The following is a 71,826-nucleotide window of genomic DNA, read 5'->3' on the forward strand; positions in this document are numbered from 1 at the left end:
AAGCAAGTGTCCCTCGGAAATCCCAAGCTTTGAGAAGCCTTAGTAGGCGATGTGCCGGCTGTTGGGCGTCATCCTTCAAGTCTTTGGGGACAAGTTGACTGCTCAGGTCCCGGAGAGCTAAGATTCCTCTCAGGGGAGTCTGCAGGTGGGTGAGGGGCTGAAGCAGGACCCCCGGGGTCCCAGTTATTTGCGGGGGGCAGCTTCCTCCATCCCTCCGTCCACCCCTGCCCAACTCACTTGTAAGGGGTCGGTTGTGAGTCCAGAACTCAGCTCCCACACCAGCCAGATTTTGTCACTCCCGGGTGGGAACCGGAAAAGGCATCAAGGCCCCATGCTACCGTCACTGCGCATGCGCCCAGTGGCAAGTTTCCCAATGTGCCTTTAAGCCTAACTTGCCATCGGATGATCCATACGGATGAGAGCCCATAAGAACATAGTGAAGGTAAGAACACTTTTAATAGGGGTTCACATCTTAGGCTTTGTGAGAATATTCATACTGATTAGAAACCAGGTAAATGTGTTTACTGTGACAAAGCCTTTAGAAAATGAATTTGTTCTAGAAAGAGTCCTCACCAGTGTCATGAGTGCACAAAACCTATTCTCATGGCTCACCTCACACCAGTAATCAGGGAGCCTGCCCTGGACAGAACATTACAAATGTACTGAATTTTGCAAAGCTTCTATTTAGGTTGCGCCTTATACTCAGGATTTACTAAATACTTCATTCTTTAAAATGCAATGAATATGTCAAAATTTAGATCCTTGGCCACTTGTCCTACGTATCAGATTTTTGTTTGGTTGGTTGTTTTTTGTCTTTTTAGGGCCGCACCCACAGCATATGGAAGTTCCCAGGCTAGGGGTTGTATCGGAGATATAGGTGCCAGTCTATGCCACAGCCAGGTGGAATCCACGCTGAGCCTGCGACCTACACCACAGCTCATGTCAATGCCAGATCCTTAACCCACTGAGCAAGGCCTGGCATTGAAGCTGCATCCTCATGTATACTAGTCAGATACGTTTCCCCGAGCTACGATGGGAACTCTGGTATCAGAATATTTATCCTGGAGAGAAACCACACAAATGTAAAATGTACATTTAAAGTGTGTCATTAGTCTCCTAACTAATGAAATTTAATCAAATTTGTCATAACCCTGGATGCATTATGTTCCTTCTGCCAACACAGTGTTACTCCATCTAGGTACCTTATGACAGAAAGAATCTCTAAGTTTCTTTCCAATATGAAATCAAGCAACATATAATTTGTAGTTTATATACTTATAATTTGTGCTTGAGTTATTGTCTCCGCACTGTGTTCTGGAATCTTCAGATGCTATAATAAAAATAGCATAACAGTGCATTTCAGACTCTGAATTCCATGAGTGTACGAAAATTGAACCGAGTAAATTTAAAAATCAAATTGGCTTCATGAATCAGGCAGCATCCTAGCTGGTTGATTGGGTAGTTTGATTTTTTTTGATATTGAGCTGTATAAGCTGTTGCATATTTTGGAAATTAATCCATTGTTGGTGGGATCGTTCACCAATATTTTCTCCCATTCCATAGGTTATTTCTTAACTTTGCTCATGGTTTGATTTCCTTTGCTTTGCAAAACGTTTTAAGTTTCATTAGGTCCCCATGGGTTTAGTTTTGCTTTTGTTTACATTACTCTAAGAGCCAGATCCAAAAATTATTGATGCAATTTATGTGAATGTGCTCTGCCTGTTTTCCTCTAGGAGTTTTATTTTTAGGCTTTCAGTCCATTTCGAGGGGTTTTTTCCCCCCTGTCTGTGGTGTTAGAGAATGTTCTCTCTCTCTTTTTTTTGGGAGGGGTTGCCCCACTGTAAGTGGAAGTTTCTGGGCCAGGAATCAAACTGTGCCACAACAGTGACATGAGCCACTAGTGACAACACTAGATCTGTAACCTGCTGTGTCACAGGAAAACTAAGTACGTTCTAATTTCATGCATTTACATGTACCTGTCCAGTTATCCCAGCACCACTTTCTGAAGATACTTTCTTTTTTTCTTTTGTCTCCTTTTTTTTTTTTTTTTTTTTTTTTTTTGTTGTTGTTGTTGCTATTTCTTGGGCCGCTCCCGCGGCATATGGAGGTTCCCAGGCTAGGGGTTGAATCGGAGCTGTAGCCACCGGCCTACGCCAGAGCCACAGCAACGCGGGATCCGAGCCCCGTTTGCAACCTACACCACAGCTCACGGCAACGCCGGATCGTTAACCCACTGAGCAAGGGCAGGGACCGAACCCGCAACCTCATGGCTCCTGGTCGGATTCGTTAACCACTGCGCCACGACGGGAACTCTAGAGGCAACATCTTGTTTCCTACTTAACTGCATCACACAGCCCGAAGCTTTTACCTTAAAACCTTTACAGACTGTGGTCAAGGGCAAGCACCTGTCCCTCCCTGCTCAGGCTCCTCCCTCCGCGGGGGCTCAGGGCGCAAACCTGGGTTCCCTCCTCGCCCCGCCCCTCGCCGGGGTCTCTCCGCCCCGCCGCGACCTCGGGAACCGTAGTGTCCGTGCTTCGAAGACGAGCTGAAGTCCTGCTGCAGAGCGTGAGTGTCTTTCTAGCGGCCGTCTGTGCTGCTCGGTACCCTAATCCGCCCCGCCTGCCCGTGCTCGGGATGCAGGAGGTTCTTAGGGACTTAAAATCCCAGCACCCACCTCCTCCAGGAGTAAATCCAGACGGCTCCGTTATAGGTCTTGTATCTTTTCCTTTTAAATTTTCCGGAGGCTGTTCCCCGCCCTTGGCTTTCTGCCTTCGTAGACACCACCTTGCATGTCGTTTTCCTTTATAAAACCCCTTGATGGACCCCCCCCCCTTGTAAAGCGCTCTTCCCCAGGAGGACCCGCGCCCCCACCTGCATCCCCCGCCCCCTCCTGCATCCCCCGCCCCTGGACGCAGCGCCGGCCGCCCGGCTCCCGGAGAGGCCGCGTCCTCGCCCTGGTCCTGGGATTCAGGAGCCCGCCCTCTCCGGAGACACCCTCCCTGCAGCCCCTCTGTCCTCGCGGCTCCTCCGGCCGGTCCTTCTGCCCCGCAGGCCTCCCGTGCGCTTTCAGCCCTTCCCCGCACCCCGCGGAGGGGGAGGTGACCTTGTCCAGCCTTGGGACCCCCCGATCTTAATCTGTCTGAAATGCCACCCCGCTCAAAATAGTCGCTTCTCGTAGGCAGGCATTTGATTCAGTGGCCATCCCTGTAAATACTTGGGCGCGGAGGTATCTGGTGAAGCAAAGAGCGACACAGAGTGAAAGAAAAACTCAGAAGGAGAAAAGGATGAGGAATCAGGAGAAACAGAGACGGAGAGACTGAGAGAAACGTAGAAAACTGTGGAGAAAAGAATGAGGTAGAACCTGTGAGAACACAGAGCATGGCTGAGGGGCTTGCAAAGAGATGAAGCCTTGAAGATAGCAGGTGAATAAAATGCAGGAGTGATTTAAAAGCCGGGAGTTCCTGTCGTGGCTCAGCGGTAAGGAACCCAACTAGTAGCCAGGAGTATGCCGGTTCCACCCCTGGTCCTGCTCCGTGGGTTAAGGATCCAGCCTTGCTTGAGCTGTGGTGTAGGTCGCAGGCGACGCTCGGATCCCACGTTGCTGCGGCTGTGGTGCAGGCCGGCAGCTGCAGCTCGGATTAGACCCCTAGCCTGGGAACCTCCATATGCCATGAGTGCGGCCCTAAAAAAGCAAAAAAAAAAAAAAAAAAAAAAAAAAAAAGATTGGCAGGAATGAATCATAAGGGGGAAGGGAACAAGTTGCAGCGTGGTCAGGTGAAATAGAGTGGAGGGCAGAAATAGTAAAGTAGAAAGAAAAAGGCAGAAATAAAATAGGGAGACGCACAGAACAAAATGGAAACAGGTAGTAAGTAGCGCGCAGGAAACGAGGAGACGATGCAAATGGGGGGGTGGCTTATTTCGATAAGGATAATGAAGTTGTGTACATGTAAAAAATTTTTAAATTATACAGTTGAGGATAAGAACTTCAGAACTGCCTGAAAGGCGTGTGCATTTTGTAATGATTTGCAAACCCTATTGACCACGGGGACATGACTTGATTTAGTCAGATGTGGGACATCCCCCTTCTGTCTTCCTGCCCCGTAATAAAAGTCAGGGGAGGAGTTCCCATCGTGGCACAGTGGTTAAAGAATCTGACTAGGAACCATGAGATTGCGGGTTCGGTCCCTGGCCTTGCTCAGAGGGTTAAGGATCTGGCGTTGCCGTGAGTTGTGGTGTAGCTTGCAGACTCGGCTCGTATCCGCGTTGCTGTGGCTGTGGTGTAGGCCGGTGGCTACAGCTCCGGTTAGACCCCTAGCCTGGGAACCTCCATATGCTGCAGGAGAAGCCCAAGAAATGGCAAAAAAAGCCAAAAACAGCCAAAAAAAAAAAAAAAAAAAGTCAGGGGAGAGGACTCCTGGGACAAGAAATGACTGACTCTGTCACTACATGGTGCCTTTTTTGCATCTTTAGGGCCGCACCAGCAGCATATGGAGGTTCCCAGGCTAGGGGTTGAATCGGGACTGTACCTGACGGCCTACACCACAGCCACAGCAACACCAGATCTGAGCTCTTCTTCGACCTAGTCCATAGCTCAAGGCAATGCTAGATCCTCAACCCACTGAGTGAGGCCAGGGGTCGAAACCGCAACCTCATGGTTCCTAGTCAGATCTGTTTCCATTGCGCCATGACGGGAACTCCAATAAACTGTTATTCTATGGGGAAATTAGAATTATCAGATTCATGTAGCCCTAGAGTATAAAGGTTGTTCCTGGGAGCTGGGTGGTGAGGGAAATGAGATGCTGCTGGTCGAAGGATACAAACTGAGTTGTAAAATGAGCAAGTTCTGGGCATACAGGATGCTGTGTTTCTATATGCTTGAAATTTGCTCAGAGAAACAAATATTTTCAGTACACAGTCACAAAATGGCAATTGTTAGTTCACAAATGCGTGAATTACTTGATTGTGATAGTCACAGGGTATACATCTGTCAAAGGATCACTTTGTATACCTCATATTTGCACCTTTTTTTGTTGTTGCTTTTTAGGGCCACACCTGCAGCATATGTAAGTTCCCATGCTAGGAGTTGAATCCAGGCTGCAGCTGCCGGCCTACACCACAGCCACAGCAATGTGGGATCTGAGCAGTGACTGCAACCTACACCTCAGCTCATGGCAGTGCCACATCCTTAACCTGCTGAGCCAGGACAGGGATCAAACCCACATCCTCATGGATACTATTCTGGCTTGTTACTACTGAGCCACAATGGGAACTCCCCATTTTATCTATGTGAAATTATGGATGCTAACTTATTGTGATAATGGTTTCACAGTACACATACATCAGTTTGTGATGCTCTACACCTTAAACTTATATGGTGATGTATATTATTGTATGAGTTCTTTGTACAGCTTTTTTTTTTTTTTTTTTTTTTGTCTTTTTGCCTTTTCTAGGGCCACACTTGCAGCATATGGAGGTTCCCAGGCTAGGGGTCTAACCGGAGCTGTAGCCGCCGGCCTACACCACAGCCACAGCAGCTTGGGATCCAAGCTGTGTCTGCAACCTACACCACAGCTCACGGCAACGCCGGATCCTTAACCCACTGAGCAAGGGAGGGACCGAACCCGCAACCTCATGGTTCCTAGTCGGATTCATTAACCACTGAGCCACGACAGGAACTCCATTATGTACAACTTTTATGTCACTGTGTAAAGAATTGGTTTTTATTTTTATTTTATTAAAAAAAATTTTGTCTTTTTAGGGCCACACCCCTGGCATATGGAGGTTCCCAGGCTAGGGGTCGAATTGTTGCTACAGCTGCTGGCTTGCACCACAGCCACAGCAACACAGGATCCAAGCCACGTGTTTGACCTACAACACAGCTCAGGGCAACAGCAGGTCCTTAACCCACTGAGCGAGGCCAGGGGTTGAATCCGCAACCTCATAGGTCCTAGTTGGATTTGTTTCTGCTGTGCCATGGAGGGAACTCCAAAAGTTTTAAAAGGCAAATAATTAAACATGTTGGACAAAAGAAGGAATAATACAATTTGTAACAATAAGAGAAATTATTTCTCTTTTTAAGAGAATGGTTAGTGACCTAAATGATCACTGCCTTGGTTTTCCCATTTCAGACTCCCAGGTACTGTTCAAGGAGGAAACAGGCCATTCCAGCCAGGAAGAGTTTTGTATTTGTAATACAGAGACTAGTCCTGTTCTTATTTCATAAAGCTGCTTAGATCAATTCCGATTTAGGAAGTATTCCTGGATTTTTTTTTTTTTTTTTTTTTTTTTTGGTCTTTTCGTCTTTTTCCAGGGCCACACATGGCATATGGGAGGTTCCCAGGCCAGGGGGTCTAACCGGAGCTGTAGCCTCTGGCCTAAGCCAGAGCCACAGCAACGCCAGATATGAGCCACATCTGCGACCTACACCACAGCCCATGGCAACGCCGGATCCTTAACCGGCTGAGCCAGGCCAGGGATCGAACCCTCGATCTCATGGTTCCTAGTCGGATTCGTTAACCACTGAGCCACGACGGGAACTCCAAAATGTTCCTGGGTTATTAACCAAAGGACCCCATCAACCTTTCCCTCTCCCCTCCATGAGACCCAGGCTTCCACCCTGAACTGCTTAAGCTTCATTAGCAGGACATGAGAACAACCTGCTGGCAAAAATAACTTTTCACTTAAACCCTTTTCATCTTAAGAGGAAACATCTGGGCTTCTGACCTAACTGGCGCACACAGCCATAAACGTTTGCCATAACAGTTTTAAAGGAAGCACCAGCTCCTCCCTGCTCCCCGCCCCTCCTTCCAGTCCAGAGGGCGCCGAGCTGGGCGGCCCCAAGCCCCGCCCCCGCCGGTAGCGCTCCGTCCAGGCCCCGCCCCCGGAAGCCGCCGTTCTGCCTTCCGGAGTCCATTCCTAACCCGGAAGCGGAGAGCGCGGAGCCGAGGTCACCGTGCGGAGCCTGAGTTTCTTCCTTCTGATGTCAGTCTGCGATGCTTGGTACCCCGTCTCCCAACCCGTCTTCAAGGTGTAGGCCCTACCATTCTCCCCACTCCCCTCGCGGGCACTGGGCCCCCAGTAAATCCTGACTTCGCCGTTACAGGCCGGAGATCCTTTTCCATTTGCTTTGAAGTTGCTCTGAGGCCAGTCCTTGTCCTCGGCTTTTTTACCTTCGGTCTACGTAGAGACTGCCTTTTGCGACATTTTCCTGCTTAAAACCTGTTGTCTTGTCCCCCCCATGTAACGTCCTCTTCCGCCAGGAGGACCCGCGCCCCCACCTCGCCCCCCGCTCCGGGAGGGGCCGCGTCCTCGCCCTGGTCCTGGGATTCGGGAGCCCGTCCTCTACTGAGACACCCTCCCTCCAGGCCTTCTGTCCTCGTGGCTCCTCAGGCCGGTCCTTCCACGCAGGCCTCCCCTGGGTCGTCAGCCCTTCCCTTGACCCTGTACTGGGGGAGGTGACCTGGGCCCCGTGTGACACCTAGTGTTTTTCAGCCCCACATTCCACCTCCCTGGAAAATGTTCTTTTCCGACAGCGAGCATGTTATTCAGTCGCTAGCCCAGTAAATATGTGGGCGTAGAGTAGCAGGTGGAGCAGAGCCAGAGCAGCTGAGAGGGAAAGAGAAAAACTGAGGGGAAAGAAATGAGGGAGAACCGATGGGAATATAGAAGTTGGCTGAGGGACTTGCAGAGAGACAGTAAAATGAAAGAGATTAAACCTTGAAAGTAGCAGGTGAGTAAGATAAGTAAATCAAAACAGCCAGAACTGCATCACCGTGATCTGTGGTGTAGGTCGCAGACACGGCTCGGATCTGACGTGGCTGTGGCTGTGGTGTGGGCTGATGGCTACAGCTCCGATTTGACCCCTAGCCTGGGAACCTCCATACGCCACGGGTGCGGCCCTAGAAAAGACAAAAAAAAAAAAAAAAGAAAAAAGCCAGAACTGTAGGGATGGGAGAACAACATATGGAGAGGGCCCTGGATCATTGGTGGGAGAGTTGAGGCAGTTCAAAGAGACAGTCTAGGAGAGGACAGAAGGTGGAACCATGGCCTTCAGCATTGAGGTGCTGGCAGAGAAAGAGGCCTTAGGGTGTCAAGAAGAGCAGAGGAAGAAAGCGTGGTCATGGTGGCGGGGGCAGAGTGGGAAGGGAGGGAGTGTAACAGGGATAGAAGCGGTGTCAGAGTAGAGCAGGAGCAGAGATGGGGCAAGAGACAGACATACAGAGAGGATAATCAGGATGGTTGGAGAGGAAGCATCAAGAGGGGGAACTAGTTGCAGAGTGAGGCAGGACAGGTGTGAGGGAAGAAGGGTGGGAACAGCAGGAGAGGAGACAGGAACACAGAGGCAGATGAACTAGGAGACCAATTAACAAAACGAAGTGGAAGAAGGTAGTAGAGCAGGAAGAGGGGGAACCTGGGTCCAAGTGAGTGGTGGGTGGTTTGGTTCCAGATGATTAAGTGGTGATAATATTGATTTGTGTCCTTAGCATCTAATACATTTATAATGTGTTTAAAATTTACAGAGGAGAGTGAGGTTTGCAAAACTCTGTCTGTAAGGCTTTTTGGAATTACTTGTATGAGAAGATAACTTCTGTTTGCAAACACTGTTCAGTCTATTTAGTGACTTGACTCAGAATTGGGTCACCCTCTTCCCTTTTCCTGACATGGGGTACAGGACAGGGGACAGGAAAGTGGATGAAGAAATGACTCTCCCCTATGTGGTACCTCTTTTTTTTTTTTTTTTTAATTTTTTGTCTTTTTAGGGCCGCACATGGAACTATGGAAAGTTCGCCTACACCACAGCCACAGCAACGCAGAATCCAAGCCGCGTCTGCGACCTACACCGCAGCTCATGGCAACACTGGATCCTTAACCAGCTGAGGTCAGGGATCAAATTTGTGTCCTTGTGGTTGCTAGTCAGGGTCGTTTCCACTGAGCCACGATGGGAACTCCTGTTTTTGTTAATTTGACCTCAGTAAAGCTGGGGGTGGGGGTGGGGGGTAGAAATTGAGAGGTTTGCTTGGCTTGCCTCCTCCTGTGTGGTGGTCAATCCAGATTTCACGTTAGATTGATGAGGCAGTTTTCATGCACTTGTTCTGGAACTTCTGACCAGAGATTCCTCATCAGCTAGTTGATGAGAGGCCCAAGCTCAATAATAGTAGAGGTGCCCCAGGTGATTCCAATCTGGATCCATCCTTGAGCAGCAAGGCTCTGCGTCCTCCCAACCCTGAGGCTGGGATCTGGGCTGAGGGGGCAGGGGTTCAGCTCTGCACTGGGATGGAGTAGGGCTGGTCTGTGACCTGCAGGGCGTTGTGGGGTCCAGCTGAGGTGCCCACGGCTGCGGTGTGGGTTAGGGCCTCACCAGAAGAATACTGCGATCTGAAGAAAAGTCTGGGAAAACTCCTTTGTGGGTCTTTATGGGAGTTTCCTGTCCTGAGTCCCTCCTGGGACCATGGGCAGCAGAGGCCTGTCTCTTCCACATGGTGACCTCTCCCCTGTGTGTGTGGTTGTGGCACAGGAAGAAGGTGTGTAGATCCTAAGCATTTAACAGCATATTTTTAACTTTCAAGATGGACCTCTAAAGACTCATGTTGTCTGAGGGAAAAGCCTGAAAGAGAAGGAAGAGGAAAGACAAGGAGTCGGGAATGGCTGTTTCTCAGGTAAAGTCATAGTCTCAGTTGATTCTCCGTCTGTCCTTCCTGAGATGCCCTTCTTTGGCCTCATTAACCTTGACTGACTCTGAAGTATCCTGCCTGACGCCTGTACATTCACACTTAACTGAGGTCATCCCTCAGGGCCTGTCACCTCCACTTGGACTCTATGTCCTCATGACCCAGTGACCTGGAGCTTAAGAGGCCCCACTGGGCATCATCCTGGGCAGGGCTTCACTTCACCTGTGGACTGGAGACAATGGCAGCAGGGATTGTTTAGGGCCCCATCTGGATGCACTGTCTCCTCTCCGTCAACCAGGATAAAGATGCTGCACATGGAAGTCAAGTGTTAAGTGTGCAGTACTTAGTACAATCTGGAAATCAGACCAGTTAGGGGAAATTTGTTCTGACCTTTTCTAGGGCAATTGAAAGTACTCATCTGGGGCATTGGTTTCTAGTTTTACTTCCTTGTGTCTTTTTCTGGATTTGGTTTCGGAATCACGCCAGCTCCCTACAACGGGTTTGCCAGTGTCCCTTCTTCAACCCTGTACCTTTTTAAGCAGGATTATAGGTGACTCTTCTGAAAATGTTTGGTAGCATTGGGTCCTTGGTTTTTTCATGTTTGAGGTTTTTGATTACTTCTTGAATGGAAGTTGTGATTCAGTTGAAATTTTTTTTCATATTGATTAACATTTTGTAGGTTATATGTTTCCAAGAATTTGCCTGTATATTCTAGATTATGTAATTTGTAGGCATTATTGTTCATAATACTACTTTTGTCAACCTTTAAAAAATTTCTTATACTTCATTACAATCCCTTCTCTTGCATATCTGTTTTGAGATTTTTTTGTTTGTTTTCTGTGTTTTTGCCTTTTTCTAGGGCCGCTCCCACGGCATGTGGAGGTTCCCAGGCTAGGAGTCTAATTGGAGCTGTAGCCACCTGCCTACACCAGAGTCACAGCAACGCAGGATCCAGGCCGCATCTGCAACCTACACCACAGCTCAGGGCAACGTCAGATCCTTAACCCACTGAAGTGAGGCCAGGAATCTAACTTGCAACCTCATGGCTCCTAGTCGGATTCGTTAACCACTGTACCACGATGGGAACTCCATGTTTTGAGATTTTTGAATTTTCTTTCTTTTTCCCTTAAGGTTGCTAGGAATTTCCCTCTTTTTTTTTTTTTTTTTCTTTTTCTTTCTTTCTTTTTTTTTTTTTGAAAAAAAACAACTCTCAGTTTGTTGACTGGTATATTTTTCAACTTGCTATTTTGTTTCTCTCTGGTCTAATCTTTCTTGTTCACCTTTTTCCTTCTGTTCAATTTGTATTGAGATTGTTCTGCTTCCTAGAGGTATACAGATGGACTCCTGCTTGGAGATCTTTTCTTTTTTTTAGTAAGTATTCAGCAGTGTAGACTTTCCTTTCAGTACAGCCTTCACTATGTGTTTTGGTATGCTGACTTTTCCTTTTCATCCATGTATGTAAAAATTCCCTTGCGATTTCTGCTTAATCCCATTGGTGGTTTGAGAATGACTTAGGGAGTTTCCGTTGTGGCTCATTGGTAATGAACCTGACGAGTTTCCATGAGGATGTGGGTTCGATCCTTGGCCTCCTTCAGTGGGTGAAGGATCCAGGTTTGCCGTGAGCTGTGATGAAGGTTTTAGATGCAGTTCGAATCTGGCATTGGCGTGCTTGTGGTATAGGCCAGAGGCTGCAGCTCCACTTCAATCCTTAGCCTGGTAACCAAGCCCTAAAAAGACAAAAAAAAAAAAAAAAAGAAAAGAAGGAGTTAATTTGCACATTTGGGGAATTTTTATATTTTTCTTCTGTTTATTTCATTGTGGTTTGTTAAGATACTTTTTATGACAGCAACCCCTAAAATTGTTAAGATTTGGTTTGGGGCCTAATGTGGTCATGTGCTTGAGACACATGTCTTTTCTGCTGTTGCTGGTTGGAGTGATCTGTACACTCTGGGGTTTTGTTTGTTTGTTTGGTTGGTTTTATTTTCTTTTTGAGTCCAGCCAGAAGTACAGCTGGGGCATTGAAGTTTCATACTATCCCTGTGCTGCTGTCTGTCTGTTAGTTAGATCTTTTTGATAAATTAACCCTTTTATTGCAGTGTTTCTCGTCTCATGTCAGGATTTTTCTTTATTTTGTCTCATATCGTGCAGTCACCCCTGCTCTCTTTTTGGATGAAATAGCTTTTTCAGTCTTTCGACGTTTAGCTTTTCCGTGTCCTTAAATGTTGGGGTGTTAACAGTCGGAAGTCTCTGACACAGGCTGCCTGTGTGTCTTGTTCTTTCTGCCTGTTTTTCCTCCCATTACTTCCGCTTTGGTCTCTGCTCAGGCACATAGCACAGTGGCGAAAAGCAGGAGCCCTGGCCCCCTTCCCTCCACCGTAATTCCGAGGGAAGGCATTCAGGGCGGACTCTGTCATCTCTGAAGACGTTACTCACAGGGTAACTTCTCTAGATACTAAGGGTGTGGAATATGACATCTGACACTTCTCATAGGCAGCCTGGTGTTGAGATTTCTTTGTATGTGTTTTAGGACTTAACAACAAAGATGAAAAATCCATATTGTTTGGGGAAATATCATAATGTCTTTTGAAAAAAGATAAGTGAAAACAGAGACACTGGAGTTCCCACTGGGGCACACCGGGATTGGTGGTGTCTCTGTAGCGCCAGGACGTAGGTTGGCTCCCCAGCCAGGCATGGTGGGTTAAAGGATCTAGCGTTGGTGCAGGTGCTGCGTAGGTCACAGCTGCAGCTCCGGTCTAATCCCTGGCCCAGGAACTCCATATGCCCTGGGGTTGGCAAAAGAGAGGAAAAAAAAAAGTGGAGGCACATACTTTTCTCCAAATACCTCTGCGTGGCCCTGTAAGAACCCATACTTCAACCAAATCAATTCTTACCCCTTACCCCTCTTTTCCTTTTGCATGAAAATAACTCTCCTCAGAGTTCCCGTCGTGGTTCAGTGGTTAACAAATCTGACTAGGAACAATGAGGTTGTGGGTTCGATCCCTGGCCCTGCTCAGTGAGTTAAGGATCCGAGTTGTCGTGAGCTGTGGTGTAGGTTGCTGACGCGGCTTGGATCTGGTGTTGCTGTGGCTGCGGCATAGACTGGCACCTGTATCTTCGATACAACCCCTAGCCTGGGAACCTCCATATGCCTCGGGTATGGCCCTAGAAAAGACAAAAAAAAAAACCCCAAAAACCTCTCCTCATGCCCCCTTGGTGAAATGTATGTTCATTTCAGGCACTGTTAACCTTGGGGGACGTTGCCATCGAGTTCTCCCAGGAGGAGTGGGCCTGCCTGGACCCTGCCCAGAGGGCCTTGTACAGGGACGTGATGCTGGAGACCTACGGGAACCTGCTCTCCCTGGGGGAGCATCGCTTCCCTCAAGGGCTGGCATCTGCCCTTGGGTATTTTTCTCCTGTGCACCTCTTGGGAGACCCTGTTTCTTTGACCTGAGAACCCTGTTGTTGACTCAGCAGTGATGCAGTATCCCAAGTCTAAACCGAATCTTCTGATGATCTGCCCACTTTTTGTTCTATCAGGGGTTGTTTCAGAGCTTACTCTGTATAAAGCTCAATGGCAAATTTTTTTTGTTTGTTTTTTGTCTTTTTTTTGCTATTTCTTGGGCCGCTCCCGTGGCATATGGACGTTCCCAGGCTAGGGGTCGAATTGGAGCTGTAGCCACAGGCCTACGCCAGAGCCACAGCAACGCAGGATCCGTCAATGGCAAATTTTTTAAAAATACCTAATTTTCCTGTTTTCTACCTTTTGGCTTTTGACTCAGTATTTCCAGGAAAAACACTAGATATCTGCAGATGACAGCGTTCCCTCTGCATCTGGAAGGAGGCAGGAGATGAAATTGTGACATGTTTTTCCAGACATACATGGAATGTCCTCGCTCCTTAGCTGAAAAAGACCCGTTTTTAGGAAAACCAGAGCTCTGTACATTTTTTTGTTCTGATAATCAGGAGTTTTTGCTTATGATCTATTATTTCCATGTTGAAGCAAGAGAAAGAGCCCTAGCTAGTGGTAGTATATGTGAAAATAGCAAAAAAAAAAAAAAAAAAAAAACACCAAAATATATGGGAGTCAGTGAAAATGTGAACACAGCTGGGATCTCAGAAGGGTGGAGAGGAGACCTCAACACTAATGGTGTTTGGGAAACTCTTCTCACAGTGAGAGTTCTTTGGAAAACAGAAGTTTATTTTATTTATTTTTTATTTTATTTTAGGGCCACACTCATAGCATATGGAGGTTCCCAGGTTAGGGGTCTAACTGGTCAAACAGCTACCAGGCTACACCACAGCCACAGCAACATCAGATCCGAACTGTGTTTGCAACCTACATCACAGCTCACGGCAATGCCAGATCCTTAATCCACTGAGCGAGGCCACGGATTGAACCTGCAACCTCATGGTTCCTAGTTGGATTCCTTTCCGCTGCGCCATGACAGGAACACCCAGCAGTTTATTTATTGGAAACTCTTCAAAGGAGAGGTTTCTTGTCCCCGACTTGGTGCTCTGTCCTTCCACGTGTAAAATGCATTCTCTGACCCTCCAGTGTGGCTGCAGCTCCCACAGAGACAAAGGCAAAGTCTCTCAGGATCCTCAACTCTGCCCTTTGGCTCCTGTGAACTCTTTGTTCCCAGATTTTGAGGAGGATGAGGTGGGCGGTATTATCAGGGTCTCTTGCCCCCTTGTCTCCCCCTCTGCCCTGGATCCCACTGGATGCTCAGTTGTCAGTCCCTGTAGATCAGATCTGAAGTCCAGCCCCTGAGCCTGTCCTGCTTTGATCCCAGTTGCTGTGCTTGGAAGGCGTCCTCAGAAGATGAGAGTACACTGGTTGTGCCCTCTTTCCCGTGGCACCACACCCCCTGCCTTCGCTGCCTCCGGGCCTCTGCTGGTTGAGGTCCCTCAGCTGTTCCTTCTGTTCAGGGGTGTGTGGGACGGGCAGGCGGACAGGCTCTTCTGTGATGGTTTCGTAGGAAAACTGTAGGGACAGTGGACAGTGAGACCTCTTTTTGAGCTGAAATCCTGCAAGTGGAACATATGTGACTCTTTCAGGCTCAGCTTGGCATCTCTCTGGCCGTGAAGCACATGGTCCCATCTCAAGATGGTTTAATATCTGTTCCTCCTCTAAGTTGTACTGTTTGTGGCTCTGGAACTGCTATCCCTACTCTGGGCACGATTCTCTTCCTAATTTGACATTCTCCTTGGTTTGTCTGATTTTACCTCTTGCATTGCTTGGATGTGACGTTCTAGGTTCACAGGAAGTTTTACCCAGTTTCTGTGCTGTGAAAATGGACCCATGTTGAGTGGGTGACCTGTGACGGACTCCGTGGAGTGGGCGTCCCGGGTAACAGAAAATGCTGGAGGGAGACCACGTTCCTGCATACGTCATAGTATTGTCCTGCTTCTTAGAAAGTCACCGCTTGCAGCTGCTCAGTGGAGTGTTGAGCATGTTCTGGGATGTGAGGTAGAAAGTGTCGCAAGAGCCCGGGAAGTCTTGGCAGGTTCGTTTCTGGCTTCGAGGACTGTCCCGTATCCTGTCTCCAGGGCACAGTGGCCGCGTGGTGTTCACATGCACCGAAGACTACAGTTTTTCCTCTCTAAGTGGTATCGGGGTTTATCCAGGGCAACTTTGTCCAGGTGGGCGTCCTTAGATCTGCGAGGCTGTCATCTAAACCATTGCTGATGCCACATTTTTCGTGGCCTGTTTGCCACTGTTCGCTCTCCCTGAACACCTGATCTGAAGCACCTTGACGAGAGAGCTTCTGCAGTTGAGTGATACATTCAGTGCGGAAGCATAATTTGTTTCAGAGAGTGTTACTTTCAGTATGTGCATCTCTTTTTTTTTTTGGGGCCACACCCAGGCTAGAGGTCTATTCAGAGCTACAGCTGGTGGCCCACACCACAGCCACAGCAACACAGGATCCGAGCCGCATCTGCCACCTACACCACAGCTCACGGCAATGCTGGATCTTTAACCCACCGAGTGATGCTAGGAATCAAACCTGCCACCTCATGGTTCCTAGTCGGAGTCGTTTTCACTGTGACGCAATGGGAACTCCCTCATTAGGTAACATTTTTGTGCATTATTAATGACTTATTTTTATCATCAGGCTCACATTTCCATGTTATTCTTGGTTTTGTTTTATATTTGTGATTTTGGAGATGGTGTTTTTTGTTTGTCTTTTGTCTTTTTCCAGGGCTGCACTCACGGTACATGGAGGTTCCCAGGCTAGGGGTCTAATTGGAGCTGTAGCTGCCAGCCTACACCAGAGCCACAGCAACGCCAGATCTGAGCTGTGTCTGCGACCTACACCGCAGCTCACAGCAACGCTGGATCCTTAACCCCCTGAGCAAGGCCAGGTATTCAACTAACATCCTCATGGATACTAGTCAGGTCCATTACTGCTGAGCCATGTGGGGAACTCCTTTGACTTCTATATAGGTTCTTCATACTCACCTGTTATCAGATATGTGATTTGCAAAGATTTTCTGTTAATTGTCTTTTCACAGTAATTGTGTTTTCATGCAGAATCATTTATGATTTACATATAGTCCAATTCATGTTTTTAATTCGTGGCCTGTGATTTTGGTATTATTCCTGATAAGTCTTTGGTGAACCCAGGGTCAAGAAACTTTCCTTGAATGTTTAGTTCTAGGCGTTTTATACATTTGGGGCTTAGGTTTAGGTCTTTGAGCCATTTTTAGTTATTTTTTTTCTGTAGTGTAAGATAATGGTTTGTACCACAGACACTTTGCCCTATTAAATGGTCTTTTCCTCTTTGTTTTTTTCATTTTATCGGAGTATAGTTGACTTACAATGTTGTGTTAGTTTCAGGGGTACAGCAAAGTGGATCAGTTATACATAACACTGTGTGTATGTTAACTCAACATCCTAATTTATCCCTCCCCCCAACCTTTCCCTTTTGGTACTCATAAGTTTGGTTTTTAAATCTTTGAGTCTTTTTCTGTTTTATGAATAATTCCTTTGTTTCATTTTTTATTACATTCCACATATTAGTGATCTCATGTATTTGTCTTTCTCTGACTTACTTAGTATTGCAAATGGCATTATTTTGTTCTTTTTTATGGCTGAGTAATATTCCATTGCCTATCTTTCTTATCCATTCCTCTGTGATTGGACGTTTAGGTTGCTTCCATGTCTTGAAATCGTGCTGCAGTGAACATTGGGGTGCATGTATCTTTTCCAATAATGCTTTTTCTCTATCTGCTTATGACTGGGATGGCTGGAACATATGGTAATTTATACATTTAGTTTTACTTTTTTAATTAAAGTTAATTTACAACTATCTTTAGTTTCTCTTTTACAGCAAAGTGGCCCAGTCACACACAGTTTCCTGTGCCATACAGTAGGGCCCTGTTGTCCATCCATTCCAAATGTAACAGTTTGCACGCAAACACCCTTAGGTACCTGTCCATCTCCCCCGTGCCCCCTACCCCCCCGCCCTGAGAATCACAAGTCTACTCTCCTTGGCTGTGATCTGTTTCTGTTTTGTAGATAAAATCATCTGTGCCATAATTTAGATTCCACAAATAAATGATACCATGTGATATTTGTCTTTCTTTCTGGATTATTTCACTTAGTAGAAGAATCTTTAGTTCCATCCATGTTGCTGCAAATGACATTAATTTATCTTTTTTGAGTCTGAGGAGTATTTCATGGTGTATATGTACCACATCTTTTTTATTTATTTATTTTTTAATAATTTCTTTTCCCCACTGTACAGCAAGGGGATCAAGTTATCCTTACATGTATACATTTTTCCCCCCACCCTTTGTTCTGTTGCAATATGAGTATCTAGACATAGTTCTCAATGCTACTCAGCAGGATCTCCTTGTAAATCTATTCTAAGTTGTGTCTGATAACCCCAAGCTCCCGATCCCTCCCACTCCCTCCCTCTCCCATCACGCATCCACAAGTCTGTTTTCCAAGTCCATGATTTTCTTTCCTGAGGAGATGTTCATTTGTGCTGGATATTAGATTCCAGTTATAAGTGATATCATATGGTATTTGTCTTTCTGGCTCATTTCACGCAGGATGAGATTCTCTAGCTCCATCCATTTTGCTGCAAATGGCATTGTGTCATTCTTTTTTATGGCTGAGTAGTATTCCATTGTGTATATATACCACATCTTGTGAATCCAATCATCCGTTGATGGACATTTGGGTTGTTTCCATGTCCTGGCTATTGTGAATAGTGCTGCAATGAACACGAGGGTGCATGTGTCTCTTTTAAGTAGAGTTTTGTCCGGATATATGCCCAAGAGTGGGATTGCGGGGTCATATGGAAGTTCTATGTATAGATTTCTAAGGTATCTCCAAACTGTTCTCCATAGTGGCTGTACCAGTTTACATTCCCACCAGCAGTGCAGGAGGGTTCCCTTTTCTCCACACCCCCTCCAGCACTTGTTATTTGTGGACTTATTAATGATGGCCATTCTGACTAGTGTGAGGTGGTATCTCATGCGTACCACATCTTCTTAATCCATTCATCTGCCAGTGGACATTTAGGTTGTTTCCATGTCTTGGCTGTTGTGAATAGTGCTGCGATGAACAGAGGTGTGCATTTATCTTTTTCAGTGAAAGTTTTGTCTGGATATATGCCCAGGCGTGGGATTGCTGCATCGTATGGTTGTTCTGTGTTTAGTTTTCTGAGGGACCTCCATACTGTTTTCCACAGTGGTTGTAGCAATTTACATTCTCACCAGCAGCGAAGGGGGTGCCCTTTCTCCACACCCCCTCCAGCACTTGTTATTTATTGGCTTGCTAACGATGACCATTCTGACTGGTGTGAGGTGGGTGTACCTCACTGCAGTTTTGATTTGCATTTCTCCAGCAATCAGTGATTTTTTTTTGTTTTGTTTTGTTTTTTTTGTCTTTTTTTTTTTTTTTGCTATTTCTTTGGGCCACACCCACAGCATATGGAGGTTCCCAGGCTAGGGGTCGAATCAGAGCTGTAGCCAGTGGCCCATGCCAGAGCCACAGCAACGCAGGATCCGAGCCGCGTCTGCAACCTACACCACAGCTCACGGCAACGCCGGATCGTTAACCCACTGAGCAAGGGCAGGGACCGAACCCGCAACCTCATGGTTCCTAGTCAGATTCGTTAACCACTGCGCCACGTCGGGAACTCCAGCAATCAGTGATGTTAAGCCTTTTGTTTGTGTGCCTGCTGGCCATCCACGTGTCTTCTTTGGAGAAATGTCTCTTTCGGTCTTCTGCCAATTTTTCAGTTGGGTTGTTTGGTTTTTTGTTGTTGAGTTCTCTGAGTTTGAATATTTTGGACGTAAGCCCTCATCTACTGCATCGTTTGCAGATTTTCTCCCATTCTATGGGTTGTCTTTTCCCTTAACGGTTTCTTTTGCTGTGCAAAAGCTTTTGAGTTTACTTAGGTCCCATTGGTTTATTTGTATCTTTATTGTCACTATTCTAGGAGGTGGGTCAAACAAGATGTTGCTGTGATTTATGTCTAAGAATGTTCTGCCTATGTTTTTCTCTAGGAGTTTTATAGTATCTAACCTTATATTTAAGTCTTTAAACTATTTTGAGTTCATTTTTGTATATGGTATTCGTGTTTTCATTCTTTGAGATGTAGCTTTCCAGTTTTTCCAGCACCATTTATTGATGAGACTACTTTCTTCCAGTGTATATTTTTGCCTCCTTTGTCATAGATTAGTTGACCACAGGTACCTGGGTTTATTTCTGGGCTTTGTATCCTTTTCCATTGATAAGTGTTTCTGTTTTTGTGCTGGCGCCATATTCTTTTGATAATTGTAGCCTTTTAGTATTATCTGAAGTCAGGAAGCGTGATTCTTTCAATTTTGTTTTCTTTTTCAATATTTCCTTGACTATTCGGAGTCTTTTGTGTTTCTATAGAAATTTTATTTATTTATTTATTTATTTAGTCTTTTTCTCTTTTCAGGGCCGCATGTGACATATGGAGGTTCCCAGGCTAGGGGTCTAATCGGAGCTATAGCCTCCAGCCTATGCCAGAGCCACAGCAACGCCAGATCCGAGCTGTGTCTGTGACCTACACCACAGCTCACTGCAATGCCAGATCCTTGACCTGCTGAGTGAGGCCAGGGATGGAACCCACTCATGGTTCCTAGTCGTTTTCATTTCCACTGCACCATGATGGGAACTCCCTATAGAAATCTTAAAATAGTCTGTTCTAGTTCTGTGAAGAATATCCTTGGTAATTTGATAGGGATTGCATTGAATCTGTAGATTGCCTTGGGTAGTATAGTTATTTTGACAATATTTATCTTCCAATCCAAGAGCATGGTATATCTTTCCATTTATTTGTGTCGTCTTTGATTTCTTTCATCAGCATCTTAGAGTTTTCAGAGTATAGGTCGTTTGTCTCTAGGTATTTTATTGTTTTTGATGCGATAGTAAATGGGATGGTTTCTTTGATTTTTTCCTTCTGATCTTTCATTGTTAGTATATAGAGATGCAGTTGATGTCTATGTATTAATTTTGTAGCCTGTGACTTTGCAAGTTTACTGATGAATTCTAACAGTTTTCTGGTGCTGTCTTCATGATTTTCTAGGTATGGTGTCATGTCAGGTGCAGACAGTGATAGTTTTACTTCTTTTCTAGTTAGGCTTTCCTTTATTTCTTTTTCTTCTCTGACTGCCATGGGTAGGACTTCCGAAAGTTGGATAATAGCAGTGAAAGTGGACATCCTTGTCTTGTTGCTGATCTTTGTGAAAATGTTTTCTAGTTTTCCTCATTGAGAATGATGTTAGCTGTGGGTTTTTCATATATGGTTTTTATTATGTTGAGGAAGGTTCCCTCTATGCCCGCTCTCTGAAGAGTTTTTTATCAGAAAGGGTGGTGAATTTTGTCAAAAGCCTTTTCTGCATCTAATGAGATGATTCATATGTTTTTCATTTTTCAGTTTGTTGATGTGGTATGTATCACTTTGATTTGCAGGAACTGAAGAATACTTGCATCCCTGGGATAAATCCCACTTGATCATATATCAAGTTTTTATGGAATCTCTGTATTTTTCCCCTATTGATTCCACCAGTTGACATTCTAATTTGCAGTGTAGGAGGGTTCCTTTCTCTCTATATCCTCTCCAGCACATACTGTATATACATCTTATGTGCAGAAATGTCTTTTCAGTTCTTCTGAACATTTTTTTAAATAAATCTGTATGTGAATTTGTGTATTTTGAAGATTAATCCCTTTTGGTTGCTTCATTGGCGAATATTCCTATTCCCTGGGTTGTCTTTGCATTCTGTTTATGGTTTCCTTTGCTGTGCAAAAGCGTTTTTTTTTTGTTTGTTTGTTTGTTTGGGTTTTTGTTTTTGGTGTTCCCCCCCCCCAACACTTTTTATGGCCACACTCATGGCATGTGGAAGTTCCCAGGCTAGGGGTCATTTCAGACCTGCAGCTGCTGGCCTACACCACAGCTCACAGCAGTGCCAGATCCTTAACCCACTGAGTGAGGCCAGGGATCAAACCCACGACCTCATGGATTCTAGTTGTTACTAGAACAGTTACCAGTAACTGGTTTGTTACTGCTGAGTCATGACTGGAACTCCTGTGCTAATGCTTTTAAGTTAAGTTAGGTCCCTTTTGTTTTTATTTTCATTACTCTGGGAGATGGATCCAAATAGATATTGCTGTAATTCATGTCAAAGAATGTTCTGCCTATGTTTTCCTCTAAGAATTTTAAAGTATCTGGTTTATATTAAGGTCTTGAATCAATTTTGAGTTAACATGTATGGTGTTAGAGAATGCTGTCATTTCATTCTTTTACATGCAGTTGTTCAGTTTCCTAGCACCACTTTTTGAAGGGACTGTCTTTTTTCCATTGTATTTTTGCCTCCTTTGTTAAATTACTAAGTGATTTTAATACCCTTGTGAAAGAGCTTTTGAACATCTACATAAAGAGGGTTTTTTTCTTGAACCCATGTCCTCACAGATACTAGTTGGATTCGTTAACCACGGAGCCACGATGAGAACTCACCAGTTTGTTGTTGTTGTTTGTTTTTGCTTTTTAGGGCTGCATCTGCAGTATATGGAAGTTCCTGGGCTAGGGGTTGAGTTGGAGCTTCAGCTGCTGGCCTACACATAGGATCCGAGCAGTATCTGCAACCTACACAACAGCTCGTGGCAACACCAGATCCACTGAGCGAGGCCAGGGATTGAACCTGCATCCTCATGGATGCTAGTCAGGTTCATAACTTATTGATTGAGCCACAGTGGGAACTCCTCTGTTACATTTTTTATGTTATCCTTCTGCATTGTATCTTTGCCAAAATTTTTCTGTTGGATTTTGTCAAAGGCGTTTTCTGCTGCTATTTCTGCATCTATTGAGAGGATCCTATGGTTTTTATTCTTCAGTTCGTTAATGTGGTGTATCACACTGATTGATTTGCAGATATTTAAGCAGATATTTACAAATCCTTGCATCCCTGGGATAAATCCCATGTGATCATGATGTACAATCCTTTTAATGTATTGTTAGATTTGGTTTACTACTTTTTGGTTTTTTTTTTGTCTTTTTGCTATTTCTTGGGCCACTCCCTCGGCATATGGAGGTTCACAGGCTAGGGGTCGAATCAGAGCTGTAGCCACCAGCCTACGCCAGAGCCACAGCAACACGGGATCCGAGCCGCGTCTGCAACCTACACCACAGCTCATGGCAACGCCGGATCGTTAACCCACTGAGCAAGGGCAGGGACTGAACCTGCAACCTCGTGGTTCCTAGTCGGATTCGTTAACCACTGCGCCACGACGGGAACTCCCTGGTTTGCTAGTATTTTGTTGAGTATTTTTGCATCAATTTTCATCAGTGATGTTGGCCTGCAATTTTTTTTGTGGTATCTTTGTCTGGTTTTGGTATCATATCAGGGTGATGGTGGCCTCAGAGAATGAGTTTGGCAGTGTTCCTTCCTGTGAAACTTTTTGAAAGTTTCAGAAGGATAGGTGTTAGCCCTTCTCTAAATGTTTGATTGAATTCACTGGTGAAGCCATCTGGTCCTGGACTTTTGTTTGTTCAAAGTTTTTTAAGTTTCAGCTTCAGTACTTGTGATTGGTCCATTCATCTTTTTCTATTTCATCTCAGTGTAGTCTTAGAAGGTTGTACTTTTCTAAGAATTTGTCCATTTCTTCTAGGTTTTCCATTTTATTGGCGTATAGTTGCTTGTAGTGGTCTCTTACGATCCTTTGTATTTCTGTGATGTCTGTTGTTAACTTCTCTGTTTTCATTTTTAGTTTTATTGATTTGAGTCCTTTTTTTTTGATGTGACTGGCTTTATCAATTTGGATTTATCAATTTTGTTGATCTTTTCAAAGAAGCAGCTTTTAGTTTCACTGATCTTTTCTGTGGTTTTCTTGGTTTCTATTTCATTGATTTCTGCTTTAATCTTTAAGATTTCTTTCCTTCTGCTAACTTTAGGTCTTGTCTGTTCTCTCTCTAGTTGCTCTAGGTGTAAAGTTAGGTTGTTTATTTGAGCTTTTTCTTGTTTAGTAGGTAGGCTTGTATTGCTATAAACTTACCTCTTAGAACTGCTTTTGCTGCATCCCATAGGTTTTGGATTTGGATTGTTGTGTCTTTGTTGTTGTTTGCTTGTAGGCATTTTTTTACTTTCCTCTTTGATTTCTTCAGTGATCCATTGATTAGTAGCATGTTGTTTAGTTTCCACATGTTTGTGTTTTTTGCAGTTTTTTTTCTTTCTGTTGATTTCCAGTCATACAGTGTCATGGTTGGAAAAGATGCTTGATATGATCTCCATTTTCTTAAATTTACCAAGGCTTGATTTGTGGCCCAGAGAGTGATCAGTCCTAAAGAATGTTCCATGTGCAATTGAGCAGAATGTGCATTCTGCTGTTTTGGATGGAATGTCCTATAAATATTAAGTCCATCTGGTCTAATTCATCATTTAGGGCCTGTGTTTCCTTGTTGATTTTCCATCTGGATGATCTGTCCATTGCTGTAAGTGGGGTGCTGAAGTCCCTGCTGTTATTGCATTTTTGTCAGTTTCTCTTTTTAAGGTTGTTAGCGGTTGCCTTATATATTGAAGTGATCCTATATTGGGTACATATGTATTTATACCTTTTATATCTTCTTGGGTTGATCCATTGATCAGTTGATCATTATGTAATGTCCTTGTCTGTCTCTTATTTTTTATTTTAAGGTCTCTTTTGTCTGAGTATTGTTACTCCAGCTTTCTTTTGATTCCTTTTTGCATGGAATATTTTCTTCCATCCTCTCACTTTCAATTTGTATGTGTTCCTAGGACAGAAGTGGGTCTCTTGAAGACAGCATATATATGGGTCTTGTTTTTGTATCCATTCAGCCAGTGTATGTCTTTCGGTTGGGGCGTTTAGTGCATTTACATTTAAGGTAATTATTGATATGGATGTTCATATTGCCATTTTAGTAAATGTTTTGGATTTGTTTTTGGTCTTTTTTATTCCCTTCTTCTCTTGTGGTTTAATGACTATCTTTAGTGTTGTATTTGAGTTGCTTTTTCTTAGTTGTGTGTCTGTCTATTGTAGACTTTTGGTTTGCGGTTACCCTGAGGTTTTGATATAGGAGTATATGTATACACACACACACACACACACACAAGATTGTTTTAAGTCGTTGGTCCCTTAGCTGCAAGTGCACCTCCAGTGTCCTCCATTTGTACCCTCCTCTTCTCACAATTTCTGATTTTGGTAGCATATTTGTGCATGGATGATATCCTACCTTTACTGTATATATGCCCTTACTGGTGAGCCTTGTCATTTGTAGTATTTTTGTTTCTAGTTGTGGCCTTTTCTTTTCCGCCGAGAGAAGTTCCTTTGGTATTTGTTGTAAAGCTGGTTTAGTGGTGCTGAATCCTCAGTTTTTGCCTGTCTTTAAAGCTTTTGATTTCTCCTTCACATCTGAATGAGAGCCTTGCTGGAAAAGTAGTCTTGGTTGGAGGCTTTTTTCCTTTTTGCGTCGCTTTAAGTATATCCTGCCACTCCCTTCTGACCTACAGAGTTTCTGCTAAAAAATCTGCTAATAGCGTTATCGGGGTTCCCTTGTATATTATTTGTTTCTTTTCCCTAGCTGCTTTCAGTATTTTCTCTTTGTCTTTAATTTTGGTCCGTTTGATTAATATGTGTCTTGGGGTGTTCCTCCTTGGGTTTATTTTGTATGTTATTCATTGTGCTTCCTGGATTTGAGGGAGTGATTGCTTTCCACTAGTCGGTCCTCCACCTCGCTTCTTCATTCTTCTGCCTCCTGTATTCTGCTATTGGTTGATTCTAAAAATTTTTTTATTTCACTGATTGTATTTTGCATCTCTGCATGCTTAATCCTTAAATCTTGTATTTCATTGCTCAGGGTTTCTTGTAATTTATCAATCTTTGCCTCCAGTTTATTTCCAATGTCTTTTTTGCTTTTTAAGGCCACACCTGTGGCAGATGGAGGTTCCCAGTCCTTTTGGAGCTACAGCTGCCGGCCTGCACCACAGCCACATCAGATCTGAGCCGTGGCTATGACCTACACCACAGCTCACGGCAACACCGGATCCTTAACCCACTGAGCGAGGCCAGGAATCGGACCTGCAACCTCTTGGTTCCTGGTTGGATTCGTTTCTGCTGCGCCATGACGGGAACTCCCTCCAGCGTCTTGAATCATCTTCACTCTGATCAGTCTAATGTCTTTTTCATGGAGGTTGATAATCTCCAGACCACTTAGCCGTTTTTCCGGGGTTTTTTTTTTTTCTTACTCCCTTATCTGAGTCATAAGTCTCTGCCTTTTCATTTTGTATAGATTTTTGCTGTGGTCTTCTTTTTGCAGACAGCAGAGCTGTAGCCTCTCACTTCTGGTGTCTGCCCTCCTTGGGGCTGAAGTTGGTCTGGGGGCTTGCTGTAGGCTTCCTGATGGGAGGGACTGTGCCTGCACACTGGTAGGTAGAGCTGATTCTTATCCTCTGGCTGCGGGGCTCTGTCTCTCCTGAGGTTAGAGGCTGCTATGTGCCTGGGGGATCTTGAGGCATCCTGTTTGCTGATGGGTAAGGGCTGTGATCCCACCTGGATTGTTGTTTGGCCTGAGGCTTCTCAGCACTGATGGGTGGGGCCATATTTTTCCACAATGTCCACCTCTAGAGGAACACACACGAATGACTATTCCAGAGAACTTTGCCTCCAATATCCTTCCCCCACAGTGATCCACAGTCACTCTGCTTTCCCAGGAGATCCTCCAAGAACTGCAGTCAGGTCCAACCCAGATTCCCCTGGAGCCTCTGCTTGGCCCTGGGACCCAATGCACTTGAAAGCCTGTGTGCACCTTTCAAGAATGGAGTCTCCGGTGTTCCTGTCATGGCTCAGCCGTTAACAAACCCAGCTAGTATCCATGAAGATGTGGGTTCGATCCCTGGCTTCACTCAGTGGGTTAAGGATCCCGGCATTGCCATGAGCTGTGGTGTAGGTTGTAGACATGGCTCAGACCTGGTTGTTGCTGTGGTTGTGGTGGAGGCCGGCAGCTACAGCTCTGATTTGACCCCTAGCCAGAGAGCTTCCATGTGCTGTGGGTGTAGCCCTAAAAAAAAAACAAGCAAAAAAAAAAAATGGGTTCTCTGTTTGCCCCAGTCCCATGGAGCAAGCCCCAGTGGCCCTCAGTGTCAGATGCTCCAGGGGCTCCTCCCAATGCCGGGTCCCCAGGACCTGACGCTGGGCTCAGAACGCTCACTCCCGTAGGTGATTCTCTTACACAGTTACTTTCCAGTCTGTGGGCTGCCCCCCGCCCCGGTGGGGGTGGCGGGGCGGGGTTGCTTATATGGTGTAATCGCCCCTCCTACCATCTTGATGTGCCCCCTCTTTGTCTTCTGGAGTAGGTTGTCTTTTTTGATAGTTTGCAGTCTGTTTGGTTGAAGGTTGTTCAGCAGCTGGTTGTAATTTTGTTGCTTAAATGAGAGAAGGTGAGCGCCAGTCCTTCTACTCCATCATCGTAATCCTGTCAACTGGTCTGGGGGTTGAACTGGAGTTGCAGCTACCAGCCTATGTCACAACAACACTGGATCCGAGCTGCATCTGCAACAATGCTGCAGCTGGTGGCAGCATCAGATCCTTAATCCATTTAGCAAGGCCAGGGATTGAACCCACATCCTCATGGATACTAGTTGGTTTCTTTTTTTTTTTTTTTCTTTTTTTTTTTGTCTTTTTGTCCTTTTAGGGCCACACCTGCGGCATATGGAGGTTCCCAGGCCAGGGGTCTAATCGGAGCTGTTGCTGCCAGCCTACGCCAGAGCCACAGCGACGCCAGATTCGAGCCGCGTCTGTGACCTACATCACAGCTCACGGCAATGCCAGATCCTCAACCCACTGAGCAAGGCCAGGGATCAAACCCGCAACCTCATGGTTCCTAGTTGGATTTGTTTCTGCTGTGCCACAATGGGAACTCCCTCCCAATATTATTTGGTTTCTTAACCTGCTGAGCTACAAGAGTCAGAAGGGAGTTCCTGTCGTGGCATAGGGGAAACAATCCGAATAGGAACCATGGGGTTGCGGGTTCAAACCTTGGCCTCTCTCAGTGAGTTAAGGATCTGGCATTGCCATGAGCTGTGGTGTAGATCGCAGATGCGTCTCGGAGCCATGTGTGTGTAGGCCGGCAGGTGTAGCTCCAATTAGACCCCTAGCCTGGGAACCTCCATGTGCTGTGGGTGCAGCGCTAAAAAAAAAAAAAAAAAAAAAAGAGAAGGCATAAAATTGCACCATAAGTCTTTGAAAATATATACATACATACATATATATAATTGATATAGACCTATGGTAAGTCTAGCGTAACACTGAATTGAAATGAGGCTGCAGGTTCCATGCCTGGCCTCACTCAGTGGCTTGGGGATCGAGCATGACCGTGAGCTGTGGTGTAGGTCACAGATGCAGCTCAGATAGCCATGGCTTTGGCTGTGGTGTGGGCTAATAGGCCAACAGCTGTAGCTTCGATTTGACCCCTTCCCTGGGAACTTCCATATGCTGTGGGTGCGGCCCTAAAAAGCAAATATATATATATATTCATTTATAAATATTTTTTGAGATATAATTTACATCCCTTTAAACTTTTACCTACAGAATTAAATGATTTTTAGTAGATGGTTTATTATCATGTCATGAAATCACTCACACACTGTCCTATTTTAATACTAATATTCTAATATTTTAGAATATTTCTATGAGCCTCCAACCCACATGGGAAAATCTCACATAATCTACTTGTTAGGGGGAAGCTGCTGAAGCACCTGCCCCCCCATTGTCAATCCCCACGGACAGACTTCGATGGCATTACCTTCTAAACAGCTCCTTGGGAGTTCCCTGGTAGCCTCGCGGTTAAAGGATCCAGCCATTGTCACTGCTGTGGTGTGGAAAAATCGCCTTTAAATTCATGAGGAAGATTCCTCTTCCCATAGTTAACAGACCATCCCTGTTTTCTGACTGTATAGCAGTATTCCCTCCACTAAGTACCTCAGATATGCAGCATTTGAGAAAAGAGACATTGTCTTCTCATTTTCACGAAGAATTTTTGACTATTTCTGGATTAATTTTCGAGTACTGCTGTTTGTATCTACGAAATCTGGGTTAGAAAGGCATCTACCCTGCATGTCAGTGTCGGGTGTTCCGATGTCATTTCTATGTTTTGTCTCCCAGTCACAGGGACCGTCGTATGTTCCTCCGAGGTGACCTAAATGAAAGGCCACCTTTGATTTCTTTTCCTTACTAGTCTGGAGTTTTCGCAAAAAAAGTCCATGTTCTGTTATATTTACACTGTTTTCTTTCTGCTTTTAATTTTTTGAGCCGTCCCACCCGGTATCACATTTTAAATTTCCATTTCCATTTGCACACCGTTGGTATATAACATTGCAATAGAAATGTGTGTCTTGTTCTGGTGTCCTGACACCAAATCCATTTTACCAGAATTTCCTGTAGCTTCTTTTTGCCTTGGTGCATTTCATTCACGTTCCTATGGGTGTTGTGACACATGACCAGCAACTGAGTGGACCAGCCCACTGACTCTGTTCTCTTGGTGTTCCGGAGGCCAGATTTATAGACTGGATTCGCAGCCCTGCGCTCCTTCTGCATAGTCCAGGTCAGAATACCTGCCTTGCCTTGCCTTGCCCGGCTTCTCCAGGTTGTTTACATCTTTTGCCTCATTGTTGCCTTCCTCCACCTACAAAGGTGCAAGGGAGCATCTCAAAGTTGCTTCCCCTCTGGCCTTGCGCCTCCATCACATCCCCAGCTTCTACCCGACTAACTCCACCTGCACCTGTTCTTATAAGGACCTTCGGGATTTTATCACACTGACCAGATCACCCAAGATAATCTCCCACGTCCTGATTTTAAGTGGATCCCATTTGCACAGTCATACTCAACATGGTCCAGGTGTGAGGTCTTGGACGTTTTGGGGGGAGGGTGCCTTATTGAGCCTACCGCAACCGTACTCTCGTCCTTTCCTCTCTTTATGGCTTTTATATACTCTTTTCCCCTCATATTACTGGCTGGAACTTCTAAAGTCATGTCGAATGGCAGTGGTGAGAGTGGGCTTCTTGTCCTTGTTCCTAACCTCTGGGGAAAAGCATCTAGTTTCACCATTAAGTGTGACGTTTGCTGTAAGTTTTTGGCTGGTGCTCAATTTATTGAGCAATCATTAGTTCAATGAGGTGAGGTTCCCTGACTTTCTAGTTTTCTGATATTTATGTTCTAAATCGTTGCTAAATTTTGTTAAATGCTGTTTCTCCCCCCCCCTTTTTTTTTTGCTTTTTAGGGGCACAACCCCTGGCTTATGGAAGTTCCCAGGCTAGGGGTCGAATCGGAGCTACAGCTGCCAGCCTACACCACAGCCACCGCAACGCCAGATTCAAGCTGTGTCTTCGACCTACAGCACAGCTCATGGCAACGCTGGATCCTTTAACCCACTCAGCGAGGCCAGGGATCAAACCTGCGTCCTCAGGGATACTATTCAGGTTCGTTTCCACTGAACCACAACAGGAACTCCTCCATAATAGTTTCCACTTTGTTCTTTTTGTATAATGGAGATCCTTCCCATCTAATGACTTTTCTTTTAATTTACACCCTCTCATGCATAGTCATGTGTTCCCCTAATTTCTCCGCCTCCTGGCATCAAGGCAAAGCCATGCAACCGGCTGTGCCGAATAGGGCGGGTATGCATGGAAGCAGTGCCTTACTCAGCTGAAGGACCAAATGCACACTTCTTATACATCACATTACACCCAGACTCCACTTTTACACATCCACCCAAGAGATCTGAAAACATCTGTCCGTGGAAACACCTTGCCAAACATTCTGGATAGAACTTTTTTTACAACAGTGAACATGTCTTTTCTTCAGACTCAATGTCTGCTGTCCTTGAGGTGGCAACGCGTATGAATTCCTGTTTTGCTGCCTGTGCCCGGAGGTCCCTGTTCACTCATGCATGCAAGGAGAGGCTGACGAGTGAGGAAGGTGAACAGGAGCCTTGAGGGGCCTGCAGGAGGGAAACGGCAGCAGGCGTGGGCCTCGGGGTGATCCCCGTGAGTGATGCGTGCACCTGGCCCGGGTGTAGGTGGGGGATCAAGGGCTGTGTGGAACTGTTGGTAAGTGATGTCTCAGTTCTGGCTGGAGCATCTGCAAGTGGGCTTTGGGGTGGTAGCGTCTCAGCTCAGGTTCCCTGATTTGCACGCAAGTGTTTAATTAGTAGCTCATGATCTCACCTTTGCAGGAATGAAGGCATCGGCGTCAGGCAGAGAGAAGTGTTTTTCCATGCTGTTGTTAGAACCACATCCTGCGCTGAGCCCACGGGGTGCTCTGGGTGCGGGAGGATGGGTGCCGTGGTCCAGGAGTTGGGGGTGGATCTAGAGGATGTTCCCCAGCATCCAACCCTCAGTGACTTCTTTTTTTTTCTAAACCTTTTTGGCCACACTTGCAGCACGCGGAAGGTCCTAGGCCAGGGATCAAACCCTCAACACAGCAGTGTCACCAGATCCTTAACCCAGTGCACCACCTGGACAGTCCAACCTAGTGACTTTTTTTGCTTTTTAGGGCTGTACCCGCAGCATATGGAGGTTCCCAGGCTATGGTCTAATTGGAGCTACAGCTGCTGGCCTATGCTATAGCCACAGCAGTGCCAGATCCGGGCCACACCACAGCTCACGGCAATGCCAGATCCTTAACCCACTGAGTGAGGCCAGGGATCCAACCCACAACCTCATGGTTCCCAGTCGGATTCGTTTCTGCTGTGCCATAATGGGAACTCCAACAACCTAGTGACTTATATTGGGTGGTTTCATCATTTTTTTTTTAGGGCCACACCCACAGCATATGGAAGTTCCCAGGTCAGGGGTTGAATCAGAGCTGCAACTACTAGCCTATGCCAGAGCCACAGCAATGCAGGATCTGAGCCGCATCTGCAACCTACACCACAGCTCACGGCAACGCTGGATCCTTAACCCACTGAGCAAGTCCAGGTATTAAACCTACGTCCTCATGGATACTAGTCAGGTTCGTCACAGCTGAGCCATGATGGGAACTCCTGCTGGGTTGTTGGGGAGAGCAAGAGTCCTGAGTATTGGGAAAATACCAGAGGTCATTTTGTGGGTTTCCTTTGGCAGTTTAAGGCATTTTGCATTGCAGCACAGGAAGTTTCAGTACATTTTGTAAGATACAAGAGCGATGTTGGAGGGTTGGAAGTCGGAGCATCATGGGAAACTTGTTTCATGTAGTTACTGGAGGTGAGAGTGCTTTCACTGGCGTCGCTGAGTCAAAATACGGTATCTTTGGCCCAGTGGGTCCTTGGATGTCTTCATGTGTGTCCCTCACACATGCGTTATGAAGGCTGGGAGTATTTTGTGGGATTGCCTGGCAGGATGGTGGAATCATCACGGGGTGTCTTGGTTTGGGCCCCATGAGAGTTTGTAAGTTTGTCTGTGTCCACACGGGAAGTGGTTGGTCCTGGGTTTCGGAGAGAAGGATTTTACTGGGGAGGCCCTGCCTGGGATGGGTGTGTGGGTAGCTTAATAGGCCATACGAGTCTGTGGTGTGAATAAAGATTGTCCCAGGAGTTCCCGATATGGCTCAGTGGTAACGGAACCTGACTAGTATCCATGAGGACGCGGGTTTGATCCCTGGCCCCGCTCAGTGGGTGAAGGATCTGGCATTGCCGTGAGCTGGGTGTAGGTCGCAGACATGGCTCAGAATGTGGCGTTGCCGTGGCTCTGGCATAGGCCCAAAGCTGCAGCTCCAATCTGACCCCTAAACTAGGAACTTCCATATGCTGCCCGTGTGGCCCTGAAAGGCTTATTTGAGGAAAATGAACTTGCTACTTCCTTTACTTTCTTTTTTTCCCTATTTCTTACTACTGTTGATTTACAGTGTTCTGTAAATTTCTGCTGTACAGCAGAGTGATGAAGTTAAATACATACATTCTTTCTCATAATATCTTCTGTCATGATCTGTCAGAAGTGATTGGATAGAGTTCCCTGTGCTGTACAGCAGGACCTGCCTGCTTATCCATTCTAAATGTAATAGTTTGCATCTTCTCACTACAAACTCCCCATCCATCCCACTCTCTCCTCCTCCCCCTTGGCAACCACAAGTCTCTTCTCCATGTTGGAGTCTGTTTCTGTTAGATAGGTTCATTTGTGCCATATTTTAGAGTCCACATGTTAAGTAATATCATATGGTATTTGTCTTTCTCCTTTTGACTTGCCTCGCTTAGTGTGTGAATCTCTAGTTCCATCCATGTTGCTGCAAATGGCATTATCTTGTTCTTTTTTATGGCTGTGTGGTACGAACCACATCCGTCTTCTTAATCCATTCATCCGTTGGTGGACATTTAGGTTGTGAATAGAGCTGCAATGAATATAGGGGTGCATGTATCTTTTTAATGAAAATTTTGTCCGGATATATGCCCAGGAGTGGGATAGGTGGATCAAATGGTAGTTCTATATTTAGTTTTCTGAGGAATATCCATATTGTTGTCCATAGTGGTTGTACCAATTTATATTCCCACCAGCAGTGTAGGAGGGTTCCCTTTTCTCCAGCATTTGTTATTCATAGACTTATTAATGATGGCCATTCTGACTAGGGTGAGGTGGTACCTCATAGTAGTTTTGATTTGCATTTCTCTAATAATCAGTGATGTTGAGCATTTTCATGTGCCTATTGGCCATTTGTTATGTCCTTTTTGGAGAAATATCTATTTAGGTCTTTTGCTCATTTTTCTTATTTTTTTTTTTATATTTTTTTTCCTCTTTTTTCTTGACTTTTAGGGAATGGACTTTTGACTTTGTCGATCCTATTACATGTTTGAATTCTCATTAATTTCTCTTCTTAGTTATATTGATTCCTGCCTTATTTCGATTTATTCTGCTTTTTTTTTTTTTTAATTTTTTTTGTCTTTTTGCCATTTCTTGGGCCGCTCCTGCGGCATGTGGAGGTTCCCAGGCTAGGGGTCAAATCGGAGCTGTAGCCACCAGCCTACGCCAGAGCCACAGCAACACAGGATCTGAGCCGCGTCTGCAACCTACACCACAGCTCACGGCAACGCCGGATCGTTAACCCACTGAGCAAGGGCAGGGACCGAACCCGCAACCTCATGGTTCCTAGTCGGATTCGTTAACCACTGCGCCACAACGGGAACTCCTTTTGCTCATTTTTCAATTGGATTTTATTTTTGCTTTTGAGTTGTTTGTTTATTTTGGGGATTTAGCCCTTGTCGGTTGCATCACTTGCATCTATTTTCTCCCATTCCGTACGTTGTCTTTTTTTTTTTTTTTTTTATGGTTTCCCAAAGTTTGATTAGGTTCCATTGGGTTTGTTTGTTCGTTTGTTTGTTTTTTCAACCTGCTTCTTTCTTGTTGTCAATATCCACTATGGTTATTCTTTTTTTAAATTTTTAAATTTTTTTTTTTTTTTTTGGATCTTTTTGTCTTTTTGCCTTTTCTGGGGCCGCTCCCGTGGCATATGGAGGTTCCCAGGCTAGGGGTCTAATCAGAGCTGTAGCCGCCGGCCTACGCCACAGCAACATGGGATCCTTAACCCACTGAGTGAGTCCAGGGATCGAACCCGCAACCTCATGGTTCCTCGTCAGATTCGTTAACCACTGTGCCACAACGGGAACTCCCAGTGTGGTTATTCCGCTGTGGTGTCCTAAGCATGCACACGTGCACAGAGACTTGAGGCACAATTCAAAAAAAGGATTCTCTTGTGCAGTGTTGGTTAGAATGTAAATCATACAGCTTTCTAGAAAACAGAATGGAGGTTCCTTAAAAATTAAAACAGGCATGGATGTAGCAGTTCCGTTTCTGAATATATTAGCCACAGGAAACTAAATCAGTATCTTGAAGAAGACAGCCATACTCTCACCTGAGACAGAGTCAGTTCTCACTTTTTAGAACACATTTAAAGCTAAATGAGTGTGTCACTCACTCGAAATCATAATGACTGGGAATGGAGTGGAAAGTTTAGAAACAGATGTCATTGATAGAAGGTATTTTATTTCATCATGGATTTAAACTATGAAATCAGCCTAAATCTGTGACACCTGGAGATTCTTTAAAACATTTTCATCACGTCTATTCCTCAGAGGTTGCCTTTGCACTTTGTGGATTATGTGTGTGTATAATTCTTTTTGTTTTTTGCTTTTTAGGGCTGCACCTGCAGCATCTGAAGTTCCCAGGCTAGGGGTCGAATCGGAGCTGCAGCTGCCAGCCTTTGTCACAGCCACAGCCCCACCAGATCCAAGTCACATCTGCGACCTACACCACAGCTTGTAGCCATGCTGGATCCTTGACCCACTGAGTGAGGCCCGGGATCAGACTCGCATCCTCATGGATGCTAGTTGGGCTCCTTACTGCTGAACCACAACGGGAACTCCATGGATTGTATCTTTTAACACAGAAGTTCTTACATTTCATGCAGGTAACATTCCAGCTTCATTCATTTCCATGTAGAGATCCAGTTTTCCAGCACCGTTTGTGGAAGAGACTGCCCATTTCCTGTTGTGTAGTCTTGGCACTCTTGTTGAAATTTATTTGGCATACATGTCAGGTTTTATTTTTGAGCATTCTGTTTTGTTCCATTGGTTTATTTATCTGTGCTCCACACCTACTTATTATTCTTGCTTTATGTTTCGATATCAAAAAAACCAAGGCCTCTCAAGTTTATTCTTTTTCAAGAGTGTTTTGGCTATTTGCAGTTTCTTGAGATTCCATGTTATTTTGAGCATGTTTTTTCCCATTGGTGCAAAAATTGACACTGGGCATTTGATAGGGATCCCATTGAATCTATGGAGCACTGGTCAGCAGGACACGTTAGGAACACTGAGTCTTCGAATCTAAGCACATCATGTCTACTTATTCGTATCTTTTATAAATATTTAGTAGTTTTCAGTATACAAGTCTTTCACTTTCACGGCTAGTGTATTCCTAAGTATTTCAACCTCTTTCATGACATAGTAAAAAGAATTACTGTCGTAATTTTCTTTCCAGAAACTGATTTTTGTGTCCTGATTTTATATTCCGTGCCTTTTCTAAAATTGTTTTTAGTCTTAGCCATTTTCTTTTGGAATCCTTATACTTCTGACTACTTCAGTTCCAATTTGCACAACTTCTCTTTCTTCTTTTGTTAGACTTGTTCTGGCTGGGTCTTTCACTACTTTGTTTATGCCACGGTGCAGGGAGTGTGCATCCTTGTCTCCTTCCTGACTGCAGAGAAAAACATTTTGGTCTTTCACCACTGAGCATGATGGTAGCTGTGTTCTTGATACGTGACCGTTACTTTGTTTAGATAGCTGACTGTCCCTCCTTTATTGAGTATTTTTATCTTTTTTTAAAATGATTTTTATTTTTTCCATCATACCTGATTTACAGTGTTCTGTCAATTTTCTCCTGTATAGCAAGGTGACCCAGTCACACACACACATTCTTCTTCTCACATTATCAGGCTCCACCATAAGTGACTAGATATAGTCGCCAGTGCTATACAGCAGGATCTCACTGCTTATCTTTTCCAAAGGCAATAGTTTGCATCTATTAATCCCAAATTCCCAGTTCATCCTGCTCCCTCCCCCTTGGCAACCACAAGTCTGTTCTCCATGGCCATGATTTTCTTGTCTGTGGAAAGGTTCCTTTGTGCCGTGTATTAGATTCCAGATATAAGGGATGTCATATGGTATTTGTCTTTCTCTTTCTTAGTATGAGAGTCTCTGGTTCCATCCATGTTGCTGCAAATGGCATTATGTCATCCCTTTTTTATGGCTGAGTAGTATTCCATTGTGTATATATACCACATCTTTTTAATCTATTCATCTGTCAATGGACATTTGGGTTGTTTCCATGTCTTAGCTATTGTGAATAGTGCTGCAGTGAACATGTGGCTGTATATGTCTTTATCAAGGAGAGTTTTATCCGGATATATGCCCAAGAGTGGGATTGCTGGGTCATGTGGTAGTTCTGTATTTAGTTTTCTAAGGTACCTCCACACTGTTTTCCATAGTGGTTGTACCAGCTTACATTCGCACCAAGAGTTGTAGAAGGGTTTGCTTTTCTCCACAGCCTCTCCAGCATTTGTTATTCATGGACTTATTAATGATGGCCATTCTGACTAGTGGGAGGTGGTACCTCATAGTAGTTGTGATTTGCATTTCTCCAATAATCGATGATGCTGAGCATTTTTTCATGTGCTTGTTGGCCATCTGTATAGCCTCTTTGGATAACTGTCTATTCAGGTCTTTTGCCCATTTTTCAATTGGGTTGTTGGCTTTTTTGCTGGTGAGTTGTACAAGGTGTTTGCATATTTTAGAGATTAAGCCCTTGGCATTTGCATCGTTTGGAACTAATTTCTCCTATTCTGTGAGTTGTCTTTTTTTTTTTAATGGTTAGTATTGTCATCTTGAAAGGTTCAATTTTGTCTAATGCTTTTTCTTGCCTCAATTGAGATAACCATGTATTATTTTTCTTTTATTCTGCTAGTGTAGCAAATTATATTCAATGAATTAAAATTTTTAAAAAAATTTTTTTGGCTTACAAAGGAATTCCTTTTTTTCTTTTGGCCACACCCAAAACATGCAGAAGTTTCCGGCCCAGGGATTGAACCAGCACTACAGCAGTGGCCCAAGCCACTGTAGTGACAATGCCAGTTTCTTAACCCACTGTGTCATGAGAGACCTCCCATTCACTGATTTTTTTTTAAAATGTTGAATCATTCCTGCCTTACAGGAACAAATTCCACTTGGCAATGATGTAAAATCATTTTACTTTGCTCCTTAATTTGGTTTGGTGGTATTTTGTTAAGGATTTTTGCATCAGTATGCATCAGGGATACTGATATTTGGTGTTTCTTCTGTGACTCCTTCTGGGTTTGCTGTCAGAATCAGGCTGGTTTCATAACCTGAGTATGCACTTGTTCCTTCTTTGACTCTCTGGAAGAGTTTTAGCAGGATTATTGTTAATTATTCTGTAAATGTTTAGAAGAATTCTGCAGTGATGCCTTCTTGGCCTGACTTTTTCTTCTATGGAATTTTTGGGTTACTGCTTGAATCTCTTTAGCTATGATTCTTTTCACATTTTGAAATTTCTTTATGGTTAGGTCTTTGTAGGTTGTATTTTCTAGGTTATGTAATTCGTTAGCATAAAATTATTCATAGTGCTCCCTTGTAATAGATACTGGCTGGGTTCATTTCCACTGAGCCACAATGGGTCCTCCATTTTTGCATTTTTAAAATCATCGCTGATTTACAATATTGTGCCAATTTCTGCTGTACAGAGTATGTTACTCTTTTCAAAAAACCACAGTTCTTTGTTGTTATATTATTTTTCTCCTTTTATTTGTCTTTGATTTCATCTACCTTATTTAACTTTTCTTCTGCAAAATCGGGGTTTCGATTTTTTTTCCATTATAGCTGGTTTACAGTGGCAAGATTAAGCCCTTGTCATCGTTTGAAACTAATTTCTCCTGTACTGTAAGTGGTTTTTTTTTTTTTAATGGTTGGTATTTTTATCTTGAAAGATTTAATTTTGTCTACTGCTTTTTCTTGCCTCAATTGAGATAAGGCACCTGTACAGCGAGGTGACCCAGTCACACATACATATGCACATTCTTTTTCTCACATTATCATGCTCCATCATAAGTGACGAGATAGATGTTCTTTTTCTACTTCCTTGAGGTGTGAAATTAGATTTCTGATGTGAAATTTTTTTTTTTATTGTATGCACTTAGGAGGGAAGACTTTCCTCTTCGTGTTGCTCTTCCTATAAATTTTGGTATGTTCTATTTTCATCTGGATTTTTTTTTTTTTTTTATGGTCATCCCTGTCGCATATGGAAGTGCTCCGGCCAGGGGTCGAATTGCAGATTTAGCTGTGGCCTGTGACACAGCCATGGCAGCACTGGATCCTTAGCCCACTGCTCCAGGCCAGGGATCAAACCTGCACTGTCGGAGAGACAGAATCAGGTCGTTAAGCTGCTGAGCCATGTCGTGAACTGTGATTTCTTCTTTATCCCCTTGATTGTCGAAGAATGAATTAAATTCCATATTTAATGGATAATCGTTTTCCCTTGTTTCAAGGTTCATTTTACTGTGGTTAGAGAAGATATTTTTCTTTCAGTCCTCTTAAATTTGTTACTGTTTGGCTTGTGGCCGAACACCTGGTCTGTGATGGAAGATGCTTCGCATGGACTTGAGAAGGATGCTTTCTGCTCTTGTTGGGTGGAGTGTGCGGCACATGTCTGGTAGGTTCGGTCGTGGTTTCCAGATCCTCGCTTTCCTTATTGCTGTTTTTGTCTCCATCCATAAGGACAGCCGGAGCGCTGATGTCTCGTGCTATTACGGTGCTGCTATTTCTCTCATTTCTGGCGATGTTCGATTCATGTATTTGGCAGCTCTAATGTTAGGTGTGTGTGTGTGTGCGTTTATAATTTTTACAGCTTCCTGGTAAATTGGTCCTTTTATCATTACATACTGCCCTCTGTCTCTTGGGCCAGTTTTCATCTGGCGCCTGTTTTGTCTAGTGCTCTGTAGCCGTCCCTGCCCTTTAGCGTGCAGTATCTTTCCCTCTTCCTTCCTTCTAGCCTAGGAGACGTCCTTGGGTTAGTGATTTTAATCCTTCCAGCTCCTTGACACACTCTGTCTCTCACTCTAATTTTTTCCTCCCTTCGACCTCTTGTCCTGGTCCCTGCGCAGACACGCTGTGTGGTGAAGGGTAAGAGCTCTGAACAGCGACCCCCTCGCCCCTTTCTCCACTGTCATTTCAGGGGAAATGCATCAGGTGTTTCCTGCTGATCATGGTGTTTACGGAAATAGTCTTGCTTAGGAACATTTTTTCCCCCAGTTTCCTTTTTGTCCAGATTTTTAATTATCCAAGAATTTTTTGAAACATCTACTACTGTACTGCATTTTTAAATCTCAACTTGTTAAACGTATGTATAACACTAATAACTTTATTAACCCTGAGATTTATTAGTAAACTAATGAATGTAAAACATTTAGACGAATGCTTATTAGCACATAGGAAGCATTCAGACACTTCCTGCACTGTTGTTGCTGTGATCATCACAGCCAGAGGTTCTGACGGCTCTGTAAAGCCATGTTGAGCTTTGTCGTCTCTGAAGACACCACTGATAGTGTAGCTCATCTAGATACTGAGTATCACTCACTTAGTCCCCAGAACATAATTTCTAACGCTTCTGTATAAATAACTTGATTTTCAGTTTTATGTTTGTCCAGAAACATGAAAATTACACCCCGATTTGGAGGATAACATGTTTTATGAAAAGGCATAAGAAATTAAAACTAAAAGGGATCTATGTGGATGATTTTACATGGATCTGTCGCAACACACACTTCAACTTACCTCTCTCCTCATTTTGTGTGTGAGAAAGAACTCTCCTTTGCGAAATACACATTCACTTCAGGCAGTTGACCTTGGAGGATGTGACCTTGGGGGACGTGGCCATCGAGTTCTCTCCAGAGGAGTGGGCCTGCCTGGACCCTGCCCAGAGGGCCTTGTACAGGGACGTGATGCTGGAGACCTGCAGGAACCTGCTCTCCCTGGGTGAGCATCGCTTCCCTCCGGGAGTCGGGATCTGCCCTTGGGTATCTTTGCGTTTTCCCTCTTGTGCCTCTTGGGAGCCTCTCTGCCTTGCTTGACTGAGCTCAAAGCCCTGTGGACTCAGGAGCTTAAACTCTTGGGGTGATCTGCCCACTCATGATACACCAGTTGTTGTTCTAGAGCTCAAGCATTTATAAAGCCCAATGGCAATCCTTTAAAATGTCCAGCTTCCTGTTTTCCAACCTTGTGGTTTGGTGTAGTTCTGAGGGAGGGAGATAGCCACATCGTACCACTCCCTCGGCTTCCAGGAGACAGACAGTGGAAGCAGTTTGCAGGACTGACGTGTTCCTCAGCTGAACAGAGTGCTGTGCCTCTACAAAAGCCACAGCGCTTCATTTTCCTTTCTTCTAAGCAAGACTTTCTGTTTCTTTTTTTTTTTTTTTTTTTTTATTTTCCCACTGTACAGCAAGGGGGTCAGGTCATCCTTAGATGTATACATTGCAGTTACAGTTTTTTCCCCCACCCTTTCTTCTGTTGCGACATGAGTATCTAGACATAGTTCTCAATGCTATTCAGCAGGATCTCCTTGTATATCTATTCTAGGTTGTGTCTGATAAGCCCAAGCTCCCGATCCCTCCCACTCCCTCCCCCTCCCATCAGGCAACCACAAGTCTCTTCTCCAAGTCCATGATTTTCTCTTCTGAGGAGATGTTCATTTGTGCTGGATATTAGATTCCAGTTATAAGTGATATCATATGGTATCTGTCTTTGTCTTTCTGGCTCATTTCACTCAGTATGAGATTCTCTAGTTCCATCCATGTTGCTGCAAATGGCATGATGTCATCCTTTTTTATGGCTGAGTAGTATTCCATTATGTATATATACCACATCTTCCGAATCCAATCATCTGTCAATGGACATTTGGATTGTTTCCATGTCCTGGCTATTGTGAATAGGGCTGCAATGAACATGCGGGTGCATGTGTCTCTTTTAAGTAGAGCTTTGCGCGGATAGATGCCCAAGAGTGGGATTGCAGGGTCATATGGAAGTTCTATGTATAGATTTCTAAGGTATCTCCAAACTGTTCTCCATAGTGGCTGTACCAGTTTACATTCCCACCAGCAGTGCAGGAGGGTTCCCTTTTCTCCACAGCCCCTCCAGCACTTGTTATTTGTGGATTTATTAATGATGGCCATTCTGACTGGTGTGAGGTGGTATCTCATGGTAGTTTTGATTTGCATTTCTCTTATAATCAGCGATGTTGAGCATTTTTTCATGTATTTGCTGGCCATCTGTATATCTTCCTTGGAGAAATGTCTATTCAGGTCTTTTGCCCATTTTTCCATTGATTGATTGGTTTTTTTGCTGTTGAGTTGTATAAGTTGCTTGTATATTCTAGAGATTAAGCCCTTGTCAGTTGCATCATTTGAAACTATTTTCTCCCATTCTGTAAGTTGTCTTTTTGTTTTCTTTTTGGTTTCCTTTGCTGTGCAAAAGCTTTTCAGTTTGATGAGGTCCCATGGGTTTATTTTTGCTCTAATTTCTATTGCTTTGGGAGACTGACCTGAGAAAATATTCATGATGTTGATGTCAGAGAGTGTTTTGCCTATGTTTTCTTCTAGGAGTTTGATGGTGTCCTGTCGTATATTTAAGTCTTTCAGCCATTTGGAGTTTATTTTTGTGCATGGTGTGAGGGTGTGTTCTAGTTTCATTGCTTTGCATGCAGCTGTCCAGGTTTCCCAGCAATGCTTGCTGAATAGACTTTCCTTTTCCCATTTGATGTTCCTGCCTCCCTTGTCAAAGATTAATTGACCATAGGTGTCAGGGTTTATTTCCGGATTCTCTATTCTGTTCCATTGGTCTGTCTGTCTGTTTTGATACCAGTACCACACTGTTTTGATGACTGTGGCTTTGTAGTATTTCTTGAAGTCTGGGAGAGTTATGCCTCCTGCTTGGTTTTTGCTTCTCAGGATTGCTTTGGCGATTCTGGGTCTTTTGTGGTTCCATATAAATGTTTGGATTGTTTGTTCTAGTTCTGTGAAAAATGTCCTGGGTAATTTGATAGGGATTGCATTGAATCTGTAGATTGCTTTGGGTAGTATGGCCATTTTTACAATATTGATTTTCCCAACCCAGGAACATGGAATATCTTTCCATTTCTTTACATCTTCTTTGGTTTCTTTGATTAAAGTTTTATAGTTCTCGGCATATAGGTCCTTTACGTCCTTGGTCAGGTGTATTCCGAGGTATTTGATTTTGTGAGGTGCAATTTTAAAAGCTATTGTATTTTTGTATTCCTTTTCTAATGTTTCATTGCTGGTATACAGAAATGCAACTGACTTCTGAATGTTAATCTTATATCCTGCCACTTTACTGAATTTATTAATCAGTTCAAGGAGTTTTGGGGTTGAGTCCTTAGGGTTTTCTAGGTATAGTATCATATCATCTGCATACAGTGACAGTTTGATCTCTTCTCTTCCTATACGGATGCCTTTTATTTCTTTTGTTTGTCTAATTGCTGTGGCTAAGACTTCCAAAACTATGTTGAAGAGCAGTGGTGAGAGTGGGCATCCCTGTCTTGTTCCAGATTTGAGTGAGAAGGCTTTCAGTTTTTCCCCATTGAGGATTATATTTGCTGTGGGTTTATCATAAATGGCTTTGATTATATTCAGGAATGTTCCCTCTATACCCACTTTGGCGAGGGTCTTGATCATGAATGGATGTTGAACTTTGTCAAATGCTTTTTCTGCGTCTATTGAGATGATCATATGATTTTTGACCTTTTTCTTGTTAATGTGGTGTATGATGCTGATTGATTTGCGTATGTTGAACCATCCTTGTGAACCTGGGATGAACCCAACCTGGTCATGGCGTATAATTTTTTTGATATGTTGTTGGCTTCGGTTGGCTAAGATTTTGTTGAGAATTTTTGCATCTATATTCATCAATGATATTGGGCGATAGTTTTCTTTTTTGGTGGTACCTCTGTCTGGTTTTGGAATGAGGGTGATGGTGGCCTCATAGAATGTCTTTGGGAGTATTCCTTCTTCAACCTTTTGAAAGAGTTTAAGGAGGATGGGCACCAATTCCTCTTTATATGTTTGATAAAATTCACCTGTGAAGCCATCTGGTCCTGGACTTTTATTTGTAGGGAGTGATTTTATGACCTCTTCAATTTCATTTCTAGGGATCGGTCTGTTCAGTTGGTCTGTTTCTGCTTGATTCAGTTTTGGCAGGCTGTAAGATTCTAGGAAATTGTCCATTTCTTCCAGATTGTCAAACTTGTTGCCATACAGTTGTTCATAGTATTCTCTTATGGTTTTTTGTATTTCTGCTGTATCCGTTGTGATTTTTCCTTTTTCATTTCTAATTTTGGTTATTTGGGTTCTTTCTCTCCTCTTTTTAGTGAGTCTGGCCAGGGGTTTGTCAATTTTGTTTACCTTTTCAAAGAACCAGCTCTTGGTTTTATTAATTTTCTCTATTGTTTTTTGAGTCTCTATTTTATTGATTTCTTCTTTGATCTTTATAATTTCCTTCCTTCTGCTGACTTTAGGACTTTTTTGTTCTTCTTTTTCTAATTCGTTTAGGTGGAGTGTTAAGTTGTCAATTTGGGATCTTTCTTCTTTTTTGAGAAAGGCCTGGATTGCTATAAATTTCCCTCTGAGCACTGCTTTCGCAGCATCCCATAGATTTTGAGAGGTTGTGTCTTCATTATCATTTGTTTCAAGGTAGTTTTTAATTTCCTTCTTGATTTCCTCATTGACCCATTGGTTTTTTAGTAGCATGTTGTTGAGTCTCCATGTAGTAGGTTTTTTCTCTTTCCTTTTCCCATGGTTGATTTCTAATTTCATGGCATTGTGGTCAGAGAAGATACTTGAGATAATTTCTATGCTCCTAAATTTATTGAGATTCGCTTTGTGTCCCAATATGTGGTCGATTCTTGAGAATGTTCCATGAGCATTTGAGAAGAATGTGTATTCTGCTTTTTTTGGATGTAGTGTCCTGAAGATATCAATTAAGTCTAACGTTTCTATTGTTTCCTTTAGGATCTCTGTTGCTTTATTGGTTTTCTGTCTAGAGGATCTGTCCATTGATGTGAGGGGGGTATTTAGGTCTCCTACTATGATTGTATTCTCATCAATATCTCCCTTTATGTCTGTTAAGATTTGTTGTGTGTATCTGGGTGCTCCTGTATTTGGGGCATATATGTTGACAATAGTAACATCCTCTCCTTGGATGGATCCCTTAATCATTAAATAGTGTCCTTCTTTGTCTTTCTTTATGCCTTTTGTTTTAAAGTCTATTTTGTCTGATATGAGCGTTGCGACTCCTGCTTTTCTGTCATGTCTATTGGCATGAAATATTTTTCCCCACCCTTTCACTTTCAATCTATATGTATCTTTTGTCCTAAGGTGAGTTTCTTGTAGGCAGCATATTGAAGGTTTTTGCCTTTTTATCCACTCAGCCACTCTGTGTCTTTTGATTGGGGCATTCAGTCCATTGACATTTAAGGTGATAATTGATAGATGATTATTTATTGCCATTTGAACCTCGTGTTCCAGTTGATTCTATGGTTCTCCATTTTTTTTTTTTTTTTTTTTTGGTTGGATGGTCTCCTGTTATTATCTGCTTGAGTGGTTTTTTTTTTCATTTTTTGCAAATGCAGTATTTGGTTTTGGCTTGTGATTGCCCTGTTTTTTAAGTATGCTAACCCCTTCCCATAATTGTGTGTTTTAGCCTGATGGTCCTGTAAGTTCGAACACTTCATTACTATATTAAAATTAGGAAGAGAGACATACATATAAACAAAAAGGGTTATTTACCTCCTGACATCCCTTGCCCACATTTTATGGTTTTGATGACTCTTTTTTATTTTTTTCTTTTTAATTTTATTTTGTTTGAAGCATGTTCATGATTAAATCTGTATGCTGGCTTATTTGAGTGACTTCTCTCTGATTGCAGTTTCCTCAGTCCTAGTTCTTCCTCTTCTTCTTCTTCTTCTTTTTTTTTTTCTTTTCTTTTTTCTTCCCTTTCCTTCCTTTCTTTTTGGTTTAGAGAAGCCCTTTCAATATTTCCTTTAACCTGGGTTTTGTGTTGCTGTATTCTTTAAGTTTTTGTTTGTTGGGTAAAATTTTTATTTCCCCTTCTATTTTAAATGATATTCTTGCTGGATAGAGTATTCTAGGTTGCATATTTTTTCCTTTGAGCACTTTAAATATCTCTTGCCATTCCTTCCTGGCCTGTAGTGTTTCTGTAGAGAAATCAGCTGATATTCTTATGGGGGTTCCCTTGTAGGTAACATTCTGTTTTTCTCTTGCTGCCTTTAGGATCCTCTCTTTATCACTAACTTTTGCCATTTTTATTATGATGTGTCTTGGTGTGGGTCTGTTTGGGTTCAGTTTGTTTGGGGCCCTCTGTGCTTCTTGTATCTTGAATCCAGTATCCTTTAGATTTGGGAAGTTTCCAGCAATAATTTCTTCAAATATATTTTCCATTCCCTTATCTTTTTCTACTCCTTCTGGAATTCCTATTATGCGTAGATTGGCCCACTTTATATTATCCCATAGGTCTCTTATATTGCTTTACAGTTTTTTGATTCGGTTTTCTGTCTGTTGACCGGATTGAGTGATTTCCATTTTTCTATCTTCCATATCACTGATTTGTTCTTCTGCATTATTCATTCTGGTTTTTACTGCCCCTAGTTCAGTTTGCATCTCTGCAAATGAATGTTCTAGTTTTTCTTGGCTCTTCCTTATATTTTCTAGTTCCTTTCTGAGGGTATCTGCATTACTGTTCATATCTTCTCTTAGTTCCTTCAGTATTTTCACTATTTCTCTTTTGAACTCCAGGTCTGTCAGACTGCCGAGATCTGTTTCATTGTTGACTGTTTTAGGTGAGTTCTCCTGTTGGTTTGACTGGGGGTGGTTTCTCAGTGTCTTCATCTTGCTTGTTGTTTTCTTTCTCCTGAGGGAGTTGTACTCTCCATTATCGGGCAGTGTTTGCCTTGTCACTGCCATGGAATATTTCCTGAGGGCTGGCGTTGTTGGTCAATCTTTTTTGAGGCAGTGTGGCTTTTCTGGAGTGTTGATGGGGCTAGCAGTGTTTCTTTGAAGCAAAGGAGGACTTCCTGAGGGCAGACAGAACTGAGAGGTCCACACCGCGATGGTAGCAGATTTCACTTGGCCATGCAGAGCTTGCTCTTGTGTTTTTAGGCTGTGGGGTTCTTGCAGGGGGTTGGCGGTGTTGGGCAGCTGCTTTTTAGGGGTGCATCACCCCCTGGGGGCTGGAGCAGCTATCTGGGTCACTGAGAACCTGAGAGGCTCTTCCCTAGGGCAGCCCAACTCAGAAGGACAGCCTGAGAATGTAGGCGGATCTTCACAGTCTGGCTGAGCTTGTTGCAGCTTTTCTGGGCTGCAGGGGGTCCTGCCTGGAGCTGGCAGTCCTATGCAGCTGGTTCACTAGAGCATCCCCTGGGGGCTTGGGCGGGTAGCAGGGCCGTTGGAAACCCAAGAGGCTCCTCCCCGGGGCAACCCGACTCAGAAAAACCGTCCGAGAATTAGGCCGATCTATTCACAGCCTGGCTAAGCTTGTTCTAGCTTTTCTAGGCTGCAGGCCTTTTCTCGGGGGCTGGTGCTGTTTGGTGCTGCTCTGCAGAAGTGTAGCCCCTCCAAAGGGCAAGCAGGCCTGTGCAGGGACAGCCCCTGCGGTGGTAGGCTTCAGGCAATTGTTGAGGCCAGCCCTCCTGGATGGCAGGCAGCCCCAGGTCCGTGAGAGCGTAGGGCGTGGCGGGGGTGGGGGGAGGGGATGCACTGGGAAGCAGAGTTTTCAGCTAGCTAGCGGGCCTGTAAGCTTGCTGTGGCGTGGGGGGTATTCTATGGGGACCCACCCCTTCTTCTCTCCCCTCCCCAGCACGGGCGCAGACCAGGCTCTTCTCCCAGGTTCCCTCTGATGTGGCTTTCCCCTTCCCCACTCCTGGAGTATTGCTCCCTTCCTCTGCGACAGCTTTGTTTTCTAGTCTCCCAGGCAGTCTCTGCCCGTCTACTGGTTTCTAGACCTCCCAAGCAGTTTCCGCTCTGCCCCGCCCCCTAGCCCGGGGACTAATCTCTGGAGCCGAGGTCTCAGTGCCCAGCCCCCACCCAGGCGGCGCCCCCCGGCCCTTTCTCGGGGACTAACCTTCTGCGGCGAGGTCTCGGTGCCCAGCCCCCCCCACCCCCAGGCGTCCCCCGGCCCTTTCTCAGGGATTAACCTTCGGAGGCGAGGTCTCGGTGTTCAGCCCCCACCCAGGCGTCCCCCGGCCCCCCTCTCGCGGACTAACCTTCTGCGGCGAGGTCTCGGTGCCCAGCCCCCACCCAGGCGTCTCAATTTTTGGTGACTCTGCCCGTAGTTCAGATGGTCCGTTGGGTTCTTGATCGGCTTTTCCGTACTCCAACTTACTGCTACACTCTTCTCTGCATCTGGAGATTCCTCCGGTTCGTTTGATCTTTCCCCCTGTAGGTGACTTTCCAGGGTGCGGGATCCCTTTCTCCTCCGCAGTTCCCTTTCGGGAGCCCCCGTCTCGCTCGGATTCGCCTTCTCTCACTCTCCTCTTTTCTCCTGTTCTGCCCAATAATGTCACGAATTTCTTACCGTTATTGGAGTTTAGGTTCCTCTGCCAGCGATTGGTTGCTGTTCTGTGCGAGTCATTTATTCTGCAGATGTGCTTTTTTTGTTGTGTTTGTGGGAGAGGGCGAGCGTGTCTTCCTACTCCTCCACCATCTTGTCCTCTCTCTGAAAAAAGTGTTTCTTTTTTTTTTTTTTTTTTTTTTTGTTTAGGGCCACACCTGTGGCATATGGAGGTTCCCAGGCTAGGGGTCCAATCAGATCTGCAGCTGCCGGCCTAGACCACAGCCACAGCCACACGGGATCTGAGCTGCATCTGCGACCTACACCACAGCTCACGGCAATGCCGGATCCTTAACCCACGGAGCGAGGCCAGGGATGGAACCCGCAACCTCATGGTTCCTAGTCGGATTCGTTTCCACTGGGCCACAACGGGAACTCCAGGACTTTGTATTTCTGATTTGAATATAATCTTTTTTTTTGGCAAGAGGAGGCGACCTGGTTTGTTGCGAAGTGAAAACAGCAAAAAACCAAACAGGCAGGAATGTTATCAACAGTGTGAACGCAGATCTCAGCAGGGCAGAGCGGAGGCATCCCCGTTAGGCGTCTGTTAATAGTGTCTGGGACGAGTGCAGTGTCTTTCTTCTGCCTTCGGCTGTCCGGCTGTGCCCGTCTCGTCCCTCGTGCTGAAAAGACTGTTCCTTCCTCCTGGAATTGCCTTCGCCTCCTGGTCAAGCCAATTGACCGTGCATGGTCGGGTGTTCCTTCTTTTTTAAATGTTGGGTGGAATTCAGCCATCTGGGTATTTTTCGGAAGTTTTATGTGATAACTGATTTCATCCTTCTACGTGTTACGGGTTTATTCAGACTTTCTGTTCCTTCTTGAGTTCACTCCCCCGCCGAGTGGGACGGTTCTGTGTGGAAACAAGTTTCTTTCTTGCAGCGTCTCAGAGGAAGTCTGCCTTGTGCCCGGCGTGTCACTCTGCCCCTCAACACGTAAACGATTTTCTCGGACCCTCCAGCGATAGGGAAGCTCAGCAGAGACAAAGGTGAAGTCGTCCTCGTGACCTGCACTTGGTCGCCCGGCTCCCGGCAGCCTCGTTGCTCGACTACGAGGAAGGCGAGGTGGGCTCTTTCAGACGGCTCATCCCCCGCTGTCTCCTCGTCTGTGTCTGAGCTCACTGGGCGCTCAGTTCTCAGTCATACTGATCAAGGCAGATGCTGCCATTGTCCTGCCATCCCTGGATCCGTCCAAGTGCCAGCCCCATTTGCTCTACGTAGAAGACCCAGTCCAAAGATGGGAAACCACTGGCTGCTCTTTCTTTCCATCTGGCTCCAGAACCTGCGTAGTGCTGCCTCAAGCCCTGGCTGCCTGCTCACCTCCCCTCGCTATTTCTTCAGTTCCTGCTTGGCCCCCCTTTTGAGGGGGTGGCGCGTGTAACAGGGAGCGGTGTGGAAATTCTGTACTTGCTACTTAGAAAACTGTAAAGGCAGGAGTTCCTGTTGTGGTGCAGTGGTTAATGAACCTGACTAACGTCCATGAGGACGTGGGTTCGATCCCTGGCCTCGCTCCGTGGGTTAAGGATCCGGCATTGCCGTGAGCTGTGGTGTAGGTTGCAGATGCGGCTCGGATCCAGTGTTGATGTGACTATGGTGTCGGCCGGTGGCTACAGCTCTGATTCGACCCCTAGCCTGGGAACCTCCTTGTGCCACGGGAGTGGCCCAAGAAATGGCAAAAAGACAAAAAAAAAAAAAAAAAAAAAAAAGGAAAGAAAACTGCAAAGGCAGTGGATTGAGAGTCTGCTGTAGGACCCCCAGTGCTCCAGATGGAGAACATAGAATCGTTCAGCTCTGAGCTTGGAGGAGTGCCCGGTCCCACGTCAAGATCCCGGACTGTGACCATGAAGTTTACCTGTATAGATTGTGTGGGTGTGGGCTTTATACCATGGGGTTTGTATTTAACATGTTAGTACTTTCATGTTGTCCCAAACATCTCTTAATCTGCCCGATTTTTTTTTCTGTTCATTGATTTCCACTGCGGTTTACAGACCATCTTCTTTACTCTCGATTCCTTCTAGTGTATTTTTAATTTGTTACTGTATCCTGTAGCTCTGGTTCTTCATCTCCTTGCTCAGGCTTCTAGCCTCTATCTCTCTTTCTCTCCCGAGGTCTTTGAGCATTTTTCTGATCTGATCTTTAGCTCTTGGGTGCTTCTCTCCAGTTTACTTAGCTCTTTCAGGAGTTTCCTGACTCATTTGCTCTTTTTATTTCTGTGTATTGCTAGGTGGCTACGTTTCTCATTCTGGGAGAAATGGCCTTTTTCAGGAGATGTCCTGTGCATCCCAGCGGCGCACTGCCTTCTGATCACCGGAGCTGCACATTCCACGTGTGCCGCCTGCCTCCGTGGGTGGCCTGGGTCCTTCTGTTGTAGCAGGACGGCTACCACGCAGTCCGGTGAGCATGGCTGGCCCCCTGGGCTGGTTAGCTTTCATCCCGGGGTGTTCCACAGGTGGAAGAGCCAGTTTCCAGGTGGCTGGTTGCAGGGCTGGGTTTCTGGGTCTAGTATTGGCTTGCTTTTTCTGACACGGCTGGCTGTGGAGTTTGGGGTGGACCCAAAACTGGGGTCAGCCCACTTGTGAGGGAGACCTGATCCCAGGGTGGCTGGCTCAGGGCCCAAAGTGTGTCAGAAGTGGTGTCAGCCTGCTGGTGGGTGGACTGGGTCTTGACACAGTCAAGCCAGGGCTGCCCTGGTCCTGGAGCTGGTGTCTGCATGTTGGTGGGTGAGGTCTGGTTCCAATCCAGTGGTGGAGAGGGCTGGGTACTGGGATCTTTTTCTGCAGAGCCCAGGGGTCTGGATCTCGTTCAGCCCACGGGTGGGCAGGGCTGTGGCCCAGGAGGTCCTGGGGTAGTGGGGGCTGCTGGTGTGTGAAGCTGGGTCGCCGTGTCTCTGGCGACGGTGCCCTGGACATTCCAGGGTTGGCAGACCCCTGTAGGTGGGCAGGGCCAGGGCACCCGGGGTTCCCCAGCAAGTGCTGGCTCATAGATAGGCGGGGCCAGGTTCTGTGGGGCCCTGGGTGCCCTGAAGCAGGTGTTGTTGGCCCAGGGGTGGGAAGGGTTGGGACCTAGGCCCCAGAGTTTGTGTCAGCTCATTGTTGGGCAGGGTCAGGTCCTGATCCCAGTGGGTGGCTGTGGGGCCCTGGAGTCCTGGGTCAGTGCTGGCACACTGGTGGGAGGGGCCAGGACCTGAGTCCTCAGGTGGTGAGGCTGGCTCCCGGGAGATATGGGGCCAGGGATTGAACCCGTGCCACAGCAGCGGGGGAAGCTTCTTACATGGTACTTACCAGCACCAGTGTCCTCGTGGCAGCATGCGCTCTCAAAACAGAGCCACCATCTGTGTCCCCAAAGCGAGCGCCAGTTGTCACCTGCTTCTCAAGAGGCTCTCCACGATCAGCAGGTGGGTCTGACTCACGCGCCTTTCGAGGTCCTGCTTCCTCCCTCAGTCTGGGCGCCTCTGGGACCGTGTGCGCCCCTGACACTGGAGTCTGTTTGCTAGAGCTATCGGGGTCTCCTCAGAGGAAGCCCTGCTGGCCTCCAAAGCCCGAGGCTTTGGGTCTGGGTTCCCAGATCGGGACCCCTGGCTGGAGAGTCCAGAGTGGAGGGGGGACCCCGGCTCCTTAGGGAGAACCTCCACAGCTGTAAGAATCTCCCGCCGTGGGTCCCCCACCCTGGGGGATGGCTCTTCACGACAGGCCTCTCTGCCCTTCCTGTCAGGTTGTCACTTCCTACTCGCACCTTTATTTGCAGAGCATTTTTCTGCTCGTCTTCGTGCTCTTCAGCAGCTGCTGTGTGAAAAGCTCTAAGGTTGGTGCACCCACGGGAGGGGTCTTCCTACAGAGTGAGTACTTCCTTTTTTTTTTTTTTTAATGTAATTTTATTGGCGTGTAGTTATTTACCATGTCGTGTTAATTTCAGGTGTACAGCAAAGTGAATCAGCTGTACATATAAACATAGCCATTCTTTTTGCCCATGCAGGTGATTACAGGACATGGAGCAGATTTATTTCCCGTGCTAGGCAGCAGGTTCTTGTTATCTGTTTTACGCAGCAGTGTGTGTCTGTCATTCCCCCCCCCCATCCTTCTCGCTCCCCCCAGGAGTTACGTCACATGGAACTGGTTATTCCTGAGCAGGACCAGCCGAAAGCTCAGACAGGACGGGTGTGGTGGGAAACCCTCCGGCACCGCGCAGGGTGCAGGGTGGCTGGAGATGCCCTGTATGTGAGGAGAACCACAAACCCGTCCTGCAGCCAATAAAAGCAGATTCCCAAGAGAGGGAAACTGAAAGAGGAGGAGAGGCCTACTCCCGGGTGGCGGACAGACCCGTCCAGTCACACACAGTTCCTTCCTGGGACTTGACTCTCATGGCCTGGCTGGCGCAGCGCCTTGCTCACGGCGTCCCTCTGACCAAGGCAGGTTTGCGGTGGCACCACTTCCTCGGCCCTTTCTCACGCAGGCTTGTTTGTGGGTGCCCAGCCTGTGGGGGCGCCTCCCGGCACATCCCACTTGGCCTTGGCAGCTCCCGTGAGCCTGACGGCCCAGGCTTGATCCTAAGCACACGGGTGAGGACCCCTTTTCCTCTTCATGTGACTGAAACCATCACAGAGAAATACGCCTGGGGATCTGAGTGGCAAGATCACACAACCATGCCTTGCAGCACCTTTAACCTCGCTCATGTTGCGCGTGAGGATTCATGATCCAGGGCTTCAGCGTCTTTGTTGTTTTCAGCCTCTTTAGATGCACGCAGTGGCTCCAGCGCATTCACAGACCAGCGCGTCCTCCAGAACGTCCCTCAGCCGGGGCGGGGGGTACCTGAAGCAGCCTCCTCTTGGTAAGCACTTGGGTATCTGCACGCACCTTCTCTTCCTGACGATCCTGTGGGTCACCCTCTCCCCCAATCCATTCCTGTTTCCTAAGCAGTGACCCCGTCGTGTGCAGGGTCATCTGACTCCCTAAAAACAGCAAGGTACGTCTTTTATGTGTCTTGGAACAGCGTGTGGTCATTTGTTCTTTCCCTACGGAATCTAAGCACTGGAAGGGACAGGCGTGTAACAGAGAGGGTGTGAAAACCAGCTCTGACCTAATAGAATTCACGACATGGGCAGAGCAGACGCTAAACTAAATGCTGTGTGCACTGCTTCTGTAACTTCCACTGCAGAAGAAAAGTCTGGAGTCTAAGAAGTCACTTAAAATTGGGGTCTCTAATACCTTGTAGCTAACGGAAACTTAGAAGTAACTTTAAATCTGAGAATTAACTGGGGAGAGAAGTGGGAGAATAACTGAGTAACGAGGGAAGCCCGTGTGATGATGAAGGAACAGGAGGAGGAACCACCCTGGTTCCGGAGCAAGAGACCCTGGACGCAGCTGGAGATGAGACCCGTGTCACACTCCGAAGGACACTGGAGGCCAGGGTTTGTGGCCTCAACCCCCGAGAGGAAAGGTAGTGAGCCAAAGTACATGACTGTGTGGCGTAGAGGGGAGCTTATTTAAAATACTTACAGGTAAAAATGGGCAGATCTGGTCTGGGGGCAAACTCGCACTGGAAGCAAGACGTCAGAAGCTTTTCCTAATAATTCAAGTCAGAGCTGATGAATTTGAGTCTGGGGGGGAAAAAAAGAATTTTGGGATTTCTAGAAGGTAGGATGTCCTCTGTCAAGTAATGGTCCCAATTAGCCTGTTGGGAAGAGAGAGGCTTCTGCGTGGACTCCTGTGTCCCCAGCATGGGGCAGTGAGTTATGGGGTTGGGGGGGCTGCTGAGGAAGAGGCGGCTTCAAGATCACAGAACAGCTGGATTGATGGAGGAGTGTCACCCCGCCTCCCGAATATCCAGTGGTATACAGTTCACAGAATCAAAAGTAAACCAGACACCCCCTCACCCGTAGTACAAAGCGATGTCAGGAATTTCACTTATTGATAATGCACATGAAATTTATTCAGCGAGCCTCTGTTTTTCCAGTTGGCACCTGTGCTTTGCTGTCTTCAGGTCCAGCTTCTCCGCACGCGGGTTTCAGGGACCGCAGGGTAAGTTAGAAGCCCTGAACCCGCTCGCCACTCCCACTCTGAGTTCACCCCTTTCTTCTCTCGCCGTGGGTCCCAAGAGCCTGCATCCACATCCCACTGAAATTGCTGGGGGGCAGGTTCCGCTCCCAAACTTCCCGCTCTAGGTTCACAGACACCTCGCAGCCCCCACAGTTTCTGAACCTCTTTCTGACTTCCGGCTCCCCTGCCTCAGGAGGTAAATCCCTTCCCTGTGACCCTTGGAAGGCAGGAAGGAAAAGGGACTTGCCTCAGCGCTTCGCCCCAGATGTGGCAGCCTGGTGGTCGTGACTCGTTGAAATTCCGTGAGCTCTGTCACCGTTTCCCACAAGGAACCCCAGGCCCAAGCGCAGAGGGAGAGAAACGGTCCAGTTTCTGACACTTGGGTTACTTGTTCCTACAGACAGCAGACACATCTGTCACAGCCGTGTCAGGGGCATCCTCATCAACTTTCCGCAACCCCGCCAGGGTCGCAGGGCCAAAGCAGCGTCGCAGCACAGCTGCGTTGTCGTTCATTAGATGACAGAGTTTAACATCTGCGTGACTTTCTCCACAGAAAAAGGTGACACTGCAGTACTTCCAGAACAGACCTGAGCCATCCAAGCGGCTGTTACAGATGGGACGTAAGTCTCCCCCAGAAGAGCCTGAAGAAAATCTGCACTAGGCGAGTGGGGGGAGGGAGAAGTTTCAGGCCTTGGGGCTACCTTTCTTCAGCGCGGGTTCGTCCAACCTCGTCAGTCCCCCTACCTCACTCCCATCCTGCTGGTGCAGATCCCAGGGCTGGGGACCAGCATCGGGGACGGGCTCTGAAAGCCAGGGCCAACCCGAAGAGGATGTACCTGCGGTGGTGCCACATCTTTATCTGGAGGCTTGTGCTGGGGTCTAGGGACACTGCTGGGTGGTATCTCCACAGGGGTTTAAAGATGCCCCCACTAACTCTGGGGGGTCTTAGCCAAGGACCTAAAAGACCCTCAGTTAAACAAAGGAGTCTTGTTCCAGCAGGTAGTTGATACTTTATCAGTAAAACTACGGAAGCTTCAGACCAAAATACAATCCTCATTTTAAATTTTCTGTAGACTGAGGACACATGTCTCCAAGAGAAAGGCACACGTTTCTCAACCAACTGTAACATATCTAGGACTTGAGTTACCAAAATGCCAAACTTAGGCAGGATCTAAAAGAAGCGAGGGTGGGGGCTGCACGTACCTCCAGAAGGCAGTGGAGGATGCTTAGGAAATGCTGGATGAAGCTCTTCAAGGCAATGACAGTGAGCCATGAAGCTGGACGCAGATGCCATGATGTGTTCCCTCCCACCAAGGAGAAACTCTGAACAGCCCTAGCACGTGGGCTCGCTGATGGGGCATGAAAGACAGGGCAGGAGTCTGGAAGTGCTCACTCAAGACCGAGGCACAGTAGGCCAGTCGCTTACCTTTCCAAACAGCTGGACATCGTAACTCAGGGACAGACAGTAAGCCTCCAGGCTGTGGCCGAAACCTGTGACATTTCACCCTGGGCCATCCTACCCAGTCCACTCCGTGCACATTCCACACTGTGGGCCCCCTTTACATGAATGAAAGTACAGGCTAAATTTGGGAATGCGGGGTAAATACCTGGCCTCGCTACTTGACAACACGAATGTAAAATGAAAGGCTGTATCCATCTAAACCCAGTCACTAGAACAGGAGAACCCGTCCACAACTCTGTACAAATTACTGACGAGGTCTATTCTAGCAGGTCCCACCTGAGAGACAGCCTTTGGAAAACAGTCCAGGTATGGAAATGCTCGTGGGTAAGAGCAGCTTCAAGGACCAAGAACTTCAAGGCTGGGTGTGCGATAGTCACTCATCAGGAAGTGCCAGAAGCAGAAGGCAGCCCTCACAAGAGCCCTGTACCTTGGAGCTAAGAAAAAGGTAACCGGAGTTCCCGTCGTGGCGCAGTGGTTGGCGAATCCGACTAGGAACCATGAGGTTGCGGGTTCGGTCCCTGCCCTTGCTCAGTAGGTTAACAATCCGGCATTGCCGTGAGCTGTGGTGTAGGTTGCAGACGCGGCTCGGATCCCGCATTGCTGTGGCTCTGGCATAGGCTGGCTGGTGGCTACAGCTCCGATTAGACCCCTAGCCTGGGAACCTCCATATGCCGCAGGAGCGGCCCAAGAAAATGGCAAAAAGACAAAAAAAAAAAAAAGAAAGAAAGAAAAAGGTAACCACTTACAGTCTAAATATGCCTTCTCTGTCCCATGTGGCCCTGGGGTGTGGAAAGGGAAAGGCCCACTAACATCAGGAAGGAAAGAAATTCAACATGCACAGAAGATGCTAGAAGCAGCTATGGTATGTTGCCTAAGCCATCGAAAGTCTGATGCTTACTCACACAGCTAAAGGAAATAATTGAGCTGATCAGGCGGCAACATTAGGTGGTCAGAAGAGAAAGCCAGATCCTGAGGCTCCAGCATCCATTCTGAGTGCGGACCTGTCCCGCTTTAAGCCTCAGGATTCGGAAATGGGTCTCGGAGGAGACAGTGGGAACTCTTGAGATTTAGATGGTGACAAATACCAACCAACCAAAGAAGGCTGGATTTCATGATGAACAGCAACTGAACATTTAAGGGAAAGAATTATCAAGGGGGCTATTACAGGAGCGGTGCAACCTCTCAATCACCTACGAATATTTATTGCTGGTCCACAAGGACATGGGTCCCTCCAAAAGGTAATATGAAAACTGCCCGATTTGTGTCACAAACAGTCCTAAACCGGGCCATCTCCAGTAAATAATAAAAGGATGCAGACCTGAGGGACAGAACCGGAGCTGACTGACCTGGAGACTTTACTCTTAATTCCAGGAGCCGTGGGAAACTGTGGACACCTTCACAGCATGAGTTGACGCTTTTCGATGCAGGACAGAGAAGGCTTCTGAGTAACAGGATAAATTCTTACTGAAATAATCAGCCAAAGCACCCCCGAGGAGGAAAAAGTGGAGCTGGAGGAATCAGGCTCTGTGAGTTCAGACTATACTACAAAGCTGTAGTTATCAACAGGGTTGTACTGGCCCCCAGACAAACACAGATCAATGACACAAGATAGAAGGCTCAGAAATAAACATAGCCATCGATGGTTAACTAATCTAAGGCAAAGGAGGCCAGAGTATACAATGGCGAAAAGGCAGTCTCTTTAAAAAATGGTGCTGGGCTAACTGGACAGCTACATGAAAAAGAGTGAAACTGGAACATACCTAACACTGTACACACCCAAAACACCTCAAAATGGTTTAAAGATCTAAACGCATGGCCAGATACCATAAATCTCTTAGAGGAAAACAGGCAGAACACTCTTTGACATAAATCCCAGCAATATCTTTTTGGATCCACCTCCTAGAGTAATGAAAATAATAATAATAAGAAACCCACACAAGGGACTGAGTTAAACTTAAAAGGTTTTGCCAGCAAAGAAAACCACAAACAAAACAAAGACAACCCAAAGAATGAGAGAAAATATTTGCAAATGAAGCAACCGACAAGGGATTAATCTTGAAAATATATAAAATATATAACCATCTCATGCATCTCAACATCAAAATAGAAACAGAAAAAACATGGACAGATCTAAATAGACATTTCGCCAAAGACGACATACAGATGGCCAAAAAACACATGAAAGATGCTCAACATCACTAATTATTAGAAGTGCTTATCAAAACGACAGTGAGGTACCCCCTCACACCAATCAGAACAGCCACCACTAACAAGTTTACAAATAACAAATAGTTGAGAGGGTGGTGAAAAGGGAACCTTCTTACACTGTTGGTGGGAATGTAAATTGGTACAACCACTATGGAGAACAGTCTGGAGATTCCTCAGAAAACAACACATAGCATTAACATATAACTCAGCCACCCCACTCCTAGGCATATATATCTAGAGGAAAAAAAAACCTGAAAAAGATAGGTGCACCCCAGTTGCTCATATGAGCATTATTTATAGTAGCCAAGACATGTAAACAACCCAAATGTCCATCAGCAGGTGAACAGATTAAGATGTGTGCATTCCATATACACAATAGAATATTACTCAGACCAAAAAGAACAAAATCATGCCATCCCCAACAATGTAGATGCATATACTCAGTCAGAAAGAGGAACGCAAATACCATATGATATTATGCAATCTAAAGAACCTATCTGCAGGAGTTCTCATCATGGCTCAGTGGTTAACGAATCCGACTAGGAACCATGAGGTTGCGGGTTCGGTCCCTGCCCTTGCTCAGTGGGTTGAGGATCCAGAGTTGCTGTGAGCTCTGGTGTAGGTCACAGACGCGGCTTAGATCCTGCATTGCTGTGGCTCTGGTGTAAGCTGGTGGCTACAGCTCTGATTAGATCTCTAGCCTGGGAACCTCCATATGCTGCGGGTATGGCCCTAGAAAAGACAAAAAGACAAAAAAAATTAAAAAAAAAAACCTGTCCACGAAACAGACATAGAGAACGGACTTGTGGTTGCTGGGGGTGGGAGGAATGGGACCACTGGGAGTTAGGGGTTAATAGACAGAAACTGTTACATTTGGAATGGAAAAACCACAAGGTCTTACTCTCTAGCACAGGGAACTATATCCAATCTCCTAAGAATACTAAAAAAATAGTGTGTGTGTGTGTGACTCAGGCCCTTGCTGTACAGCACATTTGGCGCATTGTAAATCAACTATAATATATATATATAAAAGAACAAAAAACCCCCCAAAGCGGCCTCACCAGTGCTTAGCATTCCAGTCTGTCCCTCGTAACTCGCGAGTCTGACAGAACACCACATCTGGAAGACATCTGAGCCATGACTTGTCTCCTTGCCAGTCCACCTAGCAATAAAGCTCTTTTCTCAGAAGCCAGTGCAGGAGTACTTCCTTCTGTGTACACTGGGCAGTGAGCCCTTGCTCAGTAACAGAATTTCTGTCACCACATGGTGCTTCGTCTATTATGCTGGCCTTAAACGACGTATCAGGCCAACAGACTAAATGCGTATACAGAACAGTCCATCCAAAAGCAGTAGAACACACACCTTATCAACTGCACCCGGAACATCAGTCAGGATAGATCACATATGAGTCCACAGAACAATAAGTTTAAGACTGAAATCAAATCAAGAATCTTTTCTGAGCACAATACTATGAGATGAGAAATCAACTACAAGAAAAAAAAACTGCAAAAACACAAACACATGGAAGCCAAACAATACGCTACTAATTGACCAATGGACTACTGAAGAAATCAAAAAATACCTACAGACAAATGAAAATACAATGAACCCAAATCCATGGGATGGAGCAAAAGCAAATTTTTTTTTTTTTTTTTTGGTCTTTTTGCCTTTTCTAGGGCCGCTCCTGTGGCATATGGAGGTTCCCAGGCTAGGGGTCGAATTGGAGCTGTAGCCACCAGCCTACATCAGAGCCACAGCAACACAGGATCCGAGCCGCGTCTGCGACCCACACCACAGATCACGGCAACGCCAGGTCCCCAAGGCCAGGGATTGAACCCGCAACCTCATGGTTCCTAGTCGGATTCGTTAGCCACTGAGCCACAATGGGAACTCCAGCAAAAGCAATTTTAAGTGAGACGTTCATAGCTATATAAGCTTACCTCAGTAAATAAGAAAAATCTCAAACCACCTAACTTTACACCTCAAGGAAATAGAAAAGAGCAAAAGCCTGGCAGAAGGAGAGGGACCATCAAGATCAGAGGAGAAATAAATGGAATAGAGACTAAATAAACAATAGAAAAGATTGATGAAATTAGGAGTTGGTTCTTTGAAAAGATAAAAACTGGTAAACCTTTTGCCATACTCATCAAGAAAAACCCCTAAAGAGCCCAAATCAGTAAAATCAAAATTAAAAAGACGTTAGAGTTCCCATTGTCTTTTTAGGGCCACACTTAGCGTGGATTCCTCGCTCAGTGGGTTAAGGATCTGGCATTGCCTCGAGCTGTGGGGTAGGTCAGCAGCTATAGCTCCGATTTGACCCCTAGCCTGGAAATTTCCACATGGTGCTAAGTGTGGCCCTAAAAAGACCAAAAAAAAAAAGTTAAAACTGACACCAGCAATACAAAGGATCATAATACTGTGAACAAGTATAGGCCAATGAAATGGACAAATTCCTAGAAACATCCAATCTCCTAAGACTGAATCAGGAATAGAAAATGGTTATGAAATAGACAAATTAATAGTAATGAATTTGAATCACTAACTTAACAGGACTAGCTGGTTCACAGGTAAATTCTAGCACACGTTCAGAGGTTTAACACGAGTCCTTTTCAAAACAGTCCAAAAACTGCCGAACACTTCCAGACTCATTTATGAGGCCATCATCTCCCTGACAAAGGCATCACATCAAAACTAGACACAGATGACAAAAAAGAAAATACGAGGCCAGCACCACTGATCAACATAGATGCAAAAATCATCCACAAAATATTAGCAAACTGAACCCAGCAATGCATTAAAGGGATCATAGACCATGATTAAGTGGGATTTATACCCGGGATTCAAGGATGATTCATTATCTGCAAGTCAATCATTGTGATATACCCCACATCAACACACTGGAGAACCAAAACCACATGGTCATCTCAGTAGATGCAGAAAAAGCTTTTGACAAAATTCAACATTCATTTATTTTTTCCTTGTTTTTTTTTTTTTTTTTTTTTTTCCATTTCTTGGGCCCCTCCTGCAGCATATGGAGGTTCCCAGGCTAGGGATCTAATCGGAGCTGTAGCCGCTGGCCTACACCAGAGCCACAGCAATGCGGGATCCGAGCTGCACCTGCAACCTACACCACAGCTCACGAAAATGCCAGATCCTTAACCCACTGAGCAAGGCCAGGGATCGAACCTGCAACTTCATGGTTCCTAGTCAGATTCGTTGACCACTGCACCATGACGGGAACTCCTCAACATTCATGTATGATGAAAACTCCCCATAAAGTGGGAGAGTTTACAATCCCATTTACCATCACATCAAAAAGAATAAAATATCTCAGAACCAAAGTACTTATCCTCCTGCACCCAGAACTCCCTGGACACTCAGCTCAGGCCTTGGTTTTACCAACGATTCGGGGTAACACCTGCTCTCTGCCCAAACCCACTTCCTTCATTTCTTTCTCATGTGTGATCATGAGTTACCCAACTAAACCCATGCACGCAAATCCGCTTCAGGAACTGTGTCTCAGAGAACCCAGACTGTATCACCATGGCACACCACATCATTCCCTGCAGCCTCCAATTACACTTGAAGGCACTTCCCGTTTCTCCAGTCAGAACTTAGATCTCCCTTTCTGACAGCTGCACACACTCAATCATGGAACAGGTGCCACACCATTCACTGGGTTCACTCCGAGGCCCACACGGGCCTTCACACCCCTCCGGACCCTTTGCCGCCCCCCACTCTCCTCGTTTTACCCCCTCTCCTCTGGGCATTCAAGGACAGACTAGGCTAAACGCCACGGGGCCCTCTGGGCACAGGCATCACAACAGGAAGCACAGAAGCTGCACATCAAAGGACACGGGGCATCCACTATGGAAATCGAGAAGTTGACCCTCCTTCAAAAACTTGCTGGCAAATGGGGCGTCAGGTAGTTGAGTTTTAAAGGCATTTGAAGGCTGGCTGGGTTGAGTTTGAAGACGTCACAAGGAGTCCCCGGCTCTCACTGTCTCCTGTTCTCCCCACTCACAGCTAATGGGAAGTGAAATGTCCCCAACTCCAAGCAGATGGACTGCTGGAAGGCAGAGCTCCTGTCAAGGGGGCAGCTGGTCCCCATTTGTGCAGGGCCTGGAAGAGCTGAGAGCTATAGCAGATCGGTGACACAGCGGAATAAACCTGAGGACACCAGTCTATAGTGCTGTGTCTTCACAACGTCCTTTTGCTCTTCCAGTGGCCCCAGCAAGTAAACACAGGTTAGAGCTGAACTTTGCACAACAAAAATAGGAACCATCCTCGTCCCCTGCCCCACATCCCTTGGTCTGCCCTGAGGATCACTTGGCTCCTTCCACAGTCCCAGCATCTAAAGATGTCCCCAAAGGCGTTCTCCTGTGATGTAGCAGATTAAGGATCCAGCATTGTTACCGCAGCAGCTCAGGTCACTGCTGTGGTGTGGGTTTGATCCCTGGCTTGGGAACGCCCATGTACCATGAGGAAAAAAAAAAAAAAAAAAAGACATTCCCCAAAGAGAGATGCTGCAACCACCCCGGGAAGATGAAGGCCATGTGCCCTTCGACAAGGGGAAGAACAGGAAACCCTCAAAAATAATGAAGATGAGCATCTCTGAAATGGGCTGTTGATAATGGACCATAAAACTAGGATAAGGTGATCAAGGGATGGACCTGGGACAGGAACTTTAGGTGATGGGTAGGAAGAAGTAGGAAGACATCTCTGAGCCTAGACCTGAAGACTGAGATAAAGGGTAAGAGCAGGAGCTAAAGTCAGACACAAAAGGTTTGGGTGGAGGCCCCGTTGTGGCTCCGTGGCAACAAACACAACCAGTATCCATGAGAACTTGGGTTCAATCCCTGGCCTCACTCAGTGGGTTAAGGATCCACCACTGCTGCAATATGTGGGTGCCATGATGCTGCAGCATAGGCCAGCTGCTGCAGCTCCTATTCGACCCTTAGCCTGGGAATTTCCATATGCCGTGGGCTTGGCCCTAAAAAGAACAACAACAACAACAAAAAGGTTTGGGTATTTGGGAACAAAGAAAAGGTGAATGCGATCAGGGCAGAGTGAATCTTGGGAAAAAGGTAAGCTCCCAAGGATGAGACCGGAGACACTGGCAGGGCCTGAAAGGCTGATTCCGGGTTGTGTAGACTACATTTTGCCCTGACGACAAATGGAAGCCAGTGGAGTGCTGAATGCCAGGAAGTGACACAATCTTCCAGACTACTCATCCATCGTGCAGAGAAAGACATCCGACTCTGAGCCTGTATTCCTGCCTCTATCCAACCATTTTAAAGTTTTCCATTCTGGGGACTTCCCATGTGGCTCACAACATAGTTACTTGGCATTGTTTCTACAGTGGCTGTGGCTCAACCCCCAGCTTGGGAACTTCCATATGAGAACTGTAAAACATTAATCAAGGACATTAAAGAAGATTCAAAGAAATAGAAAGATATCCCATGCTCCAGGGTTGGAAAAATTAATATTGTAAAAATGGCCATACTACCCATAAGCTATCTACAGATACCCTAAGCTATCTACAGATTCAAAGCAACCCCTATCAAATTACCCATGACGTTTTTCACAGAACTAGAATGAACAGTCCAAAAACTTATATAGAACCACAAAAGACCCATAATTGCCAAAGCAATTCTGAGGAACAAAAACCAAGAGAAGCCATCACTCTCCCAGACTTCAGGCAATATTACAGAGCCACAGGCATCAAGACAGTGTGGTACTGGTACCAAAACAGACAGACAGAACAATGGAACAGAACAGAGAACCCAGAAATAAACCCAGACACCTATGGTCAATTAATCTTTGACAAAGGAGGCAAGAACATCAAATGGGAAAAAAGACAGTCTTTTCAGCAAGCGGTACTGGGAAACCTGGACAGCTGCATGCAAATCAATGAAACTGTAATGCACCCTCACACAATGCACAAAAATAAACCAAAATGGCTTAAAAACTTAAATATAAGACAAGACACCATCAAACTCCTAGAAGAGAACATAGGCAAAACATTTCTCTGACATCAACCTTACAAATGTTTTCTCAGGTTAGTCTCCCAAAGCAACAGAAATAAAAGCAAAAATAAACCCATGGGACCTAATCAAACTGACAAGCTTTTGCACAAGAAGGGAAACCATAAAAAAAAAAAAAGACAACTTACAGAATGGGAGAAAATAGTTTCCAATGATACAACTGACAAGGGCTTAATCTCTAAAATACACAAGCAACTTATACAACTCAACAGCAAAAAAGCCAACAACCCAATTGAAAAATGGGCAAAAGACCTGAATAAACATTTCTCCAAAGAAGCTATACACATGGCCAACAAGCATATGAAAAAATGCTCAACATCATTGATTATTAGAGAAATGCAAATCACAACTACTGTGAGATACTACCTCCCACAAGTCAGAATGGCCATCATTAACAAGTCCACAAATAACAAATGCTGGAGAGGCTGTGGAGAAAAGCAAACCCTTCTACAACTTTTGGGGGAATGTAAGCTGGTACAACCACTATGGAAAACAGTGTGGAGGTACCTTAGAAAACTAAATATAGAACTACCACATGACCCAGCAATCCCACTCTTGGGCATATATCCAGACAAAACTTTCCTTGAAAAAGACACATGCACCTGCATGTTCACTGCAGCACTATTCACAATAGCCAAGACATGGACACAACCCAAATGTTCACTGACAGATGAATAGATTAAGATGTGGTATATATACACAGTGGAATACTACTCGGCCATTAAAAAAGAACAAAATAATGCCATCTGCAGCAACATGGATGGAACCAGAGACTCTCATACTAAGTGAAGTAAGTCAGAAAGACAAATAGCATATGATATCACTTATATCTGGAGTCTAATGTATGGTACAAATGAACCTTTCCACAGAAAAGAAAATCATGGCCATGGAGAACAGACTTGTGGTGGCCAAGGGGGAGAGGAAGGGAGTGGGATGGACTGGGAAGCTGGGGTTAACAGATGCAAACTATTGCCTTTGGAATGGATAAGCAATGAGACCCTGCGGTGTAGCACTGGGAACTATGTCTGGTCACTTATGATGGAGCCTGATAATGGGAGAAAAAAGAACGTATACACGTATGTGTAACTGGGTCACCATGCTGTACAGTAGAAAATTGACGGAACACTGTAAACCAGCTATGATGGAAAAAATAAAAATCAATTATTAAATAAAATTAAAATAAATTTTTTCATTCTGGGAGGACTGGGATTCATTTAAAATTTTAAGCATAACTGGGCACTCCCCTAAGAACGGCCAGGCACAGGCACACAGCCAATTTGGCCAATCATTTCAGGGGTCAGTGTTGCTCAGACTGAGTTTCTGGTCTAGTCTTTCCTCTCCATGTTGCAAGTGGGCTCCCTGTGGCCCAGAGGGGAGACTTTTCTGTGAAGGTCTGACTTAAGTGAAAAGAAATGAGAGTGACAATTCTGAAAAGGTCGCCAGAAGGGTCAGTGGCAGTCTGTCTTTATTGCCCATCCCACTTAAAAACACCAGAACCATCTTTCATGAGCAGAAGCAAAGGCAATGTCTCTTTCAAGGTCTGTTCACACTGATACCAACCATGTAATTCCTCTTTTCCAGAAAAATCAATGTAAAATATTTTTAAAATACAGACTTACAAAAACATAGCACCTGGCATGGTGACTGAAAGAAGCTCTGAGCTGGAGTTCCCTGGTGGTCTAGTGGTTAGGATTTGGTGCTTTCAGCCCCATGGCCCAGATTCAATCCCTAGTCTGGGAACCGAGATCCCACATCAAGCTACTGCATGCAGCAGCCAGGAGAGAAAAATAGAATAAAAACATAAAATCAGTATCACTTGCCCACGAACAGAAAGTGACTATAAAAGTACATACAATAAAATGAAATATACTATTATATTATTAAATTCTAGAGGAAAAAAAAAAAAGCTCTGAGTAGACTTCTCCATCATGAAGAGATGGGCTCTAATTTGCAGACAACAGACAAGGGCTTGAGGGGAACGCCTACTTAGTAGGTCACAGCTGACCATGCCAGCAGATTACAGAAAAGGCCAGAGGCCTTCCTACCGAGTACTCGTCAAATCAGTCTATTATTATTTACTAGTTACCAAAGAACCTTTCCAATGTGTAAGATATAAAGCAGAACACACACAGGCCCTGATCAGATCAGAAGCAAACTAAAGAAAAAAGATTATAAAGTTTTTTTAAATCAAAAAAATTTCGTGTCCAAGTTAAAAAAAACTTTGAGAAAAAGGCCCATTTTGATAAAGTGATGTGAGTTGATTACAGGAAGGCACCAAAGCTCATTTCAGAAGTTAAAAAGTTCTTTATAGGAAAGAAATGGAATTAACTAAGATGTATCCCAAGCTACAAAAAGAATTAACTGTAAAGAAATGAGTAAAAAGTAAAGCCATTACCCAGGAAAAAAAAAAAAAAAAAAAAAGTACTTTTAATGTCACCATGTAGAGACAGTCCCACTGGTTTCTCCCCTGTACCCCAGGCCAGGGAAAGGGAAGGGGTGACCCACTGCTCTCTGAGTGAGTCCAGTCACTGCTCCCAGGTGAACAGGGATTGCTAACGGAAGCTATCTTCTGATACAAATGATTACAAAATGCGTACATCTCATACAGGAGTTTTTCAATGCTCATCTGTATAGTTCAAAGAAACTCTTTGAATTTATTAGATTCTAAAGCCACAAGTCATATATCACAACTTAATCATCCACAGCCAAACAACGCAGAACCCATCTGCATCCAGATCTGCACCCCCCACAGCCCGTCACCACCCTGTGTTTCCCTCTCAGGTGGTTTATGTCTGTCTCATCTGCCTCTGTCTCTCCGTTCCCTTCGGCTCCCCTGCTGTTCCTGCCCTCCTCGCTGCTGCTTCCTTCATACCTGGCCTGCCCCGTTCTGCAGCTTGTTCCCCCTCTTGATGCTTTTTCTCCCCAACCTTTCTGATTGCCCTGAACCTCCATCTATTCCTGCCTCTTTCTCCACCCAACACTACTCTGCCCTTCCATCCCTATTCCACTCCCTTCATCCCCGCTCTCTGACACCCCCTGGTGGCTGCACTAACATCCTGCTCTGTTCTCAAGTCCCTTGTTCTCTCTCCAGGCATCAGGCTGCTCTGTGCCGCGGCTTCAGCTCTTTCATCCCTCCCTCCACTCACCCCGGGAAACACCTCACCACAGCTGACCCTGCAGGTACCACTCATCAAGGGCTCCTCTCCTATTTATCTCTTCACCTTCATCTCCCTGGAGATCACAGTTTTCTGTACACGCCTCTTTTTACACATCTGTGAAACTGAGCAGGACCCTGTGGGGCTCCTGGGCACAAGCCTTCCTGTGTCCCCCATTTTTTGTTTTTAGGGAATAGACTTCAGCCTCCAGGACCTTCCCTGAGTTTGAAAGGGCAGGTTCTGACAGTTGCTAGTCAGGGAAGGGAGGGGAGGGGGTGCCAAGACCAGGGAAGAGGAGTCACGAGTCACTGGTGCAGCCTTGGGACAGGGTCCTGGGTCGCTCTCAAGGGTCACACCTAACAATATCTTTGAGCTTTTTAAAATTTTATTATCTTTTTATTTTTTTAGGGCTGCACCTGCGCCATATGGAGGTTCCCAGGCTAGGGGTCCAGTTGGAGCTGCAGCCGTTGGCCTACACCACAGCCATAGCAGCAATGCAGGATCCCAGCCAAGTCTGCAGTCTATGTCACAGCTCATGGCAATGCCAGATCCTCAACCCACTGATCGAGGCCAGGGATTGAACCTGCGTCTTCAGAGATGCTAGTCAGATTTGTTTCTGCTGAGCTACGACAGTAACTCCTCTTTGAGCTTTTCTGCGCAACTCAAACCCCCACAAATAGAAGATGTTAACTACCCGATGAAACCTTCTTCATTCCGGGGAGGTCACAGTTTCACAACCTCGAGAGCCACAGAAGCCCATCGGGAGACCACCTGACGCCACATTCTCTCTGGGTTGAAGGGACGCTGGCTGCATGCACCCTGATCCTTATGGGCAGCCCTGCCCCTTGAACCATTACTCTAAGACTCCACCACTCCAACCCCTGGGCTGGGACACACAGCTGGGAGGACACTAGCCCCTGTAGCCCCTTTATCTGGCACAGCAATAAAGCTGTTCTTTTGTACTTGACCCAAAACTCTGTCTTGGAGGTTCAGTGTGGTACTGGTGCACAGAGGCTCGCTTCCGCAGCATCTGCTACTTTCACTGCCTTTTCTCTTTCATTCTTACCATCTCTTCGCAAGACCCATCCTCTCCGTTGCCCTCTGACCTCGACCACTCTTCTTTCCTCCCCAGTTTTTTATTTTTCTCTCAGTCACTGTTTCCCCCAACCCCCCTTGCCCACACCTTCAGAGGAGGTGGGATGGAAAGATGCCTGCCTCCCAAGAGAGCACGGATAAGATAAAAACAGTTTAAGGCAGGACAGGAAACATTTAAATGTGAACTTTTTCTCTGTGCGATTGGGCCTCCTCCCTCTCCTCGAGTCTGCTAACCAGACCTCCCCAGTGGCAGCAGTACCTCCTCAACCAAAAAACCAATTTTTCTTCTTCTTGCATCAGCCCTGTAATTCCTAAGAACAGAACATTCTCAGACCTCTATGGGGTTAAGAGACAGGAAGGAAGAGAACAGGGCACAACCAATAAAAGAATGAAGGATGGGGGAGTTCCCTGGTGGCCTCCTGGTTAGGACATAAGACTTTCGCTGCTGTGGCCTAGGTTCAGTCCCTGGTCTGGGAACTGAGATCCACATCAAGCCACTGCATACAATGTCCAGGAAAAAAAAAAAAGAATGGGGGTGGGGAGGGCAGAGAGACACAGCCCTTGAGAAAAAAAGGGATATGACAAAACCTGGTTAGAACCAACTAACTAGGCCAAAAATGGTGGAAGATTAGACACAGTAGACCTAGAGCCTCACGATAGGGTCCCTGCAATAATACATCAGCATGCCAAACGACACACCCAGAGGCGAAGGGACAGTTCCGAAGCTGACCATAAAGCCAAAATGTGGGCAGTGGTCCAGTTCCTGGAAATCCCCCCCCTCGCCGCCAAAACATTATTCCTCCCCCTTGTTAGCATATGAAGTTACCCAGCCCAAGAAACTGACCCCCCCCCCACATCCGGGGGCTTGCTCTCATTTTCTAAGGAGTTCCCCATCCTGCCTGTGGAACGTGCACCTGTCCAAAGAAACTTGCTTTCATTTTACTTTGGCTCTTAAATTCTTTCCTGTGCCTAACTGTCTAACTCTCAGCTCTGAAGCCGTGCATTTTTCCCAGGTCGACAGTGACCTGAAATGACTGACCAAACATAGTCCTAAAAGATCAATGATTGTGTAGAGTAACTCTAGACAGCAGAAGAAACAACAAGAGGGAATTATTTCCTGGATACAGCAGACTACGGAGACAGGCTGTCCAGAGGCTTTCAGCTACTATTTATTTTTGATTTTGATTTTTTAGGGCCGCACCACGGCATATGGAGGTCCCCAGGCTAGGGGTTGAACTGGAGCTGTAGCCGCTGGCCTGCACCGCAGCCACAGCCACATCACATACGAGCCACACCTGCGACCTACACCACAGTTCATGGCAACGCTGGATCCTTAACCCACTGAGTGAGGCCAGGGATCAAACCTGCGTCCTCAAGGATGCTAGTCAGATTCGTTTCTGCTGACTCACAACAACGGGAACGCCAGCTTTTGGCTGCTATTAGCAGCCCTAGTCCAGTAAGAGCACACTGAGTAGCCTATCGGCAAAATCCTTGCCAGACCTAGGAATGAGCATTTCTAGCAAGGTGGGAGACACTGGCCACAAAATGCCTCCCAAACCCCGGCTGAAATTAAGACAGAAAGGGAAGGGACTGTAAAAGAAAGCAGGTGCCCACCATCCAGTTCTGCAGGAATCGGGTCATGAGCCACTGCAGCCACTGACCTGCAGCGCAGCCTGCAAGGACGTCAGGACGAAGCTCAGGAGGAGGCCCTCTCTGCTCTGGGAAAACTGGCAGAACCGGCCCTCAGAGGCTTAGATGTTTTCAGGAGGAATTTTTATGAACCTGGATTCTTGCATCGTCCCATACTGGAGTTCCTGTCGTGGCTCAGTGGTTAACGAACCCGACTAGCATCCATGAGGACACAGGTTTGTTCTCTGGCCTGGCTCAGTGGGTTAAGGATCTGGAGTCGCTGTGAGCTGTGGTGTAGGTGGCAGACGTGGCTCAAATCGCACGTTGCTGTGGCTGTGGTGTAGGCCGGCAGCTGTAGCTCTGATTCGACCCCTAGCCTGGGAACCTCCATATGCTGCTGGTGCGGCCCTAAAACACAAAAAGACCAAAAAAAAAAAAAAAAAAAAAAAAGAAAGGAAGCACTAGAAACCATTCATTAAGCTATCTGTTCCTAAAGAACAGGAGTAACCTATTGCTACCAAGGTTTGCTCTCAACTGAACGTATCCCTTCACCAAAATCACGTATACAGTGGTGTTACAGTGGGCAGTTAGGTATGAGCAGAGAAAAGGGGGGCCTATGGGCCAGGTGGCAGCAAACCAAGCATCTTGTAAACACAGCAGGGATTCATGGACCAAAAAAAAAAAGGCAGGAACCTGCAGACTGACAGGAAACCACACGTTCTGGGTTAAGAGTCCTGGAGACGGGCAAAGGTGGGAAAAAGCCTGAATCGCCGCATCGCGAATGTCACCTGTTGCTCATTACAACACAATTAGCCTTGCGGGTAAGAAGTTCCCATCTTGCACGGACGCCAAGACACTTCCGATCCAGACGAAGGACAAAAGCTCTCCTCCCTTCGGGAAGCGGGGAGCTGGAATAAAAACCAGGGAGCAGGACCCCCAAACCCCTCCTTCCCAATGAATATTCCACCCGTTCATTTGAGGGCCCCTCACAACGCGAGGCCATAATCCTCATTTTGCTTCCTTAGTTTCCACACCATTTCGGAATTCCTTATGACAGGAGACAAATGAACCTTGCCGTGGGGACACTGGCCTCCCCCATCACCTCTTCACAAGAGTTCTCGGATGAGAGCTGCCTCCTGGGCTACAGTCCCCAGGTCGCACCTACGCGGGGTGCGGGGAAGGGCTAACAGCGCAGAGGAGGCCCGCGGGGCAGAAGGACCGGCCAGAGGGGCTGCAGGGAGGGTTCCTCAGGAGACTGGGGGCTCCCGAGTACCAGGACCAGGGCGAGGACGCGGCATCTCCGGGAGCAGGGCGGCCGGGGCTGCCTCCAGGGGCGGGGGGCGAGGTGGGGGCGCGGGTCCCCCTCGGGGAAGAGCACTTTACAAGAGGACGACACAGACGGAGGGAAGGGGGGACGTCGGGAAAGGGGTTTAAGCAGGAAAACGGCGCAAAAGGCGGTGTCTCCGTGGACCGAAGGCGGAAAGCCAAGGGCAGGGACGGGCCTCAGAGCGAAATTCACACGGAGAGGAGGGCAGACCCTGGGCCTCTCACCGCCAGCAGCTGAGTGCACCTGGGGTGCAGGAGCGAGTGCGGGGATTTTAAGGCCCGGAGCGACGCCCAGACCTTGGATACGGAGGAAAGAGGGCCACCAGGCGCAGGTTTAACTAGAAAAACTGTAACTCACGCTCCACAAAGCGACCTCCACTCCGCGTTCTGGGCTTCGGCTCCGCAGTAAACTGTTGCCGGAAGACTACGCGGCTGGGCGCGGGGCCCTGGGGCGCGGGGCCCTGGGGCGCGCGGCGGTCCGTCCTGTTCCCAAGGTAGTCTGGGTTCATAAATGCTTGAGTAGTTCTCCTCTTGTTTTGTGCCGTATTAAATTAAAAGCTAACACTTGTGTGGGCCACTTGTTTTGGAAATGAAGACATTTTCTCCTTAACAAGTTGCAAAGGGTTTAAGTGAAAAATTTCTTCTGCCAGTTGCACGCTGGTCCTGAAGTGAGGGAACTGGGATCTCAGTGAGGCACTCCTGTGGGGCGGTGGTTGGATCCAGGAACATTCCCTGCAATGAGAATTAACTTACACAGTTTAAGAAAACAAGAACCGGGTTTGTGTGGGGATTACAAACTAGAATGTGACATACACAACTCTTAGAATGGGAAATATTTCCTACGAACACCTGGATGGAAAAAAATGTTGCCTCGCCCTTCCAGTTCTGCAGGAATCAAGCTCATTGGCCCTGGCAGTGGCCCAGGGACAGGGCACCTGAGGGGAATTCGGGATGGAGAAAAACAGGCAACATTCTGTGCTTTGGGTATACCGACCCCTAGATAGGATGCTTATCTAAGGAAAAATTCCAGTGACCCCAGATTCTTGCATCTTCCCACACATAGAAAAACACTTTACATCATTAACTTGAGATGTCTGTTCCTTGGAATTAGCAGTCATCTTATACATCACGGCTTGTTCTCCCAGCAAAAGGATGTCATGTATACACTGGCTATTCCTTTACCTTTTTTCTGTAGTTCCTCAGAGTTGGGAGTCTTTCTTCCAAGCTATATTTTTCAGTAAAGTCCCTGAAAAAAACCCTTAACTCCCAGTTTCTTTGTTGTGCATTTTTCTTTCAGTGAACAGTTTGGGCAACCCAGAGCCAACTTCTTTCCTTCCCCTCAACTGTGTGATGATCCAGAGCCTTGGAACCAGCAAAAGGCCTTGTGCCCTGAAGTCTGGCACTTGCCATCAGCCTCTACATGAGTAAAACACAAGCCACTGCACAGAGTTCCCGTCATGGCGCAGCAGAAACCAATCCGACTAGGA

General features: G+C 45.8%; 1 long non-coding RNA gene across 5 annotated transcripts; it reads left to right on the plus strand.

Moving 5' to 3' along the window:
- LOC106507707 lies at window positions 8,818-56,808 on the plus strand. Of its 5 annotated transcripts, none has more exons than XR_002345356.1 (7): window positions 8,818-8,878; window positions 9,567-9,656; window positions 39,591-39,730; window positions 49,610-53,399; window positions 53,971-54,037; window positions 55,149-55,324; window positions 56,251-56,808. It is a non-coding gene; the product is annotated as an uncharacterized LOC106507707 (long non-coding RNA). The 5 variants fall into 5 exon arrangements; XR_002345355.1 differs by having other exon boundaries at window positions 49,610-50,779; window positions 51,130-53,399; window positions 53,971-55,324; XR_002345357.1 differs by having other exon boundaries at window positions 49,610-49,779; window positions 51,130-53,399; window positions 53,971-55,324.

The sequence above is a fragment of the Sus scrofa genome, chromosome 6 (genome assembly GCF_000003025.6).
Source record: "Sus scrofa isolate TJ Tabasco breed Duroc chromosome 6, Sscrofa11.1, whole genome shotgun sequence".
Lineage (NCBI taxonomy): Eukaryota > Metazoa > Chordata > Mammalia > Artiodactyla > Suidae > Sus > Sus scrofa.